This window comes from Lygodium microphyllum, unplaced genomic scaffold (assembly GCF_053477565.2).
Source record: "Lygodium microphyllum isolate KBCC unplaced genomic scaffold, Lygodium_microphyllum_v1.1.10 scaffold_66, whole genome shotgun sequence".
Classification (NCBI taxonomy): domain Eukaryota; kingdom Viridiplantae; phylum Streptophyta; class Polypodiopsida; order Schizaeales; family Lygodiaceae; genus Lygodium; species Lygodium microphyllum.
The window spans coordinates 184,780-256,868 of record NW_028229549.1 but is presented as its reverse complement, the minus strand read 5'-3'; the positions used below and the strand labels follow the sequence as shown (position 1 = coordinate 256,868).

The window sequence follows — 72,089 nt, the reverse complement described above, 5'->3', positions numbered from 1 at the left end:
ATTGTCGTAACGTCCCTCAATCTCACCTCTCGGAATTGATTGAGGAGAAACACCAATCACACTCAGCCCACCCTCTGTCTCACACTCTGTTGAAAGATATAGAGGGCATCCCATTCCTAAAACTCATTGATGTAATCCTCGCATTCACTTGTCCAAAGGTTGTATGTCTTGTGTGCATTTGATGGTGCATTCGTGCATCTCACCCTGTGCCGGAATACGATACGAGAAGAAAGGCGAGAGAGCCTTATAGTGCAATGCATAGGAACAGGTCGTGCTTTATGCAGTGAGAGGCCCAACCCGTGCATGCAACACTCCATTCACACATCACACCTCTCAATTGAATTGAAGGGAAAGGACTGATCACTCACCCCACCCTCTATCTCACGCTCATTAATAGATACAGAGGGCAAACCATACTCACATCCCCATCCGGTTAGGATGAAAACTCACATCACTTAGGGGGTTGTTGATGAAGATCACTTCATTTGTTGATGAAGAGGCATACCCAGGGAGGTACCCAATAGATCGAAACTGTGTATCGAATATAGACATGTCATCTACTAGAAGACCATCAGACACTCTGCAGAGAGGCATTGGACACAGTGTACCAAGGGAGGTGGCTTCCGAACTGGATCCTGGAGATGTCAATTGATGGATCAACTTTCTAGACTGCTAGGTGTTACCACCTTTTTCATAGCCAGCTTCCCACCCAAGGGTGTTTGCCACCTTTTCTTGGAACGAGGCCTGCTATGACAGGGAATTGCTTCCTTTTCTTCCATAATAATTTGTTTGTTTTTTTTGTTTTTTAAATTATTTTTTCTTTTAATAAAGAGTATGGTAGGAATACCATGCGACAGGACCATCCACATTACCACTGCTAGATCAGACGAGAGGAGAACAGAGTAAGGATGGGAGGTGTTTGGGAGGGGCTAGTAGAACAAGACCGCCTCATGAGGAAGATCATAAGGACTATCAGAAGGACAAGGAGAAGGACAGTGCGATGCCCACAAGGGAAAGGGTGCGTCGACTATGATTGTTAGGAAAAGGACAAGGAGAAGGACAGTGCGATGCCCACAAGGGAAAGGATACTTCTTTAGGCGATAGTAGCCATCGATCAAAAAGGGGTCATCAAAGGCGTCAATGGCCTGCACTTAGATAGAGCCATTAGGATTGACAGCAAAAGTACCTTATAGGGACCCATCCAACGTTGTTGAAGCTTGCCAGGAAACTTCCCAAATCGCGAAAAATAGGCCAGGATAAGATCACCTTCTTTGAACTCCTTGTGCTTGATGAAGGTGTCCTTGTGATGGCAGATCTTATACAGTTCCGTCAACTCTTCCATGATCTTGTTAAGGAAATGAGTGCCTCTGTCACTAACCAACTCGAGGGGACTACCAAAATGGGTGATAATATTCTCGTACATGAACCCGGCTATGCTATTACCATCGTCCCACTTCTTTAGCTTTACACCACTTTGTGACATAATTCGTATATACCAGGATGTATCTGTTCTGCTTCCATTTGGTGGGTGGATCAATGGGACCCACGAAATCAATCCCCCACTTCTCGAATGGCTTTCGGGAAAGAATATGTTGCAATGACATGGCACTTGTTTTGGTGGGTTTCCCCATTCACTGACAAGCATCTCATCTCTGGAGTAGTCATAGACATCCTTGTGGAGGGTTGGCCACCAGTATCCTGCGAGCAGAGCCTTTCTGGCTGTTGCTTCTCCTACAAAGTATACACCACATGGCTCATCATGATAGGCCTTAAGAATAATCCCAATCTCGTCTCCTACAACACATCTTCGCAACTCTTCATCTTTGCCTTTCTTGTATAGTGCACCGCCTAACAAGGTGTAAGGGGACGATTCTAATAGAAGCTTCTTCTTCTCACAGCTTGAGATGTCAAGAGGATACGGTTGAGTTGCAAGGAGGTTGGCTATGTCTGCATACCAGGGAATAACTATTTCGACTAGAAACTGTCAAGATTGTGGGAGAGAAGGAAGGAGTCTCGCTTGAAGCTTTCTTGCTTGCACAATGGGGGAAGACACACAAGGGTGGAGGCTGAAAACAGTTTTCCTCTTCTTAGTTGTGTAAGCCAAAAGAACTCTAGTACAAAGAAATAGAAGAACCCTCTATATGGGTCTCAAACCAAACTCAACTAACTAAGGTGGCATACTAACTGAGCCACGAACTAGAGTAGATAAGGATAGCTATCATGTAGCTATTATTCAGGGGCGGTGTACCAACCGCGTCTGCAACTGACAAGTCGGTGACATAAATATACAACGGTCACCCTGGCGTATCATGAGTGGAGCTCGATATCTCAACACTCCCCCTCGAGCTCAATCCCAATTCCTGCACACCAAGCAGGTCTCTGAACTTGCGCAGCTTCTCTGCGCCCAATGCCTTCGTGAATATGTCAGCTATCTGATCCTCTGTGCTGACATAAACTAGATCAATAAGACCTAGTAAAACCCTCTCTCGCACATAGTGATAATGCACCTCAATGTGCTTTGTTCTAGCATGATAGACTGGGTTATTTGCCAAGTGTATACTACTCATATTGTCACAATAAATGACAACTGGCCCATCTGTAGACTGATGCATATCATAAAGTAGCTTATGCAACCAAGCTACCTCACATGCAGCCATTGCTGCACCCCTGTACTCAGCCTCTGTGCTCGACAAGGCAACTGTAGGCTGTTTCTTGCTGCTCCAAGTGACTGCAGCACTCCCAAAAGAGAACACATATCCACTGGTAGATCGTCTATCAGAAATACTACCAGCCCAATCAGCATCAGTGTATCCATGCAACTGTATCTGAACCCCAGTCTCATAAAATAGTCCATACTGCAATGTGGACTTCACATACCTGAGTATGCGTCTAGCCGCATCCAAATGTGGTTTCCTTGGAGCCTGCATAAACTGACTTACCAATCCAACAGCATAGCTCAAATCTGGCCTGGTAATAGTCATATAAATCAAACTTCCTACTATGCGTCTGTACATAGTAGGGTCTTCTAGAAGCTCACCTGCATCTGTGCTCAGCTTCACATTTTGCTCCAAAGGAACTGAAATAGGCTTACAGCCTGTCATCCCATATTTGGACAGCATGTCCAATCCATACTGCCTCTGCAAGAGCTGTATCCCACTTGGTGATCTAATCACCTCAATGCCCAAGAAATAACGCAGCTCTCCCAAATCCTTCATCTCAAACTTCTGCTTCAATAGCATTTTCACATGAAGGATATCTTCATCACTGTCACCTGTCATAATCAAATCATCAACATAAATGACAAGTAGCATAATACATTTCTCTGTTTTTCTCACATAAAGTGAGAAATCTGCCTTGGAAATCTGAAAGCCAATAGTGACAAGATACTGTCCTATCTTGTCAGACCATGCTCTAGGTGCTTGCTTCAAGCCATACAAGGCTTTCTTCAACCTGCAAACAAACTCAGGATGAACAGCATGCACATAACCTGGTGGCTGCTCCATATAGACCTCTTCTTGCAAATCACCATGCAAGAAGGCATTCTTTACATCCATCTGATGTAAAGACCATCCCTTTGATGCAGCCATAGCAATGACTGCTCTTACGGTTGCCATCCTTGCAACCGGACTAAATGTTTCTTCATAGTCAATGCCATATGTTTGTGCATACCCCTTGACTACTAATCTTGCCTTGTATCTGTTCACAGAACCATCTGCATTGTGCTTCACCTTATAAACCCACTTACAGCCAATTGCATTCTTACCTTTAGGCAAAGGTACTAACTCCCATGTAGCATTTGCTTCCAAGGCATCCATTTCTTCATCCATGGCTTTCTCCCATTTTTCTTTTCCCATGGCTTGCTCAAAAGAAGTGGGTTCTGGTTCCTGTATCACCTTCACCATATATGCATAGTGAGTGGCTGTAAATCCATCATATTTCAGCCTATCCACAGGATACCTAGTTCTCGTAGACCTGCGCAAAGTAGGTTCACTCCCAGGTGCTCTCAAAACATCCCTAGTCTTCCTTACTCCAGGTGTAACAATAGAAGGAATACCCAACTCATCATCAATGCTGTGTTCTGAGCCACTGGATTCACCATCCACATAAGAGTGACCTGCATTCACATCAAACATGGGCTGATCAACCTTCTCTTTTCCTTTTCGTGATACCTGCATACCACTATCTGCATTACTTTGAGAAGATTCTCTTGATCTCAATCTGCCTGTCCATGGCGAAGAATGTGAACCAATACTAGAGGACGCTCCAGGTCCACTAATATTTTGTGACTGCTGCTGTGAATTTTGTGCAGCATTACCATTTTGTGCATCTACATCATCAATCACATTTACTGGTTTATACCAGCTACTCATCTCATCAAAAACAACATCTCTGCTCACTGTAAACTTACGAGTAGAAGGGTTATAGCATCTATACCCTTTTTGCTGCAGAGAGTAACCAATAAAGATGCACTTCTCAGCTTTTGGATCCAACTTGGATCTCAACTCATCTGGCACATGTACATAGGCAATGCAACCAAAAATTTTCAAATGAGAAATATCTGGTTTCCTACCAGTATACCTCTCCTCTGGAGTCATCCCATGTATTGCTGCAGTGGGAGTCCTGTTCATTATATAGACTGCTGTAGCAACTGCTTCAGCCCAATAAAAATCTGGCAAGTCTTTTTCATTGAGCATGGCACGAGATACCTCTCCAATATGCCTGTTTTTCCTTTCTGCAATTCCATTTTGTTGTGGGGTATAACTGCATGAATATTGCTGCTTTATGCCATGCTCCTGCAAGAACTTTGCAAACTCATTTGAGAGGTACTCTCCCCCTCCATCTGACCTTAGGCATTTTATTTGCAGACCTGTTTCTTTTTCAGCCATAGCTTTAAGGGTTTTGAAATGCCCAAACACTTCACTTTTCTTTTTCATAAAATACACCCAAACTTTTCTGCTATAGTCATCAATAAACGTGACAAAATAATGACAGCCTCCAAGAGATGCAGCTTTCGTAGTCCACACATCAGAGTGGATTAATTCCAATGGCTTCTTACTCTCTTGAACATGTCTAGGAAATGGTTTCCTTGCCTGTTTTCCAAACTGACAGGCTTCACATACCTTATGCATTTCTGCAACCTTGAATTTTGGCAAACCTGCAACAATATTTTGGGCCTGCATTGATTTAAGTCGCTGTACATTAACATGACCAATGCGTTTATGCCAGATATCAATATCTGCAACTACACCGGTCCCATGTGCAAACATTGCTGCACTCAATTCAGACATGTCTGCATCCAGTGTAAACATTCTGCCCTTCTTCTTTCCTTTTGCTATCAAGCGACCTTTATTTTTCATATCCTCAACAAAGCATCCATGAGGATTAAATCTGACCTGCAAGCCCTGCTCAACCATTTGACCGACAGAAACCAGATTCTTGGTGATATTCGGGACATGAAATACATCGGACAAGTATTTCTTTTTTCCATCCTGCATAGACAATGGAATTTTTCCAATCTGCACAATAGGATGTGCAGTATCATCACCAGTCTCCACAAATCCTGGTTTTTCCATTTCCCTTGCATCCTCCATCCATTCTGCATGACCTGTCATGTGGTTTGATGCACCTGAGTCAACATACCATACATCATTTCTTTCTTTTGCACTTGTCACAGAATTGTTCATGTACTGCACCATGAACAAATGCTCATTTCTGTCATCACCCTGTCTGCTAGAAGATGCATAATTCCCTTGTTGCAGTTTTCCATTCATGATGTCATTCTGCTTTTTATAGCAGTCTTTAGCCATATGACCCATTTTACCACAATAGTAGCATTCAACATTACTGTTTGCATTTTGGCCTCTTTGCCATCCACCACGACCTCTTTGGCTCCCCCTGCCTCTAGAGTTACCACGTCCTCCTCCATAGGACTGGTTTTCTTGAGTTTGCTGCATACTCTGATTTCTACCACGGCCTCCAAATCGGCCTCCTCTACCTCTGCCTCTACCTCTTCCAGCATTTGAGTAGAAGACAGCTTCTTTTGAAGTTCCTCCTGAAGAAGATGCACCACCATTTCTCTGTTCCTCAGAAATTAGAAGAGCAATCAACTCCTCAAAATCAGGAAATCTTTCACGAACTGAAATGGATGTCCGAAACTGTGCATAATCCTTTCCTAGACCATTCAAGGTCACGGAAACTAAATCATCATCTTCCACTGGCGACCCAATGGAAGCAAGTGCATCTGCAATCTTCTTCACCTTCATGTGGTAGTCGTTGATGCTCATACTTTCTCTTTGCACATTATGCAACTCTTGCTTGAGCTGCATTTTCCTGGCTTGCGTATTTGTGCTATACATTTTTGACAAAGTATCCCATGCCTCCTTTGGCGTACTTGCATCCTGAATATGCACAATCATAGAGTCTGAAATACTGATAGACAGCCAATACATAACTTTCCTGGCTCTCTCATGCCATGTTTTAAATGCCTGCATTTGTTGTTGATTGGGAACATCAGGAAGAACTGGTTCTTCTTCATTTCCTGCAACAAATTCCCAATATCCTTTTCCCATAAGGAAATTCGTCATTCTAAACTTCCATGCCTGGAAGTTGTTCTTGTCAAGCTTTTCAGTGACAATCTGTGAAAGAGAATCAGACGCCATTACAGAATACTGCAAGAAATTCTGTCACTGCAAAAAACACAGCTTCACCCTCACAAGGGCAAATCTGCAAAACTGGCGAAAGTGGTATTTGACCACACAGTCACTTCCTAGTGACGATTTTGCATAAACAGGAACCAAGGATGATTCTGAAACTCCCAATGTCTCTGCGCACAAACATACGATGCAATTTCTACAGTAACTTTTCACCGACCTGTAGAACAGTGGTCGCACAGCATAAAACTGAGCCTTTTCTTGAGTGCGTGCAGAAAACTTCCGTCTGTAAAACAGGCCCCGAAATGGCCTCAAATCAAAAAAACAAGGTCGCCAAGGGCTAAAGCCCTCTCCCGCAGCATATACTGCCCTCTTGCTTCACCGCGAAGGGCGTCTCAACCTGAGACAATGCACTCCTGCAATTTCCGGCTGTGCTACCTGCAGAGATCTGCTCCCAAAACAGGAAATGAAAGTAACACTGCTCCTCTTACCAGACCACCGCGAGCTTGGCTTGCTTTCTTGAGCTCCTTACCACGAACAAGGCTCTGATACCATGTCAAGATTGTGGGAGAGAAGGAAGGAGTCTCGCTTGAAGCTTTCTTGCTTGCACAATGGGGGAAGACACACAAGGGTGGAGGCTGAAAACAGTTTTCCTCTTCTTAGTTGTGTAAGCCAAAAGAACTCTAGTACAAAGAAATAGAAGAACCCTCTATATGGGTCTCAAACCAAACTCAACTAACTAAGGTGGCATACTAACTGAGCCACGAACTAGAGTAGATAAGGATAGCTATCATGTAGCTATTATTCAGGGGCGGTGTACCAACCGCGTCTGCAACTGACAAGTCGGTGACATAAATATACAACGGTCACCCTGGCGTATCATGAGTGGAGCTCGATATCTCAACAGAAACAAGGAAGCATTAGGAAGGTCTGGATCATCATGTTCCTCTTCTTCAGTTTGAGGGATCCGTGTGACAGATGATTGGCTAGGACATGGGAATGATCAGGCTTAGTGACCACTTCAAAATCAAACTCCTGGAACAGGAGCAACCATCTCATTAGTCTTCCTTTGATATCTACTTTGTTCATCACGAAGGACAAGGCTTCATGATCCATGTAGAACTTGAAATGGATTGATAGTAGATAGTGTCGAAACTTCTCCAGTGCAAACACCATTGCTAAGCACTCAAGCTCTGTCACTGTGTAGTTCCGCTCGCGGTCGGTTACTTTCCAAATTGCATAATAGATTGGTTGATGTAATTTAGAGGGACCCTTTTGATATAAGACAACACCTAGCCCTTCAACTGATTCATATGTGTGCACATGGAACTCCTTTGTCTAGTCAGGAGGTTGTAAGATAGGTGCTTGGATGAGGCACTGTTTTAGGGTATTAAAGGCTTCTTCGCAATCGTCAGTCCAAAGGAAATCCGCATCTTTTCTTGGGAGCTTGTGCAGAGGGGCTGCCTTAGTTGCAAAATCTGGAATAAATCTTCTATAGTAGCCTAGATGGCCAAGAAATCCTCTCAGTTGCTTGAGGTTTGTTGGTGCTGTCAAGGCGGCAACCTTCTCAATCTTTGCCGGATGTGTTGCAATCCCTTGCGCATAGACAATATGGCCCAGAAGAACTCCTGATGAGATGCCAAAGACACATTTGCTAGGGTTGAGAGAGATTCCAAACTCTTGGCATCGGTCAAAACATTGCTCTAGGTGTCCCCAATGCTCAAAGATTAGGCTATAGACACAAAAATCATCAAGATACACCTCAATGAAATCATGCAGATGATTCTAGAAGGCAGCTATCATTACTTTTCGGAAGGTGGCAGGAGCATTATAGAGCCCAATCGGCATCACTCTGTAAGCATAAGTTTCCCATTCTATTGTGAAGGTTGTTTTGGATTGGTCCTCCTCTGTGATTTGGACTTGGTTATATCCATTGAATCCATCCAAGAGGGAATAGAGCTCATGGCCTGCCACTGTGTCCAACAGTTGGTCTGTGAAAGGGATAGGGAAATGATCCTTCTTCGTCTTCGAGTTGAGATTTTATTACTAAACTCATGCTGGCCATTTTCGTGAGGATAGTAAGGTGAAAACTTTCGATGGATGATTATAAAGGTAGACAAGAGGTGAGCAATCACTTCATTAATGAAGTGCGTGCCTTGGTCACTAACCAGTTCAATGGGGCAATCAAATCATGAGATCATCTACTCCCATAAGAACTTGGTAGTGGTCCTAGCATCATTCTTTTGAGTTGCTCATGCTTCAAGAGTGCTTGACATTTATTGAGCATGGATGTCATGCATGCTAAAACTTCCTACATGAACACGATTTGGCACCCACTTCATTCTTTAACCCCTGCAGACTTGGTAGTTCTCCAGAGATAGGCCACATTATGTCCATTTTTTCAAGCTAAAGTGGAAAGATTGCAGTCTAGGATGGATTTATTATGGTCCACATTTGAAATCATCTGGAAAAGTGGTTAATCACTTTGCAGGAGTTCGATTATGAGATTAAGAGTAAGCCATCGAGGTTGCAGGGCAACCATTCCTGGAGCCTTTTGCTCGTATTGTTTAAGGAAGAACCATACAAAGATATTTGCTCTCTGAATGAGATGCTCAAAAGAAGGAAGAAAGATGAAGAAGCAAGATTCAACTTGTTGGAATCCAAGATGATCACCTAGGATATCAGACTAAAACCTAGGGAGTTCGATCCTAATTCAGCCCCAGGTGGCTACAGTCATTCTAAACAATGACCCAATTTATGGGTCTAACCAACACACATGGCTTAGTAGTCTAAGTAACTTTGTCACTTTCGTGTGTCCATCAAGTGTTGCGACGAAAGTCTATCAGTGGCCAAAGATCAAAGGTGGAGTGTTAGAAATGTGGAGAAAAGGGGCATATCTCACCAAACTATCCAAACCCTACAAGGTCTATGGACCATAAGCCCTTACACAGCCAATGCAAAAAGGAGAAGGCCACACTGCAAAATACTATCCTAGTCTAGCTCTTGTAAAAGCTACCTCTGATACCCAATAAAAGGCCCAAGAACCTGCTTCTAATTTAGTGGAATTGGAAGTTGCAGAAATAACACGTGCAAAGAAAGGATCTAGGCTTACAAGGAATCCAACCTGCATAGTGGCTTATCAGACTGGCAGACCAAAGCAGAATTAAGCCTTTGGGCATTCTCCCATACGTGAAGACAACCCTCGTAGGAAGAGATTATTGGTTGACATATCCAATGGTCTAACTAAATTCCTACGAAACCTGATACCCTCTACTGTGTTGGGAAGACCATGACTTTTTGAAGCAAGGGCATGGACAAATTGTCTCAAAGGAACCCTAAACCTAGGCAAAGGACCCAACAAAGTGGTATTGAAGTTGTATGGATTGCAAAAAGGCAATGGATCCACTTCCATCAAAGTTGTAATAGACTCCTCCAATGAAGTAATAGATGGCACATCAGGAGACGAAGAAGCCATCAAATAGATCTTCCCTAAGAAAACAAAGGCACAATCCTTGACAGTGGGCACTGTAAGCCAACTCCCGAAAGAAGAAAGTTCTTTTTCAATGGGTGAATACCTCTTGCTTGAACTCGAATTGACTTCTGAAGTCATCTCTGACAGCAAGATAGAAGCATGGATGTACTATTCTCCCTATTACATAGTTGTAGCAGAGACAAAGACAAAACCAGAGACAAACAGAGAAGCAAAAGTAGAGAACATAACAAAGAGTGTGTTCTTCTCTTACAGAGCTCCCGTAGAGGCATAAATAAAGTCTGAAGAGTACAAAGATAACAATGATGGAGAAGACTATAAAAACGAACTAGAAGAATCTATCCTACTCGCAAAAGGCAAAGATGAGGAACAAGTTTCAAAACCCCAAAAATAGAAAACTCTATGTTATTAGATAGAATAACTTTGGTACCTTTTGGAGTAACTAATGAGTCCCATCATGTGCAACATATCCATAAGAAATGGAGTAAGGAGAATAAACATTCCTTCAATAGTGGTTCTTTCTGCCCTAATCCACCCCTCTCATGAGAAGATGATGATGATGCACCTCGCCAATGGAAATTCAATAAATAACACTCAGAAGGTTCTTGTTATGTGACGTTCTTGGATGCATCCTCAGAAGATGAGTCCTCAAGCCAAGAGGTAACTCATTCTCAAATCAAACGTAAAATAGCAATGATACCCTTTCATCTTCCCAACGAGCGAGCTAAGTCTCCATTGACAGAAGAATTCACTTCCAGTAGAGCATCAGAAGAGGAGACCACTCCCTCTTGAAGGAGTCTGAGAAGAAATCCATGGGACCTTTATCCATGAAGTGGAAGGTGAAAAGCAATTAGCTTTCATGGATGCTAAAGGTATTGAATGTCACTTGGTGGATATCAATCTTCCAGAAGAAGAGTTGTCAGGTCCTGCATGATCTCTTGAAAGAGAACTTAGACATTTTTGCATGGTCATACAAGAGTTTGAAGGGAATTGATCCCACCATATGCCAACATCACATCAACCCCGTAAAGCCTAATGCCAAGCTTGTGAGGCAAAGATAGAGACATATGAATCCAAATTACTCTGCCCTAGTGAAGGCCAAATTTCTGAAGCTCCTTGAAGCTAAGTTTATCTATCTAGTAGAAAATAGTGAATGGGTTTCGCCCATTGTGTTAGTGCCCAAGAAGAATGGAAAGTTGCAAATATGTGTAAACTTCCAAAAGTTGAATTCCAAGACCAAGAAGGATCATTTTCCTATCTCTTTCACAGACCAACTGTTGGACACAATGGCTGGCCATGAGCTCTATTTCCTCTTCGAGGGATTTAGTGGATACAACCAAGTCCAGATTGTAGAAGAAGATCAATCCAAAACAACCTTTACAACAAAATGGGAAACCTATGCTTAGAGAGTGATGCCATTTGGGCTCTATAATGCTCCTGCTACATTCCAACGAGTAATGATGGCCACATTCTAGACCTATTTTCATGACTTCATTGAGATATACCTAGATGACTTATGTGTATATACCCTAATTTGTGAGCATTGAGGACACCTAGAGCAGTGCTTGGTGAGTATGGGATCTCTCTCAACCCCAACAAATGCATCTTTGGAGTCTCATCATCAGGAGTTTGTTTGGGCCACATTGTCTCTGCACATGGGATAGCAACAGACCCTGTCAAGATCAATAAGATTGCAACCTTAACAACGCCAAGCAACATCATATCATTGCACATTTTGCAATAAAGGCAGCCCCCTTACATAAGCTCCTAAAAAAAGATGCAGAGTTCACATGGATCGTTGATTGTTGACAAGGCGTTCAACACCTCAAAATAATGTATGATTTAAGCATCTATCCTACAACCTCCTGATAGTCGACGAAGGAGTTCCATGTGCACATGGATGCATCTGTAGAAGGCCTTGGTGTAGTCCTCTGTCAAAAAGGCTCCTCAAAGTTGGATTAACCTATCTATTATGCCAATCAAAAAGTAACCAACAAAGAACAAAACTATACTATGCGGAGCTTGAGTGCTTGGCAATGGTGTTCGCTTTGGAGAAGTTATGACACTACCTATTGTCGACGCACTTCAAATTCTATGTGGATCATGGGGCCCTGTCCTTCCTAATGAGAATAAGGCCAATGTGAAGGGAAGAATGATGAGATGGTTCCTTTTGTTTTAGGAGTTTTGACTTTGAGGGAGTCACCAAACCCAGTCGCTCCCATGTCTTAGGGCTGATCATCTGTTGAATCGCGAATCTCTTAGAGCAATGAAGAAGATCAAGATGACCCTGACCTCCCTGATGCTTCCCTCTTTCTAGTCGAAATTGTTACCCCATGGCACGCAGACATAGCCAACCTCTTGGCAACCCAACAGTATCCCCCTATTATCTTTAGTTGTGAGAATAAGAAGCTTCTATTGGAATCAACCCCCTACACCCTATTAGGTAGTGCTCTTTAGAAGAAAGGCAAAGACAAAGTATTACGCAAATGTGTTGCAGGAAAAGAGATTGGAATCGTGTTGAAAGCATGGCATGATGAGCCCTGTGGTGAACACTTTGTAGGAGAAGCAATAGCCAGAAAGGCTTTACTTGTAGGATATTGGTGGCTAACCCTCCACAAGGAGACCTATGATTACTGTAAACATTGTGATGCTTGTCAATGAATGCGAAAGCCTACCAAATCCAATGCCATGCCATTGCAACCCATCCTTCCCCTAAAGCGGTTCGAGAAATGGGAAATCGACTTCTTGGGTCCCATCGATCCACTAGCCACCCACAAGGAAACAGAACAGATACATCTTGGTCTGTAATATAGACTATGTTACAAGGTGGTGTAAAGCCAAACCTCTCAAGCGGGATGATGGCAACAGCATGGTCCTATTCCTGTATGAGAACATCATCACCTATTTTGGCAATCCCCTAGAGCTTGTAGGTGATAGAGGTATTCACTTTCTTAACAAGATTATGGAAGAATTGACAGAGTTGTACAAGATCCGCCATCACAAATCTACAGCCTACTACCCCAAAGCCAACGGCCAAGTCGAAGTTACCAATCGCATTCTTTGCTCGATCTTGATAAGGACGATAAATGCACATCTTCGTGAGTAGGACGATCGACTTACAGAGGCCATCTAGGTGTACAGAACCTCCCATAAGGCTGCTACAAGAGAAACCCCTTTCTAGATAGTGTATGGAACAGAAGCTGTCTTCCTTGTTGAACTAGAGCTACCCTCTCTATGCTGGCTATCAAAGAGCATTTGGGAGACAAAAAGTCCTTGCAATGCCACCTCACGCACTTGGAATGTGTAGATGAGACTTGTAGGATGGCCCTATAGTGCATGGAAGCCACGCAAGCTTGCAGAAAGGCCTATCATGATAGCTTTATCAAGCAGAAGGAGTTTAAAGAGGGTGACTTAGTCCTTACTTATGATTCCCTATTTGGCAAGTTTCTTGCCGAAAAGCTTCAACAAAGATGGATGGGCCCCCAAGTACTTGCTGTCAACCCTAATGGCTCTGTCCAAGTCCAGATAGTCGATGCTTTTGATGATCCCTTCCTGATTGATGGATATCGCCTCAAGAAGTATTACCGTCCCTAGGGATACACTATATGCCAACACAGGGCAGGAGGCACTATTGCACCATCAATTGTGCACAAGGCATATAACCTTCACACAAGTGTCAGTAAGGATTCAATCAACATGGTGTAAGGAACTTGGTTCTCGTGTAATCATCAATAGAATGTGAGATAGAGGGGGGGCTGTGCGTGATTGATTTTCCCTTTTATCAACTGAGAGGTGAGGATCGAGGGACGTTTTGACACTTGGAGATATGCACGTTCTTGTTTCCCTATGCACACATGGGACGGGGTCCTCCTCCATGATCACTCTACACCTCATTCTCTTTGGCACACTACACAATAAGGCTCCTTGGCCTTCCTTCTTGCACATATGCCAAATGGGTTGGGACACACTGATAACCATCAAATGTGCACATTGACATACTCCCTCTGAACCATTCCCTTTGTCAATTTATAAACTGGATGTGAGCTATGGATTTCAATCATTAATCTTTGAGTGACGTGCGCCATGGGGTGAGCGACTGATCTATCATTTCAACATGAGTGATTGTCAAGACTGAGTGCTGACTACCCTGCCATCGACAACCTAACCAATGCTCCATCAACAAAGCTACTTCCTTGGGTGCTACTGTGTGGTCGCTACCATGTTGTATGAGTGTGTTGTGGCAAGCCTTGGTACCTCCTGTCAATGACTACGAACCTTCATGCGACAATGATGGTTTCCCTCGACCATTGGTAACTCGAGCCAAGTTTTTCTAACCCTACCCCTTTTGATTTCAAGAGTCAATCATGCTTTGATTGCAGGGATGTACATGTATGAGTTGTGATCAAGTGTTAGGTCCTTGTTGTGTAGTCAAACCAATCTATTAAGGTCTTAAGTGTGGAGACGCCTCCCTGCGCGTCTGCTTTGCATACCATTATGGAAACCTCCCTATGAGACAATTTGCTCATACCATATCCTGCTTTTGGCTTGTTGGGGTCCCTTACCCATCCACCCATCCTCTTTTCAACCCATCTTGGGGTTGTTCCTTGATTGTTTTCCTTTCTCCTTTGTTTTGTCACTTTTTCACGCGCACGCACCCTACATTCACCAAAATAAATATCTGACCTTATAGCCCTGTTTTTCCCTTTGAATTGGTCAGTTTTCCTTATTACCGCCCTTCGTTCCAAGTCATGGATCATGAGTTATTAAGTTTTAATGAACTTTTTACCAATTTTATGTATTTCCATGTCTTTCTCGCTTTGGAACTGCAATTTTATGATACACCCCTACCCTCCAGCTTTCCTTTGACATTTTTCTTTTTATTGTTTATCATTCTGTTGTATGGTTTGTCCGTTATTAAATTTTTTATCTTTAGGGTATTTTCGTGTGCATATTTTACCGTTTTTCCATGTGAACCTGCGTTAACCACCTCAAAATTCAATTCTATTTTGATAGCCCTCTCTAGCTTGCTCCCACACACATTTTTCATTTTCCCCCATCCTGTTTCAAGACATTGATTTTATTTTATTAATTTCTCTGTGAATTTTTATGCTCGTTTTTTCTATTTTTTCCATGTGATCTCCGCCTAATGTCATCAGAACTATGTTTTCACTTCCCAACCATGTCTTATCGATTTCCCTTGATATTTTTTCTTTTTTCTTGCCCTTCGTTCTGATGCAGGATTTTCTCGTATCAATTTTTGACTCCATTTTTATGTGTTTTTACTATTTTTTCCATGCAATTGCACTCTAATCTCATTCGACCCTACCTATCTTGTCTGACATCTTCTTACACACATTTTTCATTTTCACTATGCTTGGTTTTGATCAATGGATTCTTCTATATTAATTTTTATTTCTATTTTTGAGTACATTTTATCTATTTTTCCATGTGAACAGGTCTTATCCCTATTTGAATCAAGTTCTAATGTGACAACCCGGTCTGTCACATCATCTCGGATATTTTCCCTTTTGACTGCCCTTCATTTTGACCAACGTATTTACCGACATTAATTTTCGTATGTTTTCTAGCCTAATTTTTTTCCTTTTTTCCATGCGAACGCCCTTAATTGTCATTGATGTCCCCGGACACCTCATTCCATTTTTTTGACCTTTTCCTCTCCTCCTCTGACATATTTTTTCTTTTTGTTGTTTGTCAATCTGGTGCTCGGTTTAATTGTTATTAATTTTTTTGTCAGATATGTCTTCATGTTTGGCGTGTTTCTACACGAAAGCCCACATTTTGCAATTTTTCGTACGTGGTTGTGTCCGTGCCGAGGTCCTTTTCCCGTATGAACACTCTGGTTGTCGTGATGCCTCCACTGTAGCAATTTTTTTTTACCCCCCGCTCACATTCGTATGCAAGACCAGGGTGACTTTCAAATTTTTTAAACAATGAAGAATTCAAAAAAGAAAAACACAAGCACACCCTTTTTTTTATTTAAAAAAACAAAAAAAACCACATGACACAAAAATATTTTATTCATTTTATTAAAAAAACAACACAAACACTAAAAACACAACAACCCCTCCTATGATCCCCCCCCCCCCCTCCACTCCTTCCCACCCTCGGCCCAACCATCCTCTCCCCTCCCCCATCTCCTCCCCTTCCCTCCTTCCCCCTCTCTTTCTTCCCTTCTTGATAGCCTCCAATTTCTACATCAAAAAGGCTAAAAGGATGCGACTTTGATATCAACAAATCATTTATGCTATCCAAAATTATATGCTATATTCATGTTCCTTGTACTTTATTGTCATGTCTTACTGTGTATTGTAAATGCTTGACTTGAAGTTATAAAAGTCATTGCATATGTTCCTTTATTTTAAAACCTTAGGGAACTTGCCCAGAAATACATGCAACACATAAGGCTCCTACCTTAGTCTTTATGTATGCTCAAATATATTTGATTTAATTAAGGTTCAACAAGGTGCAATTGGGGTTCTTGGGAAAAAGTGGTTGAGGAGGTTTGAGCACGGCAGATTGTGGTGTCTCTTTAACTTCTTTCTTCCCTCTTTTCCAAACTCTTTTTGTCCATCCTCTATTCTCTCTCATACTTGTGCTGCAACAACTATGGATTCTTGGTGTGTGAGCTTGAAAGAGGAGCCTCCTAATCTTGTTTCTTCATCAGTGTGGGTGTGTTTTGAGTCTTTTGTGTGTGTGCATTCATGGCAAGAGAGGTCTGTTTGCAGGTTTCATGGTGAGGAGCAAAGCTCAAAGCATATACTTTGATGTTCATTACCCTTGTTTTGTGCTTGTTCGAGTGCTCGGTGAGAGCCATCATTCTTGGTTCCTCAAAAAATGACTGGCCAGACACCAACAAGCCACTTTTAACTAGAGTGCCAAGCCAACTCCTAAGAGTTATTGCACTAGATAGGTGATTGTTTTACCACTAGCTGCAATAACTCTACCTAGCCTTCCCTAATATTTACGACACTCCTCTGTAGTAGTCCAACTATTCTCATGCAAATATCTAGACCTCAGTAAGCTTACTTAGTCTTGCACTTTACTTTTATTAACAAATTATCCTAGTGGCCCTCCACTCTTTATTTTTCTCAATCGGTCAGGAACTGTTTATAGAAATAAAATATAGAGTCTCAATTTAGATGATGAGGCTTCCCCTTATGCCATCATATAAATAATTTGTTAATTTTAATATTGTTCATAAATTTTTACGATTGCAAATATTCCTTATTAAGTTATCTTTTTAATAAATCTTAACAAACTTATCAATCTTAGAAGTAATTGAGAATACCCTTACATTCCCCTTGTCCCATATGGTATAACTTAACACTTTGTGAACACTCTTAATTTGTGTGAAGTCGAAAACACCATAATCTTTTATAAATAAACATTTTCTTAAAAAAATAACGTTAAATAAATTTTATCTTTCCTTAACTTCAAGATAATTTCATAGAAATTCAAAATCCATACTTTCAGCTTTCCCCTATAAGATTCTAATTTTTTTATTGAGCTAAAAATATGATTTTTATCAATCAATACTATAATTTCTACTCAAAATAATTATTTTTTAATTTTGAAACATGTTAAATCTCTTCCACAAATTTTGAAAAAACTTCAAAAGACTTTTAGTAGTATAGAATTCATGAGAAAAATATTATATCTCATAATTGCTTAACCAAAAAGTTTATAAAAAAAATGTATATGCCATTTTAAAACCATTTTAAAGCATTTTTTGTTGTTTTTTATTTTTAAAATATATCATTAGACATACATAAATTCTAAAAACTATTTAAATTTGAAAATTAATTTTTAAGTCATTTTATAAAAATTATAAACTAAAGATATATTTATGTTGTACCGTTTATTTTTGTTAAACGAGGTACGACACTTACATGATAGTACGAGAGTTGCAATTACATCTTTGGAGGCCATGTCTTTTTTGCAGTCGGTCAAGGGAAGTCTATCCAGTCATTTCAAATGGCAAGCTCACCGTTTCTGGCTTCCTTGAGTTTTGATATGCAAATTGCATTGTTGCTATAGGAATGGCCACTTACAACCCTCTTAAGTTTAATCTTGATTAATTTTAAACTTAAGAGTTTATCTTCCATGGTTAGAAATCAATGACTTAGGAGGGGGGAGAGAGTAATTCAAGATCTCCATCATACTTCCACGAAATCAGAAACTGAGTGGAGCAATTGGAAGGCATAAAATTGTTCTCCTACCCTATCACTTCAAATTAGGTAGATATATTGAAGCTCCAATTCAGCATCAAGAGAAGGACATGGCGATAATCATCAAGAGGAAGGCATTAATCACAATTCTCTCCTCTTGATCTTCTTAATTGCAATTTTGGTCAATTCCCTGGCTATGTGAATGTTTTTGGAGCCTCATATCTCTCTTCTTCTCCAAAACTATGGTAGCAAGTAAGACGCCTCCTCAGATTGCCATTGGCATCATGTAGATGAAGCCCCCCCCCCCCTCCTTTGGCTTGGCCTTCAATTCATATTCATCCTCATCATCTGCTTTACCTCTGCAATTTTCATTCTCCGTTGCATCTTCCTTTTCTTATATTAGATATCCCCTTCTCCTAAACGTTGCTTCAGATCAGGCACCCCTCCCCCTCCTCTCAAGGCCCATCCAGCCCTTCACATGGTCATCTAGATGATGTTGCGCTTGCATATTAATTCTCTACTCCTTCATTTATTACTTCTGGATGTGGTGAGCAACAGTACACTTCACGACTGTGGCCATGGTTATTATGATGAGGAGGCAAAGGAGATTTAGGCTGACCTGGAGACAACGTTTATTCATACATTGTGAATGAAGACAAATAGCAGCCACGGTGTTACACTGATCACAGAGCTAGATCCCTTTGGCAGTCGATGAACATTAATAAGAATGGTCATAATCGTCATCTCTCTGTTTTTTTTTTTGAAAGCTCTCTCTCTCTCTCTCTCTCCATCATCTTTTTCGAGATGATCATGGTCCCCCTTCTTCCTTCATACAGCTCCCTAGATTGTAACCAACACCCCCTTTTTATTATTCACCAAATGTAAAAGAAATTTTGCTTAATGTTTTCTAATATCACCATACTCCACCATCAAAATAGAATCACTTTTGACAAACACATCCCTACTTTCAAGCTGGACTTCATAGACATCATGTATACCTTCACCAAAATCTAGTCTTCTATCTCCATAGAAATTCCCGTGTATGATAGAAGCTCTACCCCCATCTATATTGAGTTCTATGATTTTGCATGCTTCTATTTCTGGTACATTGTCTTTGTTAAGTAGTGATGAGCTTTCCTTGCCATTACCATTTTCAAAATCCTTAACAAATGACACTCTAAAAGAAGTAGATTTATAGTCTTCACATTTCTCCACTGAGAAGTCCAGTCCTTTTTCAGATAATACATCTTTAGAAGACTCCCACCTAGGGTATTGGGTTGACTTATAAGTTCTTTTGATTTGTTCCTACATGCTCAAACCGTTCCTCCAAACATTTTACACGTTTCAAAATAGACATACTTATTGCTTCTAGACTATGTTCTTGCAAATGTATTTCAGTAGTTATTTCATGCTCAAAAGGGCCAATGCCCTAGCTGCCATTTTCAAAATCCTTAACAAATGACACTCTAAAAGAAGTAGATTTATAGTCTTCACATTTCTCCACTGAGAAGTCTAGTCTTCTTTTAGATAATATATCTCTAGAAGACTACCACCTAGGGCATTGGGCTAGCTTCTAAGTCCTCTTGATTTGTTCCTAAATGCTCAAACCGTTCAAACATTTTACACATTTCAAAATAGACATACTTACTACTTCTAGACTCTATTCTTGCGGATGTATTTCAGTAGTTATTTCATGCTCAAAAGGGCTAGAACACTACAGTCCATCTTCCTCTCGTACAAGAACTTCCTTGTATACTGACATCTCCTTGCCAGTTTGTAGAGTCACATCCTCCAAAGACAACAACAAAAAACATCACATCTGCATTGACTTAATGTAAAAATTTGGTAACAATGTGCCAATTGTGTACAATTTTGCAAAAGAATTATAGCAATGTATGGCATGTCTCTAGGTGTTATCATTCTCCCCCACTTAATTGCAAAGTGTCCTCGCGAGCATAGCTACCACAAACATCACAGACATCCAACATCATGAACAGAGCTACCACAAGCACTGCTACACATCCTCAAAAGAAAAATATACTCTCCCCCACTTAATTGCAAAGTGTCCTCGCGAGCATAGCTACAAGATCTGCAAGATAGCACATCGAAGACTAGTAGACATTGAAAAGATAGGCAAAAATTTATTTGTGTCATATTATAAAATATGCAAGACAAAGGTTTCAATTACGGGGTATAAAAACCTGTGCAAACTAACATTCCCATTTTTCACTCTCCCCACTAAAGTGCATAACAGAGCTTCATCTAGTGCATAGAATATACTAACTAGGAAGCTTTCTAGAGCCGCTAAATAACAAGAATCCCTCTAGGCAAGAAAATGCCACACTACTATCCCACTAGGAATATTGCTTATGAAATAGCCTTACTCATAAGGGCCATGCCTAACAAAGAAACCAAACAAAGGAGGCTCATATTACGACACCAAATAGGACTCCTATGGTTTAGTTGCTAACCCTCCATGTTCTACTAGTATATAATCCCAACAGGGACAACTGACAGTTACTTGATCATCATCGGGATACGATAGAGTAAAAAGGTAAACAATAGCTTGATATCGGGAAAATTCCTGGTGCTCTCTACCCACCCTATACTGAGCAACACCACGCTCAAGTGAGAATACACTATCATAATTGTGGTGCTGATAAGCATAACCTATAGCATCCTACACAATAGTGGTTCCATAGCATCAAAAATAAGTACAACAGTGCCAACACAGGAGTTGCACATGCACACAAAGATGCCGCTGACACGGTCTACAACCAAAGGGTGGATGGTATTGCAAACAAAAAATGATCACAAAAGAAGAACCGCAACATGTCTCTCCCCTCAGTGCATATAAAAACGTGGCATGCATTTGAAAATGTGGAATACTATAAGGCCCGGCTGTGGATCAAAACTATCAGCATCAAGACAAGGGTAAAGCACATCCATCCACAGAAAAGCCATACCTACATCCCATTAAAACCCCCCAAAATAAAAGAACCTAAATGTAGATTAGTTAAGGGTTATTCTAACCACTTACTTAACTATACCTAACTAAAATAAGTCACAAAATGTTTAAGGCGGAGGCCATTAACTCTAAGTATCTCATTTTCAACATTAATATCCTGCACATCTAGAGACCCATTATCATAAACTTTAACAACCTTAAAAGGTCCTAACCAACAAATTTTGAGCTTCCCAGGAAATTTATAGTATCAACTGCCATAAAGTAAAACTAAATCGTCTTCTTTAAACTCTCGTACTTTAATGTTCTGATCATGCCACACCTTATGACGTTTCTGCATTGCTTCTAAGCTCTATAAAGCTAGCAGTCTTTCCTCATTTAACTTCACCAATTGTAAAATCCTTTGCTTCAACGATTCAGCCTCACCTAATCGTAAAGGGAGGCCTATTCATTGAGTAGGCAACTCTTGCTCAATTGGAAAAATATCATTAGATCCATAAATGAAATTGAAGGGTGTATTTTGCACTATCACTTTATAAGTGGTTCTATAGGCCCATAATGCCTCATACAGATGCTCATCCCAATCTCGTCTGTGAGAAGCCACTGTTTTAGTTAAAACCCCGCAAATAATGCGATTGATTACTTCAACCTGGTCGTTAGCTCTGGGATAATAAGGCATTGATTTATGATGCTTAGTTTGATATAATTTTGTTAACTCGCTAATCAGACCATTCAAGAAATGAGAACCTCGATCACTTACTAATTCTAGTGGGCACCCAAAACGAGTAATGATATTATCATACATAAACTTAGCCACCTCAATGACTTTATCTATCTTAAGCACTTTTGCTTCCACCCACTTTGTAATATAATCCGTACAAACCAGGATATAACGATTAGATCGATATCGTGTAGGCGGATCAGTTGGGTCCACAAAATCAATTCCCCACTTCTCAAAATGGGCTAATGCCAAAATAGGTGTCAAAGGCGTAGCAAAACTTTTAGAAGGACAACCTGTCCTTTGACATACATCACATTTTTTATAGTAATAATAAGCATCTTTAAATAGGGTAGGCCACCAATAACCAACTAATAGAACTTTCCTTGCGGTTAATTCATCGGCAAAATGGCCACCACATGGCTCATCATGCAATGCCTTAAGAACCACAGGGACTTCACCTTCCCTTACACATCAACAATAGATACCTTCCCTTGGAAAAAATTTATAAAGGTAACCCCCTAATAATCCATAGGAGCGTGATTGCATTAAAATTTGTCGCTTTCGTCGTTTATCAACACCAAGTGGGTATCAAGCTGTACTAAGAAAATTTGTAATATTAGCATGCCATGGAACTTACATCTCCATAGTATAAAGTGATGCAACTGGCAAATCAACCTCCACACCTTCTTTATCAGATGTTAATAATCGTGAACGATGATCTGCTAGAACATGAGCTCTACCAGGACGAGTAACTATTTTGAAAATAAAATTCTTGAAATAGCATCGAACGAATCACACGTCCCAAAATTTCTACTTTATTTAGCAAATACTTTAGCGCTTCATGATCAACATAAATAGTAAATTGATTTCCTAATAACTTATGACAAATTTTTTCCACTACAAATACCATTGATGAGCATTCTTTCTTAATGGTAGTATAATTTCTTTTCGCATCACTTAAATTACGGCTTGAATTGGATGATCCACCTTATTGTCATCCACTTGACATAAAATCGCTCCCACAACATTCATAGATGCATCTGCATGTATATGGAATTCCTTCGTTCAATTTGGGGGTGCCAATATAGGCCCCTCAATTAATTTCTGTTTAAGAAATTCAAATGCTTCTTGACAAGTAGAAACCTAATTAAAAGGAGTATCCTTTCGTAACAAATTTGTTAAGGGTGAGGCCACCTTTGCAAAATCAGGAATGAATCGTCGATAATAATTTAGATGCCCTAAAAATCCACACAATTCTTTAAGAGTTGTTGGTGGAGGAAGTGCACGAATATTGGCAACTTTAGCCAGATCCATAGCAATGCCTTCTTTAGAAGCGATATGCCCCAACAACGTTCCTTTTGGCACTCCAAAAACACATTTATCAGGGTTCAAGGAGATACCTACTTTGTCACTCCATTCAAACACTTGCACCAATTGATCATGCATTTATTTTGATGTCCCAAATATGCAAAATTCATCTAGAAAAACTTCCATTTATTATCAAAGAAAATCTTGATAAGCTAAAGTCATAACTCTTTGAAATGTTGTGGGTGCATTACATAAGTCAAAAGGCATCACTTTATAGGAGAATGTACCCCATTCAGTAGTAAAATAGATTTGGATTGATCTTCAGGATGAATTAGCACTTGATTGTAGCTGCTAAACCCATCCATGAAACAATATAGCTCATGGCCTGCAACTTTATCAAGTACCTGTTCTGGAAATGGTAAAGGAAAATGATCTTTACATTTTTTGCTATTTAGCTTTCTATAATCAACACAAATACAGATTTTCTTACTATTCTTCTTTGGTACTTTCACAATAGGGGAAACCCATTTACTATATGCAACATGATAAATAAATCACATATCAAGAAGCTTAGTAATCTCAGTTTTGACCAGTTCTACATACACACGATTTTTTCATCGTTGGCATTGACACATGGGTTTTGTGCTTGGTTCTAGATCAATATAATGCTAACAAAGTTCATCTTTTATACCTTTAAGGTTGAGAAAATTCACCAACATGTGCTCCTAATACTTCCTCAAACCTTTCTCGATCTTGGGATTCCAATTGAGCTCCTAGATTTAAATATTTCCCTTCTACCATTTCTATTTTAACTACTTCCACTTTGGGCTCTTCAAGAAACAAAGAGGCTATTTTCTAAGGCTTGATTATATGTACATCCTTAGATATTCCCATTGATATATTTTCAAGCAGACTATGCTTAGTACTAGATTCTAGTTCTTCTTCCCTCGCCTTCACAGAGTGTACCAAAGGTAAAGCCTTGTAAGGGACAATAGCTAAATTATCCCGAGTACCCTTAGTCATTTCTATCATATGGACATTAAGGTTATTAAGAAATACCATATCGGTATGACTTCCTTGTCTTTTACTCAAGCCATGCAAAATAGGCTTCAAATTTATATTATACTTTGTTGTGGACATGATATTTATAGAACCTATTATCTAAAAAAAATTCTCTTGATCACATGGAAATTGGTCATGTAATGTTCAACAGTAATGACGTAAATTTCTATTTTTCTTTTCCAAACATTTTTGGTCATTCAAATCCCAAGACCATTGAGTACTACTAAGCTTAAGGATTAATGAGTGTAAATCTTCATCTTCCTCACCTTGAATCTGACACCCTAAATAGTGTATAACCCGTTTTAGCTCCAGAAAATCCTTAGGAGCCAGAGGTTCAAACCCTCAGCTTTGATTCAACTCCATCCCCATAGATAGTAAAATCCATCACTCTCTCTTTGGGATGAGGTAATACTACCTCACGCATACTTGGCAGGCGAGATTTGCTTGCTTTCAATTGCCTTCTATGATATCCCCCTAGCTGCCCTTTAGAATAATGATACAGCTTTTGCCTACTGCTTATAGAGCACTTAAGGGACTAATATAACCAAGGAGCGATAGTGGATTTTTTCTTTTGTAATCTAATGCTAGCAATAGATAGAGATTTACTGTCAGAGAGAGAACCAGGGAGAGAGAAAGACTGCAGAGGATAGAGAAAGACTACAGAGGATAGAGAAAGACTGCAGAGAAAGAGAGAATAAGAGTGACGAGGAGAGAGAAAGACTAGAATTGGAGAGAGAAAGACAGGAAAGATGAAGAAGCCATGGAAGCTTAGAGCAAGAAGGGAGAGAAAGGTTGTAAATGTATTGATATGTCAAAAAGATATGAAAAATTACAACTTATCTCCTTATATACCAATGTCAGTGTGACATGGCATATTATCAACATTTTTAACTATTCCCAACTTCTTACAATCCATCCCTTCCCAAAAAGGTTTTTGTCCTCAAAAACAAACCTAGAAACAAGCTAAAGAGGAGATGGATAGAACATAGTACTACTCTGTACAGCATTACAAGGGATAAAAGAAAAGATTACCTAATACTCAATAGTAGTACTAATCTATACAGGAGGTCAAAATCAGCCTGTAGCCTCCCGGATCAAAAGGAAAAGTTGTATCTTTGCCATGCATAGGATCAACTTTCATAAGATCGAAATCAAATACTGCTGGAAACATGATCATCATGATGGTACTCACTAACGAAGTCTCCATTGCATGATGGTCCTCCAAATCCACATGCTGTCCATAATCTGCCTTCTTGAACTGAACTTCTTGTTGTTGAACTTCTTGTTGTTGGACTTCTTTTTGTGGACTCATACCAAAATGGTCTTCAACAAAATGTTCTCCATCATTTGTATCATAATAATATTCAAATATCAAGATTATTTTGGCAGACTTTGCCCTACATGTGGCTTGGTGATTACAAGATAGTGGCTTAGCACAACGATAGCATAAGCTTGCAACATGCAGTTCCCGTATTGTATCACTAGTGAGGTGTCTAACACGTTTAGCCTTAGATAGCAATTTGCACACCTGTTCATCACCATTGGTCAGCTCTATGATAGTTTTGACATGCTGCTCATAGTCATCTTGCTGCTTATGTATAACAGATGGCTGTCCATGCTCATCATGTACAACAGATGGCTGTCCATGCTCATGACCATATTGCTCATGCTGTCCATACTGCACATGGTGATAATAGCCCTGCTGCACATCAGAAGGACAGTTTGGTTGAGCATATGCATTTGCTTCCACTGATATTTGCTGCTCACATGCATAAGCATGCTGCCTTTGATCATTAGTCCCACAGCATTGGTCATAATCACTTGCTTACTGTTGATCAAAGCTAGAAGTGTACTGATAAGCATAACCATTTCTGTCACATCCATAAGAACTGGGCTGGTCAACCAAGAGAGCTTCACAAGTATAATCATAACTATTTTGCTGAAGAGATGGATGCTCATAAGCATAAGCATGTTGACCATAGTAACCATTCTGCTGCCAAGGTTCAATGGAATGATACTCTGCATTATGATATGGTACATCATATTTATAAGCATTAACATGCTGTCGAGATGTACTTGCATACTGCTCATATTTATTTACACGTTGTTGTTGTTCATATTCACAAGATGCATGTAGATCATAGTGTGTACCATCAGCATATACATGTTGTCCATAAGCATAAGCATTTGATTCAGGTCTTGCTGTTTTTTCCATAACTGCCTTTATAAGAGCAATACACTGATCAGCCAAAACTCCAAGTTTGTCAATTCTAGCTTGTGTTTGAATCCAACCTTGTCCAAGTTTGTCAATATTAGCCTGTGTTTGAAGCCAACCTTGTTCACTAGAGCTGGAGCTACTAATCTCAGCAGCCATTGCAGTCAAGTTGAAGAGATATGTTGTTCCTTGAAAAATATAAGTCCAAATAAGGTGTATGATAGCTTGACTCGAAGGTTAGGATGTCTAGTATCAAGTAGAAATCCTGCTTTGAATTTAGGAGTAGCAATATCCCTCTCTGTTTAAGAATTTCCAGAACTGTCCACAGTGAACTGCTAGTGAACTGTCGGTACTAAATAGGCTCTAGCTCGAGAAATATGTGTCCAAATGAGAAGTTTGATGGCTCCACTCGAAGCTTATGATGTCTAGCATCAAATCGAGTTGTTCCTTTGTCGTTAGAATGATGCTACTAATTTCTGTAGCAACTTTTCCAAATCTGTCCCTGTTTGGACTGCACCCTGTTTTGGCCCTATTCCAAGTGTTTTGAGTACTTCTTATCCAACTTGCGTCAATACCCAATACCTATACACTCAAATGAGTAGGAGAGAGCATTCCATGAATATGGAATTACAAGATTGCATCCCCAAAGCATCATACCCTTGAGAATGCTCCATTTTCAAGATTCCAGTTATTGTACACTTGAATCATGAGAATAATGAATAGGATGCCATGGCTGCATTGGACATGGGCTCAGATCAGACTTTCGGGTAAACAAGCCTTCTATAAAAGTGAGAGCTGCAACATCGTCAGCATGGTCCTTCCTTTTTAACTACTATGCCTTCCAGTCAAATAGTAATCCATCACATGCCAGAGTGCCTGTCAATCTTGTCATCACAGCTAGGAAAGCAGCCTGCATTTACAGAATATTTATGCAATTATTCAGAGCATGCTGGTAATGACATTCTTTGCAAAAAGTTGTCTCTGCATGAGGTAAGGTCCGATGGCCATCAAAGAAGAAGCAGTTTCAAAAATCAAATCCAGAACTGGAAATACAGAATCATTTCTTAAACTGATGTTGCCTTCACTTGAGAAGGAAGCTCACAATGGGAGCATGCCACTATCCCCTTCTTGACTAAATTTCTAAACTCCCTCAAGGGCATGCTGTTTCATGTGGATATGATCTACTGCATTGTTCAAGATTTCTGTTATACGACCAATCTACAGATGTTGTAATGAAATCACCTCCAACTTCAAAATGTTGGGGCCTTCTGAAAAGACTTCACTGCTGAGGCAGCTTGTGGTCAAAGGATGACACATGGCTACAAAAGAGTCTGTGTCTTCTTGAAGATGAGTCTTCAAAAGACAATAGAGAGACTGCTGAATCTAATGGGTCAGAGCCTCCATTGAATGAAGATGATGCAAACAATACAGTTCCGCCTTATGCTTCCTTAAACAACCGCTTTCTCTCTTGTTGGTTGAAATGAGCACAATAGTAAAAGGCTACTGCGTATAGCCATGAATCGCTGTGAACAGCCACGAGAGAGAGCCAATCCTGATCCTCCAAGCTATCTCTTGCAAAGTTAATACCTAGGGCAAGCTCAGGGAGCTCTGGAAGGCGCAGAAGGCTACGCCTCTTCTCAAGTCGAGGTAGTCCACAGGTAGGACCTCTTCCACATCAGCAGATGGTGTTTTTGATGACCAGGAAGTGATCAGATCTGGGAAGCTTCAACCTCGTCATGAGCAACCTGCATTCGCATCGCAGAGAAGTATGTCTGCTTTGCAAGACCTTGCCCAACTTCTTATTCAGGAAGGTTGCCTGGGGCTTCTTCGAGGATTTGAAAAGTTTGATCACAAAAGAGGTTTCAAGTTGTCGACATATGTGCATTGGTGGATTCGACAGGGTATAACTCGATCACTTGCAGAGCATTCCCGGACTGTCAGAATTCCTGCGCACATGCTGGACAGGTTAAATCATGTCAACAAAGCTGCAGCTACTCTAAGGCTGGAAGGTTCAGAAGTATCTGTTACGAATATATCTAAAGCCTTGAACAAGCCAGATGAAATGGTATATGTTGCTTTGAAGGCTACAAAAAAGATTGTCTCTCTAGATAAGGCTAAACGATGGGGTAATAGCAGTAGCCCAGGCGATGAAAGCACGCATAACTACATTGCAGATCCACGCCCTGAAAATGATCCTTGGGAAGCTGCCGACAAGATGTTTCTGCGGAAGGATATAGATGCTCTATTGGAAGTGAGTTTGGGCAAGAGAGAGAGCGAAATTGTTCGTCTGCTTCCCTGCTTCTGAGCCGGCCCTTGCGTCTTCTTCCTCCTTCTCCCAGCCACACTTCTTCATCCACCGCTTGCTCCACTTCGTATTATGTGGTCCCTTCAGTTCAGTCTAATGAAAAACTCCTGCAGAAAACTCAGATTCCAACAACCGTAGCATATTGAGGAGGCTGTCTTCGTGCTTTGACAACAGCTTTGTATGTTTCATCAGCACTTAAACCAGTCCACGGCACAACTCCAGTGCACATCTCAACCATGACACATCCAAAACTCCAGACATCAGATTCTGGTGAAATTCCCACACGGTCATCATCAAAGAGATTAAGAGCGGACTTCCGTGATGGAGGAGATCCGCAGAAGAGCTGAGTTCTTGAAGGATCTGACTTTGCTTGTTGACACCGGTGCACTTTACGACATCACAACTAGCATCATCAGTATCATCGTTATCATTTGCGGTACTGTGCATCCTGCTGGCAGCTAGTGGTCGAACAGTATGCATGAATACATTGCGAATGATGATGTCCATGATCATGAAGAAGACATCTCAAAATATCATGATGTAAGCAGCGGCCATAACTTCAATGGCGAGGAGCCTCAGATTGAACAAGATTCCAGGGAAAAAAGAACAGAGAAGGAAGGCCATTTCTGCTTTCCAATCCAGCAGCCGTGGAGGTGTCAGGACGTTGTTAGATCTTAACAGACGCTCCGATTCTGACAACGAGGACGAGACACAAGAATATTACACGGGCGGCGAGAAAAGTGGCATGCTGGTTCAGGATCCTCAGAGGGGTAATCAGGTGGATGCAATATTCGAACAGGCTAGACGGATGGGTGCTCAAGAAGGGCCCTCAGAACCTCCTTCAGCTACACCAGGCAGGAGTACATTCACTGGGGTGGGACGCACACTTACAGGAGAACCAGTACAGCAAGGAGGCCACTCGAATCGTCACAACTGTCGCTCTTCTGGTGCTGCTGAGCTTCAAGAGGGACTCACCTCACAAGCTAAAATAGAGTTGGAGAAATCAAAGTAAGGAGGCCATTTCTGCCCTCAAGGACAGAATAGGATTCAACCCACTAGTTCATATCCAAGAGGAAAAACTGAAGCAACTGTGGAAGGAGGAGCTCAAAAGGACTTCAAATCTTTGAAATCTTCAACTCCAAGAACAGTAGGGTTTCCAAGAGAGAAGGAGGGCTTGTAAATGAAGAGGGAAGCTTAGCACAGGTCACATGACAGCATACTCCCAGCTTGCTACTCTACGTGGGATCAAAGCCATCAAGTATTCATCCTGTAGGTATTGAAGCAAGGAAGCTATTCCAGGTGATTATTGGCCAAGAAACTCAGGGGTTTGAGAGAAATGAACAGATCTTTAGGGCTGATCTTCCATGAAACCTGTAGGAAACTCCAGGAAAGGGGAAAGAGAAACCCCTCTTTTCAAAGTAACCACAGTTTGTTCCCAAAATAGGCTCGATTAACCATCCTTTACCCTAGTTACCTTCAATTTTGCATAAAATTTGATGACGTCTAGCCATTTAAGCCTTTACCCGCCATATCTGACATTGGATATCTCCAGATGTAGTCTTTTACTAACTGTAGATGTCTTGCAGCACTCCACTAGTCACTGTCTTGTACCATTTTTGTCTGAAATTGATTTTGAAATAGGAAAATGGGACTGAAAATGGAAGAAAATAATGGATCAAAGACTCAAGCTCTGATACCACTTGTCAGAGAGAGAACGAGGGAGAGAGAAAGAGGAGAGAGAAAGACTGCAGAGAAAGAAGAATAAGAGTGACGAGGAGAGAGAAAGACTAGAATTGGAGAGACAAAGACAGGAAAGATGAAGAAACCATGGAAACTTAGAGCAAGAAGGGAGAGAAAGGTTGTAAATGTATTGATATGTCAAAAAGATATGAAAAATTACAACTTATCTCCTTATATACCAATGTCAGTGTGACATGGCATATTATCAACATTTTTAACTATTCCCAACTTCTTACATTTACTTCTTTTATAATATTCATTTGTTTGCTTACATCCAATTGAGCATTTCCTAGGAATAGGCGATATTTATTCCATTTGTTGCACATCATTATTAATTTTACTTCTTGCTCTTCTAAATACATCTCTAGAAGTGAAATTTATTTTAGATATCGCCTCTCCCTAAATTGGAATTCTAACTTTTCTTTTTGTAACTCAAAAATTTTCTTCATTGCTTCATTCACAGTTGTCACTGCTGCCTCACGTTCTATTTTCAATGCCTCATTTATTCTCTGATTATCCTATCATAATTACCATAGCCTTCATTAAAAGTCTGTGCAAATCTATTTAAAGCTAAAGATGAGTCATCTCTATCATGATGTAATATCAGTTGTTGTAAAGGTTTGCAACCATTCTTGTTTCTTCTATCTCTTTCTTTCTTTCCTAACTGACAATAATAAGTTCTTTTAGCCACCACTAGAAGGTGTTCAAACCCAAAAGGTAGATTATCTACCTCATAAGGAAATGTTGTAATTAAACTCTCCTTAGGTTCGCTATAATCATTATCAATAGTATCGACTTCCTCCATAGTAATTGAGGAGCTTATTGAATTTTCATATAGGTCAGATGTTCTTTCCTCCTCCTCCTCTCCCTCTAAATTATTAGGTGAAAAGATTTCCGATCTATTATATGCAAAAAATACATCCCTAAGGTTACCTTCTTCCTCATCTTTACAAAATCCAGGACATGTTTCAAGAAATTAACCATTCAAATCATTGACTTCATGGATTGCATCCTTAGAACACCATATTGGGGAATATGGGAATTTTCCATAAGTTTGGGACAAGTGGTCAAATCTTTGGATTTGTCATAACTCAAACACTATAACTCCAAATCAAGCGCTCTATAGCTCAATATATTCCATTTTTCAAGTGCTTTCTAATGATAGGTCACATCATATGGCTTTGAGAAACTTATGGGCATGTTATCCGGGTGCCACCTTTTTAGTATTCAAAAAATGGAAATTGGGAGATTCCCAAACTCACTAATATTGTGTTTCAGGATATTTATCCTCCATTACTGAAACCATTAAACAGTCTAGTGTTGTGTCTTCTGAGGTGGATAACTAGCAAGTAATATCGCTTTCAGAGTCATTATCTGATGAAAAATTAACAACATATTCACCAATACCCACTTGTTCCACTTTGTTAGGCTGATGCACAACGTTCACCTCTACTTTTTTTGCTCTTGCTGGTCACTATGCTTTAAATAACCAGGCATAAGGCCTTTCATTTTCAGTCCTTTCTACTTCTAAATCATAGAATTCACTACGGGATTTTTCATCCATCTCATTAACTACTTCATCTCCTGACTCCCTTAAAAACCCTTTTGTGATAACCTATATCTTGACCCTATCATTTTGAGGACCAATCACAATTGAGCCTTTATACCAATCTTGAGTGCACCTTGCTTGGTATAACCAAGGTCGAGACCCAACAACACAGAATATGAAGAGATATTTGACAATGAGCGAACTACCAAGTAATTCACATGAAATTCTAGGCCAGCATTTATAGATTTCATATTACGAAGTAACCCCAAAGGAATCACTTTCCTCTGATTAGCCATACGTAAAACTATATGGGTAGGTTCTAGATTCTTCAACCCTAATTCTTGCATCGTTTTTTTTGTCATCAAATTGATTACTGAGCCACCATCTAATTGTACTTCATTTAGCAAGTGGCCATTAATAGTAGTATTTATAACTAGAGCTCTTGGATCCACAAATAAATCTACTATTTTTACATCTTGAGTTTTTTTTCTTTTGGAAGCAATTATGGTTACTTTAGAAGTGTTAATCTCAATCCTTTTCCTTTGACACCGAACTAATTTATGATAAAGCTACTTTTGACATGTAGGCGCTATTTCCAGTAATTGTCAAAGGTTAATGGTCAAATATATTTGTTCTAGCACAACCCAAGGATCATAGGTCTTATTCACGGATTCTGCCTACTCTTTACTTCCTTCCTTAGGAGGTATCAATATTTTTGGAAAAGGAGCTACCCCTACTTGAGTCTTAGGATTTGCTAAGGGCACAAGTAATAATGGATTGTTTGAGGAATGCTATGGAGAATCTGACTCAGGTAACTCTACATTAGGATCTATATCCTTAGATTTATCCTTCACTTCTCCTTTTAATTGTAGACTCTCCTCCTCTAGACCTTGCTCCTCTTGTTGCTGCTTTTGCACTCTAGTAACCACACCAATCATGGGGTTAGCCTTAAAGGTCACCCTACGGGGTATGAATTTAGACCTAACCCCATTCTCTTGCCTTGTTGTTTATACTTCAACTAAATTTGCAGATGAGGTTGAGGGTTCGTTAGAAACTTTGTTACCCTTTTCATTAGTTTTGTTTTCTTCTCGCTTAGGGAAATTCTCTTCGTGATGCCAATTCAAAAATCAACTCTAAATTCCAATGAAAGGGTGGTTCAGTACTCCCTACTATAGCATTAGCTTCACTCTCTCTACTTTCGCTACTTTGTCTACTTCTTTCCCTAGTGACACTACTAGTGCCTAAGGCCACTCAATCCCATTGATATGAGTCTGCTTCACTTTCTTTTGATGATGTTCTATCAAACCATATGCTAGGCCCAACAAGTTCTACAGTTGAATTAGACACAGCATCTTTCCCCAGGTTCAGTAATGTATTCACCCTTTCAAGCTTTTCTAATAGGCAAGCCTCCTATCGCATCGTACATTCTCTAGCTCGTTGATTTTGAGCTTCATTTTGTTGTCTCCATCTCTCCTTTGAATTCATCCACTATTAATGAAATAGCTATTAATGTCATACTCCAAAATTTTGCACGTTTTGTTTAGAGCTCTAAAGTTAGGTTCTTGATTGCATGTGTGCTTAGAAGTTTAAGAATGATTGGTAACTCTGGGTCTATTTCTCCATAAGGCAACTTTTCTTCTTGCTCAGGAGTCAGGCCAAAAATTTCAACGACCTCTCTAACATCTTTCGTATTGGATGTAACCTTTTAAACCTCTGGATACATGTATCGCAACACCTCATTCCATACCACTCTTCTAAAAGTCCAGTAAGCATTGTAATAATACCAATCAAAGTGGTACGACACACTAATTGTATTTATTTCAATTGCATCTATTAGCCCAAAGTGCACTGCTAATAAAAATATGGTTTGCACACAATCATTATAGCCCCAACTCCAGGAAGATAACTATTCTATATTCACAGTTAATTGCAGGCCAAAATATTTGCCCCCCTTTACTAATTATGTGTCTCTTGCCCAATCCAATGTTCCTCTTTGGCAATCTTGGAGAAAATTCGGAAAATAGTCCCTTAAAAAAAGAAACATCATGTTCACTCATAAATACCTAGGATTTAAATATCATAATTAGATCAATCACCTATTTGAGTGCACTTGGCTCTTAGCAAATGCACCAAAAAATGACTGGCCAGAGACCAACAAGCCACTTTTAACCAGGTTGCCAAGCCAACTCCTAAGAGTTGTTGCACTAGATAGGTGATTGTTTTACCACTAGCTGTAATAACTCTATCTAGCCTTCCCCAATATTTACCACACTCCTCCATAGTAGTCCAACTATTCTCATGCAAATATCTAGACCTCAGTAAGCTTACTTAGTCTTGCACTTTGCTTTTATAAACAAATTATCCTAGTGACTCTCCACTCTTTATTGTTCTCGATCGCTCAGGAACTATTTATAGAAAATAAAATATAGAGTTCCAATTTAGATGCTGAGGCTTCCCCTCATGCCATCATATAAATCAATTTTTAATTTTAATATTGTTCATAAATTTTTACGATTGCAAATATTCCTTGTTAAGTTATCTTTTTGATAAATCTTAACAAACTTATCAATATTAGAAGTAATTGAGAATATCCTTACGTTCCCCTTGTCCCATATGGTATAACTTAACACTTTGTGAACACTCTTAATTTGTGTGAAGTCGAAAACACCATAATCTTTTAAAAATAAATATTTTCTTAAAGAAACAACATTAAATAAATTTTTTATTTTCTTAACTTCAAGAAAATTTCATAGAACTTCAAAATCCATACTTTCAACTTTCCCCTACAAGATTCTAATTTTTTTGTTGAGCAAAAAATATGATTTTTATCAATAAATACTGTAATTTCCACTCACAATAATTGTTTTTTCTTTTTGAAACATGTTAAATCTCTTCCAAAAATTTTGAAAAAAACTTCAAAAGACTTTCAATAGTATAGAATTCATGAGAAAATTACTATATCTCATAATTTCTCAACCAAAAAGTTTATTAAAAAATTACCTATGTTATTTAAAACCATTTTAAAGCATTTTTTGTTGTTTTTGATTTTTAAAATATACAATCAGACATACATAAATTCTAAAAACTAATCAAAGTTGAAAATCAACTTTTAATACATTTTATAAGAATTATAAACTAAAGGAATATTTATGCTGCATAGTTTATTTTTGTTAAAGAAGGTAAGAGACTTACATGATAGTACGAGAGTCGCAATTACGTCTTTGGAGGCCGTGTCCTTTGTCGACCAAGGGAAGTCTATCCAGTCATTTTGAACGGAAAGCTCACCATTTCTCGCTTCCATGAGTTTTGATATACAAATTGCATCGTTGCTTTAGGAATGGCCACTTACAACCCTCTTAAGTTTTAATCTTGATTAATTTTAAACTTAAGAGTTTAGCTTCCATGGTTAGAAATCAACAACTTAGGAGGGGGGAGAGAGTAATTCAAGATCTCCATCATACTTCCACGAAATCAGGAACCGAGTGGAGCGATTGGAAGGCATAAAATTGTTCTCCTACCCTATCACTTCAGATTAGGTAGGTATATTGAAACTCCAATTCGACATCAAGAGGACATGGCGATAATCATCAAGAGAAAGGCATTGATCACAAGTCTCTCCTCTTGATCTTCTTAATTGCAATTTTGGTCAATTCCCTGGCTATGTGAATGTTTTTGGAGCCTCTTATCTCTCTTCTTCTCCAAAACTGTGGTAGCAAGTAAGACGCCTCCTCATATTAGCATTGGCATCATGTAGATGAACCGCCCCCCCCTTTCTCCTTTGGCTTGGCCTTCGATTCATCTTCATCCTCATCATCTGCTTTACCTCTGCAATTTTCATTCTCCTTTGCATCTTTCTTTTCTTATTAGACATCCCCTTCTCCTAAATGTTTCTTCAAATTAGGTGCGCCCCTACTTCTCAAGGCCCATGCCGCCCTTCACATGACCATCTAGATGATGTCACGCTTGCACATTACTCTTTCATTGATTACTTCCAGATTTGGTGAGCAGCAATACACTTTACGACTATGGCCATGGTGATTATGATGATGAGGCAAATGAGATTTAGACTGATCTGCAGACAACGTTTATTCATACATTGTGAATGAAGGCAAATAGCGGCCACGGTGTAACACTAATCACAAAGCTAGATCCCTTTGGCAGTCGATGAACATCAAGAAGAATGGTCATAATCGTCATCTCTGTTTTTTTTGAAAGCTCTCTCTCCCTCTCTCCATTATCTTTTTTGAGATGATCATGGTCCCCCTTCTTCCTTCACACGGCTCCCTAGATCGTAACCAATACCCCCTTTTTATTATTCACCAAATGTAAAAGCAGTGTTGCTTACTATTTTCTAATATCACCATACTCCATCACCGAAATAGAATTACTTTTGACAAACACATCCCTACTTTCAAGCTGTACTTCATAGATATCATGTATACCTTCACCAAAATCTAGTTTGCTATCTCCATAGAAATTCTTGTGTCCGATAGAAGTTGTAATGTGCCCGCCTTTCGGTTGTCCAAGCATGTTTTAGTAGTCCATCAAGAAACAAATCTAAGCGTCGCTGCCCCGCAGTCCCATGGAATGTTTCATGGTTTGTCACCTAGGATTTTCCGAATCCGCCTCACAATGGAACGTTCACGATCAAACCCACTAGGATCGACATGAAATCTGGGCTCCTAGTGGGCCAAGGTCTCCTGACAGCATTCTAGCGTCGGGTTCTGGACATCCTACTTTATGCAGAGATATCCAAGCCGAAGCTGAAACATGCCGCAGTTGGTTCAAAGAGAATGGAAAACGAGAGTGATGAGCTGCTCGACCTCTCTGCCCGTAGGGCATAGTCCCATTCCGGTCCCCTAAAATGGCATGAATCGGGGTTTTATCCTAACAATTTCTAAGAGTCGATGGTCGATAGTAAAACCTTGTGAGAAGCCTCCCAGTTCTTTGGGACCACCATGTCGTAGGACAGACCCGTCGGGGGTTCCGCCCACCCGCTTCCCTCAATAGATGTTCTTCAATTATCTAATTAGGTCCTATCACATTTATGTGTGACATTTAAAATCCGCTTTCTTAATTAAGCCTTTTAGGAAATAGGGTTCGTTTGCGTAATTTACAGCACAGACACAAATACAAAGCAAGCAATCCATTGACAAACAAGTTCAAGAAAATTCCTTAACTTATCTTCACATTAATCTTTGTCTCCTACCTATACATGAGAAATTATGTATCCCTTTTGTCCAATAGAAGTACCCCTTTTGCCCTGCAGAAGTAACTGGTCCAAATCACATGGCACCACAAATTTTATCATTGATCTAAAATACGATCTCCCAACATGCCCAGACATTGGGGGGCACGTAGATCTTCAACTCCATTCTAGACCTAGCAAGGGGTGTCTCTGACCCGCAAACTATCTAGGAGTGAAACTTCATTCCCGTGGTTAGCCTTTTCACCACTCGACCTTCGGCCCATGAATCGAGCAGTGCCCTCTTAGGGTTAATCTGCGGTGCAATCATGGAGATGGTCCAGCCATGCAAAATATCCTTTCTTAATTAATCTAGTTAAGATCAAGCACAAACAAGGCAATCAGCCCTAACATGATTTTCCAAGAAGACATTCCTTTATCCCCATGGCAACTTGTCATTACAGACCCCTGCCATGAATTTACCATCAAACACAAATACTTGGAATAATCATCCAAACCACAATCCAACAATCAGTTCAACAATCAGTTGATTGTAAAAGCATTTAGCATGTTGTTTGATTAACCAATAAAGCAATGGTATTCCTTTCCAAGCATTGCAAGAATAGATGTGATAACATTTCCATTGCAAATTTTTCTTCCCCGTGGGACCAAGAGTAAAATTTACTTAACATTCCCTTCTTTTGGCTAAGGCATATGCTAAGGGTTTATATACTGTACATGACGTAAGTCCTATCATTTCAATGCGAGTTAATCAATCGAGCAAGAGCATTTATTCCTCTTCTCTAAGTGACATTTATCTTTTAGCCTTTCCCTACTATGCATCATTTTATCTTGACTTTATCTTCCTTTCTCCTAAGGCAAGGAGTTGTGTATCATTGATGTAAAGTTCGCATAATCTCTCCCATGTATGTACCGTCTATGTGCATATGCGAACCTTAAACAATATTATCCTAGGTAAAAATTAATCAGAGACTCATTGATGCTTAATACTTTACAGTCCCATATGCTGCTTATGATATGCATGGATTCATCGCATAGCAACTAGGTGCAATTAACTTCCCTTGATACCAGCACTCCACAACTTCATCTTTGAATATTTGAGATGCGATTTATCCTTTTCAATGACCTATTCTAGCACTGCAAAGTAAGGGGCATAACGTATCTCATGCGAGAATCAAGCAAGCACCTATCAATTTGGAAATACATTACTTACTATCGGTACCACAGTTGGATTGACAGGGATGCCTTCGCCTGAAGCTTCGTTGTGCTGGTTGTGGGATTGCCATCCGCACGTGACATCCTGCACTTGGGGCCCATTGCCCTCAAGTAGATTCGAGAAATAAAGAAGATGGAATAGATTCGAGATAGGAGAGCATAAGAGAAGATGGCTTAGTTGAAGACCGAGATAGGGGAGAATTGAGTTAACTCTCCTCCTTCCAGCCTCTCGGGATAACTCCTCTCTCTCTCTCTCTCTCTCTCTCTCTCTCTCTCTCTCTCTCTCTCTCTCTCTCTCTCTCTCTCTCTCTCTCTCTCTCTCTCTCTCTCTCTCTCTCTCTCTCTCTCTCTCTCTCTCTCTCTCTCTCTCTCTCTCTCTCTCTCTCTCAAGCTCCTTCTCACAATCTCTTGGAGGGGTATCCTTCCACCTCTCCCTTGCAGCCTCTCAGGGTTTCCTTGTCCTTGCTTGTGCCTCCCCATGCCTCATATTTATAGTGAATTAGAGAAGAGGGGGTGTGGTTGAGAAAAAGAACTCTTTGAGGAGGGGATCTTGGAAAAATCAGTGATCTGATGCTGAAATCATAAATCTAATGGTTCTATTGGCTCCGACAGTGGGTAAAACCCCAAGACACTTGTTTAGAAATCTTTATTATCACTCATTTTTCTCCCTATTCAAAGTGTTGTTCACTGCCTATATACTGCGATTGCGGCGCGCGCAATTTTGTAAATCCCTATTTTTGTATTAAATCTCCAAAACTAGCTAGAAAATCATGTTCTTTTTTTTATGACATCTTGTTCTAGAAATTTCCATTTCTTTTTAGGATATGTACAATAACTAATATCTAAAATATGCTAGTTTTCCCAAAAATCTAATATCTTTGGACCATCCATACTATACACATTAACACTAGTGATTAAAATGGCTCTCATAACTCTCGTTCATGTTGTAACTTCCGTGAAGGGTGGCTACGGTCCTTCTCAATCCGAGAAAAATATCAAATTTACGACTCGATTTTTTTAAACATATATTTTTAATTAAATAAAAATCATTAATTATTAACATTAGTTAGTTTTTACTTTAGTTAGTCTTTAGTTAGTAATCTTACTAACTTATTAATTGACCAACTAACTTTTGAACTAACCAACTAACTTTTAATTGCGTGGAAATATTATAGAAGCTCTAACCCCCATCTATATTGAGAAGACTCCCATCTAGGCCATGGGACTGGCTTCGAAGTCCTCTTGATTTGTTCCTAAATACTCAAACCGTTTCTCCAAACATTTTACGCATTTCAAAATAGACATACTTACTGCTTCTAGACTCTGTTCTTGTGAATGTATTTCAGTAGTTATTTCATGCTCAAAAGGGCTAGAACACTGCACTCCATCTTCCTCTCATACAAGAACTTCCTTGTACCGACATCTCCTTGCCAGTCTGCAGAGACATGGTCTCCAAAGACAGCAACAACGAACATCGCATCTACATTGAATTAATGTAAAAATTTGGTAGCAATGTGCCAACTGTGTACAATTTTGGAAAAAAAATTTAGCAATGTATGGCATGTCTCTAGGTGTTATCACTTCTCCTCTGGCCTCTCTACTTCCTCCCCTCTCCTCCCCCCTTTCTCCCTTTCTTGCCGCCAAAAGCCTTTGCGGCCTTGCCAAATGGACCGTCAACACCACCCAAAGTCTGCCGCAAGCCATCGGCACCACCACCATGGTAGCAGTCTATAACCGCTGCCTACCCTCTCGAGTTGCCGCCGAACCCACAGGACACTGCTGATGGTTGGCCGCCCACTGGACAGATCCGCCACACCCATTGACCTGCGATGCCATGCATGCTGACTTGGAATGCTTGCCATGGAGTCACTACCAATCGCGCCCCATACCAATAATAAATTAAATATATGTATATAAACATAAACAAAACCAAATCCAACTTATCACACATAATGCCATAGTTATGAAAATACATTGAAAAAAAAGGGAAAAAAAAAAGAAAAAACAAGAAACACAAGAGACACTCAACACATAATTACCTAAGTGCCAAACCCTCTTTTGTTTCCCTTTTTTTTATATTAGTATTTGGTTTTTCGTAACTTCCAGGAGGCCCACTGCTCCTTGCTCGCATTGTTGGTTGTGTACGAGGATTTTCCTATTTCTTTTGGATTGTTTACAAGTGGGATTTTGCATGACAGACCTTGTGGGTGTGCACACGCTGCCAGGTTTTTCTCTTTCCCTCCTTCACATGCAGAGTAATACATAAGTAATTGTAATAAAAATCAACATTAAATGGATTAATTTAATAATGAACTGAGCTTAATTGATTATCTAATAAAATGAATTGTGTAGTTTTCACTCACCCACTTCATCACACCCTAGGTATACGCCTTACGTTTATGGGGATTAGGATTTTTCTTAGTCGGAGATAAATATTTTTTCTATCTATATTTATTGATAGTCGGACTTTATGGTGGTTTAGTCTTGATTTCTCTCTTATGTCTAGGATATGGACTGCGTGAAATTTTATTTCCTTTTGAGTGTCTGATACGGGGTTTATGGGTGCCTGAATGTATGTATCGCACAAAGCTTTCGGTTGCATATGTGCATAGGTCATGTCAAATTTTTCATAGGATGTGAAATGCGTGGGGAAGTATGGTTTAGTCTAGTCAATGTGTGATATTACTATTTTTTGTTTCCCATATTATTTTTCTCAATGGTGTTATGTGTGGATTTTGCAAAAATCCTTCCTCTTTTCTTGGTTTTGTGTGTTTGTGGATACTCTAACGTGCTCTAAATGGCATCTTCTTCCACTCCTCCACTTGTTATCCAGCATGTGCCATTACTGGTTCATTACTATTCTCTTCTCTTGGATACTGAATGTATCCGCAAGGCTGGCCTTCATCTTTTTGTGGCCTTGAATTTCCCTCCCGTGGATGCAAAGCTTTGTCATTCTTTTCGAGAGACTTACAAGAAGCAATTAGGCTTGGTTTATGGCTCTATCGATTTTATCTATCGCGTAGTACTATCAATGAGGCCGTGTTTCTGCCTTTTGCAGCTCTCCTTGTGCCTAGTGGTAATCAATTATTATCCACCACAGAGATATTTTCCTTGTTGCAGAAAGAAACCTCTACTCCTTTGGTAGCACATAAAGCTATCACTAGTTCAGGAGTATCAGTGGCACATATTACCTCTCCTTTATAGAAAAAATTATGCCAGGTGGTGATCTTGTTTCCCTTCCACAATAGTCTCCTCCACCCGTTCCTTCTACTCCTGTGGAAGTCAACTTAGATCTAGCGAATGAAACCCCCTACTACTAGATTCATTCAAAAGAAACACTGCACACAAGGTCCTTCTGATCCTCTACCTATTCCAACCCCTGTGGTACAAATTCTAATTCCTGAGGTGTCTGGTAGCTCCCTTCCCTCATTCTTGTATTGTACAAATATTTTTGCATCACAAAGGGAAGGACAACTGGATCCACAAATTCCCCCTTCATTATAAATAGTCCTTTCTAGATCTGTGATGTCACAGCTAGTTTTGGGTGTTCAAAATGCTTTGGAGACTTCTATGACTTCATGTCTTCAAACCATTTATATGGAAGTGTATACTTCATTGCAAGACAAGGTGGATTCTTTGACTAGTCAACTTAGCATAGCTCTTGCAAATTTAGCTTTAGAAAACAATGTTTTAAGTTATATCCATACCCTAATGACTGCAGCTACGGCTTTGATGGATTCATAGCAGGCCATGATTAAGGAATTAGAAGCTAAGGTTGCTACATTAGAGGAAGCCAATGTGTCCTTAACCAAAGAGAAGGATGACACCCTTGATGAAACGATTGGATCAACTCACAAGCTTGGTATTTGTGAGGGCCAATTGCAACATTCTCAAGAAACTATAGAGTCTCAAAAGAAGTTTATTGATGAACTTAATCAAAAAGTTGCCACTCTTTTTGTTCCTCCTCTAGCACCCATGATGTCTTCTTTGTTGTATTCTAAGGAAGAACTAGATTATTTGCACCAAAAGGATAAACAGTGTGATGGATTTTTTGCAATGGTAGAATACCTTCAGTAGTGCATGAATTGTGTCCAAGAGGATTTTGCCCACTATGCTGAATTGGTGTCACCTCCATCATCCTTTTGGATTCAATATCAACAACAATGCTTTTTGTGTTGTATATATCCTTGAGTAATGTGGATTTAGAACCTCTAGAGGATGGGTGGTAGAACATGTGGTCAGTAGATTTACTTAAAGAAGTATTTGATAGATTTGTAGATGATTTGATCTCTCATGAAGCTCAACTCTTATCTTTTATGTATCTCCGAGGAGACTTGCACATCCTTGATGAGGAGGATATAAACTTGTATGTAGGAGATGTAATTTTACAGGTAGTCATGTATGTCCATTCAACTAAAATGAATTTGGTTGATGACCTGAAGACTTATCATCACAATAGACATTGTGGTGTAAAGGCTATGCTTGGTATCCTCGTTTGGAGGATAATGTTTTGGAGCCTCGCCATCAAGGGAGTGTATTTCACAAGTCAAATATTCGGCCCTTGAGATCCCAACTGTTAAACCATATTGCTAACAATCCTTTATTCAATGAAAATTTATTCTTAGTTTTTGATTTCTGTTGTTCCATTTATCCTTACGATCCTCATGATATCCTATCGTATTCCTTAATCTCTTATCACTTACCATTGTATATTTCCTTTCTCCAATCTAATCCAAATAGTACCCCTCTTCTATGTTTTACCCCTGTTGTTTCCCCTCACATTCCAATTTTTACTACATGCCCCTTCATTGTTGATCCTATATTCTCGTGTACTCCTATTGAAACTACTTCCGTTATTCAATCTATTCCTTCTGTTTTTCTAGCAGAATCCCTTCAGAAATTCCTACTTTCTTTCCCTTCTTTTCCACCCTCATTATCCCTTCAGATATCTTTATTCTATGATTTATATTAACCCCCCTCTTCACTATTCTCCTATTATCCCTTTACCATCTCCATCTAATTATATTAATCTTCCTCCCCAATCAGTTATGGATACTCCTGGGTATAATAGTGATATCCTCTATCGATGGCAGTGGACATTGAATGACTCTTTGATAGGACTAGTGTTTAATTGGCCTATAATTCCTGGTTCCTAGGACACTTCGCACAATGTTCCACTTCTTATTTACAATTTGATAAAGCATGTGCTTCTTCTTAGGATACTTCGGTATGCTTGGCATCTCATTTTTGTTGGTATCTTGCTTTTATGTATTAGTAGTCTCACCTGAATATACTAGAAAGAGTATTCCAAACTTGATGATTAATCCAAATGAGGATGTGACTGTTGCTCAGATGGATGTTCTATATTATTTTGCACAAGCTTTTCCTACTAGGTTCATTATCATGTTGAAAAGGATGTGTTGCTTAGAATTTCTTCAGAATGTGCCTCTACATTTTGTGGATGAGAACAAGAGTCTAAAATGTCTCAAACTAAGTATGAAGTTCAAGAAAAAATACATTCATCCTACATAGCTTGTGGACACTCTCTTGGATGTATTGATCCTTTTTAATGAAAATCTTTCTCCTTCCTCTTCAATTTTTTGGACATGTGCCATTTAGACTACATTATCATGTGTCCACGTGAGTTGTGAATATATTTTATGGTGTATATATGGTGTTTTATCCCTCTTGCGTGGAGTTGATGATGAAGGTGAAGCTGATTGAGAAGATGACTAATGGTAGTTCAAGTTTTTATCTACGGGATAGATTATTTTGAAGGAAGATAACAAACCTCTTATATCCTTAACAAGTTTGTCATGCTTTTCTCTTTCAAAGATGTGATAATGGTAAAGGTGTTTTCCTTTCGTTGTATTCTTTATTAGATACATGTTATAAGTTGGGGTCATGTTTGGATGGTGTTTCTTGAAGATGCTAAAGATGAACGAGATGAGCTATATTTTGAACTTATATTCTCTTTTTCCTAGGTCGCGAGGATGTTGGACATGTTGAGGGTTGAAATGATTTTATTTTTGGTTGATTTTTGTTCTTTTGTGGGCTGAATGGTTGATTTTTAATGGATTTTGTATGATGATTAGTTGTTTTGGGAACATTTGGGAGTGTTTGTCATGAGATTGATTATATTTTGGAACCTCATGATGTTTTACAGTGGAAATGTGATATTTTGACATGTTTTGTTGATGTCCTATTAATGTCTGATTGGTTCTGTTTGAGTCTATTGACCTTCTATTTTGCTCTATTTCCTTCTATATGAGGGGTTAGAATGATGATTGATGAGGTTTGAGAGTGTTCGGAAGCTTGTTGATTGATTCTTGATGGTTTGGAATAAATTAAGTGAGCTAAATATTTTCTGATGCCTTTTGTTAACCCTCTATTGAGCATCTAAAGTGCCTCTGTTTCTGTTCTGTTCTATTCTATATGTTTCTACAAGTGTGATGATGGATGAAAGTGTAGCTTGGGGAAGTTTTCCAATCTTGGGAAGAGATGAATATAAGTTAAAATTAGCTCAAAGAAGTGGAAGAAGTAGCTATTGAAGACTTGAAGTAAAGTCTGAAGTGAAGTGACAGTAGTGAGCTCTCAAGGGACACTGAAGTGGTCTTGGTTACCTTTCATACTAGACATACCTCTTGGGAGGGGTATCCATGACCTAAGAGGGGTTATGAATCATTATTCTTAATTATCTCATCGTACAATTGAGAGTGAATGTATGAGAGACAGTGAGAGATAGCCAATTCTATGAAAAACAATGTATCTATGAGTGATAGATTGTGAGAGAAAGATATAGAACTTTAAAAGAAGCATATTATGTGATGATTTCCATTCAAAGTGGTGTATTTTGTTGTATCTTTGTGGCACCTTGATGAATTCTATGAAGAATATGAAGAGAATAATCAATTTTGTTCAAGTTAAAGTCATGGGAGAATTGTTTCTATGAAGGTGCGTGAAGATTCATTGATCTTGATTCCCTATTTTCTTGGTGTTCCTCTTGGGGCTCCAGACACCACTACTTCAAGTGGAACAATAAGGAGGTGCCATTGGAGAGGATAAGAAGTGAAGATGAAAAAAAAGAAGATATTGAGAGAGAGTATAGTCAAAACATTGTATAGATTGTACTTAGAGTTAACATATAATGGAAAGAGAACTGATCACAAAATGATTGTTGCAATAAGGTAGCATATGTGAAAATGAGCCAGAAAAAGTTCAAGCATTGAGATTACAACTAATAGACATGGAGAAAAGATTGAGAACGTTTTCACCAATCTACAAGACTATTAAATGCACAAAACACAAGTACCAATTAGAGAAACATAAATTGTGTGAGCATTAAACACAACCACACGATAGGTACTAAATTAAAAAACAAAAAGTAGACTGTTGTTCACAAAAGATAGGTTGTAGAAGGTTCAAAGCAGGTCAAGTTTACCCAAAAATAGGTTGCTTGGGTAGTAATAGATAGGGAAATGTTGATTAGCAATAGTGGAAGAAGAGGGTAGTCTTGTAATAATCGAAAACAGGAATCAAAAGTGGGTACAACGATAGAAGTGTGAGCATTAATAGATTGCATAACATGAGAGAAGAAAGAGACTGCAAAGAAAAGATAAATGCTACAAAAGAACTCAAAAGAAGAATGCTTGGGAAATGGAGCTCATATACTAAGAAAAGAGATAGAACACATATAATGTGAGTTATTAACTATGTGGGCATTGGCACTAGCTCCCTCTCTCCAACAAAACCTGCAAGTAACTAAGTATGGTGACAATGGTCATCAAGAGGAAGCCCAACCTATATGTAGACAGTAATCAACTACTTGCATCACAAATCCCCAGTCCCCTCACAAATTTACACATGGAGTACCTTATCTACTAACACTATGCAACCCACCTATTTATAGGTGAGAAACCAACCAAAGTTGTGGCTTTTTTATGGGACAAGGAAACTTTGTAGCATTTTGATTTTTGGGGTTGTTTAAAATGAGATAATGAAGGTTTTCATGTGAATACACCTTTTTATCACCTCATATTAGGCTCAAAACTAGAATCAAGTGGGATTGCAAGCATAAGGTACTCTAAATTACCTTGAGAGGTCCTAGTGCAAAGCAAAAGAGACATCGGTCCAAGTGTACATGATGGCTATCCAGGGACCTACCAAGACTATAGAGGCAATGGCTATTTTTCCTCAGGAATCCAAAGGGCCATGCCAGACAGGATGAGGCATTGGTTAAAGGATGCCATCAACTATCCAACAGCCTATCGAGTCCTATAGAGGCCTAATGCCATGAACATCTTGCACAAAAACATTGTTTTCAACTTTGCATTAAGAAAAACAATGTGTTGCCACAATGATGACGATCTTTAGTTTGCAACTTGTCTCACCTAGCATGCACATATTGTCTCTTACACAATGAGTTTCTCATGCATTTCCTCAAGCACACCATCCACCTCCTCTAGTCCCATGCCTATGTATATGGGCAATGTCCATGTGCATTACATTCTCCCCACTAGAACTTCAACTACCCCTAGTCACATAGTCTCCTAGTAGATTCGAAGCAAAGGCAAAGCATTATCACCAAATTGAGACTCATCCAAGCACACTACCTCATGCATGGGGTAACCTTGAAACTTAAGAAAATAGTAGAGCTCATTTCATCATGTACTCTTCTTGTACATGTGAATCAATGCTTGTTCTGGTACCAACAAATATTGAAGCCCATCAACATCTAGTAACTTTGGCTCCTCTTGATTTGGGGTTGCAGTAGAAACATGTCCATGATACTCTACAAGATTACTCACATGAAACACTAGATGCTAAGGGGAGCTCCAATCTCGGGGGGTTCACTATGGATGTTGTATGGTATGATGTGAGTGTAAGGGAGGGGGGTTTTTGGAAGGGGATACTTAAGTGTACACATTAGAGGTAGACCCCTCTTAATTTCCTATATTGAACTTAAATTTAAGGAGGGGATAGAGGGAAAAAAGAAGGGGGGGATGCATTTGATCACCTCTCTCCATAGATTGGTTTCTCCATGGCATACAAGAGACCTTGACAAGTAAGGTTAAAACCCTAAACCCTCACATAGTAGGGTTATTAAATTAATCATAGTGTAGGAGGGGGGGAGTTGGCGCTCTCCCATGGTTTTGCTAGAGAGATTCAACTCCCCTTCTTCCAAATAGAGCTTGGCGTCTGCTTGGTGTAGTCACTTTAAGTATAAAGGGGTTCGATTCCCCTACTCTCTCTTCTCACGTGGTAAGGGGGCATGGGCACTCAAAAACATTGCGACACATACTTTGATGATATCCAAGTGCCACTACATAAATCACTTTGTGATATGACCATTTTGATACTTTTAATTGCTTAGGATAATTCCAACTTTTAAAAAGAAAGTTAGTGTATGTTCTATGAAGACTTACATTTAAGAAAGGGGATACATAAAAAGTCGTACATGTATATATCTTATAAGCTTAAATAGGGGGGATATATTAGTCTTACAAGCTTCATAAATAGGGGTTTTAAGAGAAGTCCTTGCACATAGGTGACATGTCTTCTTTACTATGAGTGAACCCCCCATGGCTTCAATCAATAAGTCTTGTCACTATGCTTTCTAACAATGTGAAAAGGCTCCTCTTTCGAGGTGCTAGCTTAGGTGAAAACTCCCCAAAATGCTTCAAATGTGTCTTCAAGATCTTTAGATAGCACCATTGAACTTCTTGGAAGAGCAACTCATGCCAATGTTTGTCAATCTCCTCTTTTTGATGCTGTTGTGTTTGTTGTGTATTCTCTCAAACTAGTTTCAACAATTGATCCATATCCACAACCAATTGATTTTCCACATAGTTCCTAATAGATGTCTCCAAAGCATGGTTAAAGGTATTGCTAACCAACCACCCATAAACTATCTCAATGGGGTCCACTTCATAGAGGCATGGACCACCATATCATTCATTGCATGCTTGATGAATGGTAGACACTTCCCCCATTCAACTTGATGATCCTATTAATAGCAATGAAGCATGGTAATCATGGTATGATTTGACATCTCTATTTGTCCATCAGTTTGTAGGTGAAAAGTGGCAGAAAATGCTAACTTTGTGTGAAGACCAAAGCCATAGAAAAAAAACCTTCCAAAGCCCACTAGTGAACTTAGAATCATGATCAAACATGATCATGTTTGGCAAGCCATGCCCTCAAAACATGTGTATTTCCAGCAACAACACTTCCAACTACTCCATTCTCCTTTCTCATACATACTCAATTTTAAAATTGAAGTGAGAAATGGATTGCTAGCAATGCAATGTCAGGGAGTTGAGTGAGAAGACTTGTTGATTAGGCAAAAATCATGCCTAATTGAATATGCCTTCACTTCTTTAAGTCATGCCTACTGGCCAATATTTATTTGTCATAGGTGGAATGATTCAACTCAATTACCTTGAGTTGTTGACTTTGCTAACACAATAGATGGCCATGCTACTCCAACACCTCTCCTAGATCATGATCCATGGCATCACAATTCATCATAAAAGGTTCATTGAGATCCATCAATCTCAACATAGGATTTGAAGAGTACATAACCTTTAAGTTAGTAGAATGATCCAAATTTTCATGTTTTAGTAGTCTTTTTTTAAATCAACTATCTATCCATTATGATGAACTCTTGACATTGCAATCTTTACAGTATTCTAATTGTACTCTTTCTCTCTCTTTCTCTTATTTGCTTTGTCTACTCATCCTATCCTCTCCATATGGCACCTCCCTCCTACTCAATTGATGACAAACTTCATGGTCCCAATTATCTAACTTGGAGTGTTATGTGGTTTTAGGAGCTATTGTATAGTCTCAAACTCCAAGTCCTCTTCCAGATGATTGGGACCATGACATGTACGAGAAAGCTATGCTTACATAGGATACAAATGATGCTCATGCATATTCTACTCTTCTCCTATGGATTTCTAAAGATGTTTCTATTAGTCACCACCTATTGCATGACAACTTCAGAGGTATGAGAGAAACTACATATAGTTTTTGAGGCTCCATCAACCATGGAAGGTGTGACTCTCTGTGGATAGCTTCAATAGATGAAGTTCAAACCTAAAAATACTATCCAATTGTTCTTTCTTCATGTTACACAAGTGCATGATCACCTTCGGCACATCTATTCTATGCTTTGAGAGGCTCATCTCATGGGGACTGTACTCTATAAGATCCCTTTGGAGTTTGATGGAGTTTTCCATGCTTTATGGGCCCAGGCATTCTAGACACTAGTGCCCTTGAGACTACAAAGGAGGCATCCATCTCATAAAAATGTCCATAATGAGAGCTCTACAGCTTCAAAGAGGGATGGCAAGAAGAAGAAGAATAATAATAAGAATCAAAAGACACGTGCTTGATATTGTCGTTGTGGAAAGAATGGACACCTATGCAAGGATTATAAGGAGTTAGTGTCATCATGGAAGAAGAAGAATAAGAAGAAGTAGTAGAAGAAGCAAAAGAGGCTGTATGTTGACCCTTTTGATGGGTCATCATCCCCCTCTAACTTCAACTTCAATTTAGATCCTTTGGCAAAGGTGAAGGCCAAGGTCCAAAAGGGTTCATCATCTACCAAGCAGGGGAAGGGTATTGTTGCTCCTCCTTTTGTTTCTTTTTATTGTTAGTAATGTAATCATCACTCAAAGTCTCTAGTGCCAAAGAGGGAGTAAGAGGGGGGTGAGATGGGGCAATTGAGCCTCATCTATACATATATACAAGTGCACAAGATCCAAAGAGGGATATTCCTTGACATATTGGCAAAAGTTTGGAAGGATTTGAAATCCCAGAGAATGATAACTTGGTTTATGATAGTTTTTTAAAAAATAAAGAGAAGGATGGACTCCTTGTTCAAGCTCACATGAAGGTACATTTTGGCAATCTAGCTAACCAAGGTGGGGAATGCATGGCCACATATATCGAGAGGGATTGCTAACAAGATGGTTATATATGCTACTAGAGATGCATTGTTTGATAAACATAGAAAACTGCTATGATTATTTCCTATTTAAGAGCCAGTATGATTAACACCAACATTATCTTCTCTTTGAGGCATGTAATCAAGGTGGCCAATAATTTGGATTAGGTCGCCCAATTGAAAATGCCTTTAAAAAGTCAGCTAGCTGTAGACCACATAAATCATGTGATAGAATAATGTACTGCCCATAACACATGCATAGACTCACACAATAACTAAATAATTTTCTAACACCCACTCTTAGATCATGGGTGATCTAATACAATACAATATATAATGATAATGACTTGTCATAGTAGGTATAACAATGACAATCAAAATGGACCATGGATACCCAAGTAGTGGTTGATTAAGCTACAACCTACATGCATGGCCTCGTGTCCAAATCTTCCGTAGTTCATGTAAGTGCACATGCTCAGATCAATGAAGTTTGGTGAAAGATGGTGGTTTAAAAATGGTTGTATGGTACGTGTGGTGCCGACTCAACTTGTTCTAAAGATTTGTGAGCTCTAACTTGAGACTTGCCATTTCTTGCTAAGGTCCATGTCCTTTCCTTTGTCTTGAGTACTTGTGGTAGGTTCTCACTATAGTTTGAAGATCTCTCATTGTGAATGATGATGACACCTACTAGCTAAATAGCCTTGGCATTCCTTTTCTTCAGCAAGTCATCCATGCGGATCACCTCCTCTAACACTCTAGCTAATGTGTCTCTTTGTAGAGTCGAATTGCTTGCTAGCAATTTATAGAGTTTCTTATCCTTGATACAGTTAGTGATAACAGTGGAGATTGCTTTTTCAGTCGGCTGTTTAGGTATCCGAATCCTCTTGAAGAGGTTGTGGATATGGGCAATGTAATCACATGTCTCCTTTTTTTCTTTCTAACTAATGTTCATCAATTTAACAATCAAGTTATTAGCATACCCTGCTTTTGAGAATCTCTTGATAAAGAGGTCCTTGATATTGTCAAAGTCATTGTGTTCGGCATCAGTGTGACTAGTGAGCCAAGTGCGTCCTTTTTACCCTAGGCATAGTCCAAAAGCTTGTGCATGTTAACTAGGATCCTGGAGGCTATTGGGCTCACAAACTTTCTCAAATTGCTCAATGAAGCTATAAGGGTCATCTCCTACCTTGTACTTCTCAACTTGTTTTGTGACTACTGAGACTTTTGTTTGGCTCGTGGTGTTTTCCACAATTCCTAGCCTACCAAGATTGAGGCACTCAATGCTGCACTACATTCATTGGCCAAATTATCTCACAACCTTAGTTAAGAATTTGGTTGGCATGAAGTTTGCCTTGAGGACTCTTTATTTATTGGCATTGGCTCTTGGTTTGGTTCTTCTTCTAAATGCTAGGATGAATTTATGAATACTTGTGAGGGTCATCTAGGGCATAGCTAAGTCTTCTTGTGTGGTTGGTTGTTCCCTAGGTACAGTCAAGTCCACAACTAGGGTTGTCGCTCTTAGCATTCCTGTCACACTAGAGGTTTAAGGTTTCATATGTTTCTTTTAGTTCACTTCCCATTCTAGTTGCATTCATGAAGTGTCTCTAGGAAATCTCCTAGTGATTGTAGTCCTCAATCTCGATTCTTTGTTTGGGCCGTGTTTGCTAGATAGGGTCGAATCTAGTTGAGTTCTTGAGAAGGATAGTTGTCTTGTGTACATCGGTGTGGATAGGGTCATGGAATGGGTACCCCGATTTAGAGTGTAGATGTAGTTGTGGTATTTGACAATAGCTCTAGGTAAGACTAGAAGGAAATTTAGTCATATTAAGTAAGGAATGGTTTGCATTGAGGGTAAATCTTTTGGGGACAGAGGATTGAAGGTAGGACAGATTCAAATGCTTTGTGTATAAGAAATTTTACTGGGAATGTAAGACAAATCTAGGAGCGAGACTAAAGTGGTGGGTAGATTCAAGTTTAAGAATAGACGTGATTGTGAACATTAATTTGATTAAGCAAGACTAATCCTAGAAATTAAAATAGAAGAGAAATAGGACATGTGGTGTACCTGAGGATGTGAGTGGCTGGGATACCAACATGCAACTTAAGCCTTTGCTAATTTCTTGGGAGATTCTCCTTGCAATCTTGTAGAAGCTTGGCAACCTCTTGTTGTTTGAGAGGTAGCATTGTTTGATGGTGCCTCTTAGGATCATGTCCTATTCTAACAATCATTATTGTATATACTATGATGCATCATTATCATTATATGTTCTATTGTACCAAATCCCCCATTATTTGAAGGAGGCTGCTAAAAGATTAGGTAGTTCACGTGTGAGTCTGTGTAACTATTTGTGGACTAGGCATTTAGGGTGCTGTCAACTTATTTATTTGCGCAAAAATTTGGCCACCCGGTGCCATCATTTCTAGCCGACCTGATTTTGTGTTGTATTTATCAGTTGGCTAACTTTTTCATTATTATGGCCTATACATACATTAGGCTCACTCTTGATGATCATTATAGGAGCGAGTGCTGGTGTCCACACTCAATGATTCACCCTACATTTATACTACCGCTTGTCTTGGTATATTGTGCTCTGCCAGCCACGTTTTCAACATACTTCTGCCATTCAGCCCATAAAACACCTTCTAGAGCTGATGCCATGTTGTGACCACGTTCATTTTGCTGGCATCCTACACACTCAAATCAACAAGTTGGCATTTTCAACTTTTTGCAAGTCCCCCATGCTCCCTCCCATCTATATCAGCCTATCCGGACATCAAGCCTACGTTTACAACAGCTGATTAATCACTGTGCCTGCCTGGTGCATTTGGAGACCCATCTAAGGTACAATACATTAGTATAACTCACAGTCATTCTCGTCATCACTGAGTTCTCTTCAGCTTTGGGTTCTACTATTACCATTGTGTTAGTGTCAAAAACTTTTGAGTTTATCTTCTTTGTTGAAGTATTTCTTTACATTTAAGTGGGCCACACTTCACCCAACTAAAACTGAAGCTACCCTCTACCTCACTACTCCTAAGCAAATAGTTGGTCATCACTCTCCAGCAAAGCTGGCCATGTAACACTTCTTGTTTGCAATCAGTCCCATGAAAACTATCACAAAAAAATTTGCCCATCGCCAAGCCACATATCACTCTAGAGTAGCATCCCGACTTCTCTGAAAACACCAAACTTGTGAGATAGTATGGAAGTACAGTGACCCACAAATTATGTATGGTTGACTCAATACATCAAGCTAGGGGGTAGGAAAGCCCGCATAGACCTACAATATGCAGGGGTTTTCCAGTCTGCAAAGGCAAACAGGCCGGCCCTTGCTTGTGAGCTATCGCAAATTCTGGAGGAGGGGCTAGAGTGCTCTCCTTAAAATAGGAGGTTGGTGGCTTGGGAGGTAGTTGATGCTAGTCCCTCGAGAAACTTAATGCTATAAGGGCAGTAGCCATGGTGCAACTACCCAAAGCTACAAAAAAGCCATTCCCACAACCCAAAAGAGCAGTCCGATGGCAGCACTCCCAGGAGGCCAAAACTAGCACCCAATCGGCAAAGGGACAACAACAATGAGGACAGTTATGTAGACTTTGAGATAAGCCCCAAGAAGCAACCTAGTAGGGTAATCCTCCTGCCCCCACTGTGATCAATCATTAGGCACAACAATCCTAACCCCTTGAATAAGGCTAGTTTTGGCAAGCGCCCTTGCCCTATCCTCATGGGAAATCAATATAAGGAATAGCCTTGGGTAGATAAAGAGGTCTTCATAAGGCTAAACTGGCCATTTTGGCCTATAAGCCCTAGAAAGAATATATTCAACATAAGAATGAAGGACATCTTCGTCTGATTAAAGGAAAATGTAAGTTGATGCTCATGCCTTGTTGAGATGACAAGCTCAACACATGCAGACATTGATGATGGACTGCCTGGTTAGATGGGTCCACACGTCTACACTTAGCACGTCGGTGGTCATTATGACTCTCACATGGCCATTGACTCATTACTTATTATATTCAGGTTGTTACACCTATTTACAGCTGGCATAGTTATAGCGCCAATCGACTAGTGTAGTCGGTTATGCATTGTTTGACTTAGTAGGCCACTTTCCTTTATGTTGTATCTTATCTATACTTTTTGTACATTGTAAAGAGTGTGAAAGAAGAAGAAGAAACCAACAAGAAAACGTTTTGGCCTCCATCTCTCTTCTTATCTCTTGAGTGAGCTTCTCCTTGTGCATTCTGTGTGTGTTCAGCGCAGCATCTTGAGCAAGTCCCCCCACCATGCGATTCTTGACATGGTATCAGAGCCGCGCCACTGAGAGAGGTTGAGTTCGAAGGCTAAAGTGAAGGAGAAGAAGCAAGGTTTGAGCAAGCAAGCCACAGGTAATAAGCTTTCCCATCCTTCCACTCTCTCTCTTGGATAGTGCCTGTGGAGGCACCGGAAGCAGGGCAGAGCAAAAATCTCAGATTGCAGTGAGATTTGTTGTACGCGAAGAGCGCTGTGTATTCTGAAAATTAGCCCTTTAGGGCTGTCCCGCAGTTATTTTGGGTATTTGAGGCCGTTTCAAGCCCCGTTTTAGAGCTGCAAGGTTGCGGACAACAGTTTCAGGGTACACTGTGATTTTGGCTATTTTGACCGAAAGTGGGTGCGCAAGTTACAGATTGCGAATCTGTAATTCTTGAGGTGTTTGCAGGAAGAAAACATAAGGTTTATCTGCAAACAGGTTGCAGATTGTATGCATTGTTGAGCAGATAGTGAAAAAGACTGTCTGGTGTATTGCTGTGCACTACAGGTCGAGAGTTGCAGAAGATTTGCTTGCTGTTTGGTATTAGTTTTGTGATAATGGCAGAGAACAGTGGAAGCCCCATCATTGAGAAGCTCGACAAGAACAACTACCCTTCATGGAAGTTTCATGTCATGAACTTCCTTATTGGAAAAGGCCTCTACGAGTTTGTTTCAGGTGAAGAAAAGGAGCCGGAGGTGAGTGATCCTCCAACTGTAGAAGAGACAAAGGCACGGAAGGAATGGAATGCAAAAGACAAGAAGGTCATGTATTGGTTGTCTGCAGTAATTGACAATAATATGCTGGGACATATTAGAAATGCAGAGAATTCATATGGAGCTTGGACCATACTTGAAAGTATGTTTTCCGTAAATACAAAGGCATGAAAGATTCAACTCAAGCATGAGTTGAATACATTGAAGAAAGGGAAGATTTCTATCAATGAGTATGCACTGAAGGTAAGAAGCATTGCAGATGAATTGGTAGCGATTGATGCAATGCCCGATGATGATGATTTGGTGTCATCTACCTTGGGTGGACTTAACAATGAAAAGGCTTGGAAGTCTTTTATAACTTCCGTATATGTCAGAAAGCCATTTTCAGATTTCGATGAGTTGGTCTCCCTTATGATCACTGAAGAGATCAACATGCAGAGTGAAACATTTGAAAGAAGTGGTGAACAGGTCCAAGCTTTTTACTCCAGTTTAGGAAGGGGACGTGGCAGGTTCTTTTCAAGAGGCCGTGGTAAAGGACGTGGTAGTGACAACTAGCAGAATAGATTGAATCAGCAGTTTGGCGATATGTAGGTTTCAGGAGGTCATGGTAACTTTAGAGGCAGGGGGAGCTTAAGAGGAAGAGGTGGATGGCAGAACAAATGTTCTAACAACTCTGGTATTTTGTGTCACTAATGTGGCAAAACAGGTCATATTGCAGCCCAATGTTATGCTAAGAAAGATGATATTCGCAGTGGTAAGTTGCAGCAAGGAAACTATGCATCGTCTTCACGATAGAATGAAGACAAAAATGAATGTCTATTTGTTATGCAGCATATGCTGAATGCTATTACAGGAAAGGAAACACATGATGATGTTTGGTATGTTGATTCAGGTGCATCCAATCATATGACCAGCCATGTAGAATGGTTTGGAGAGATGCAGGATTTGTAAAATGCAGGTTATGTGCAGACGGGTGATGATTCATGCCACCCAATTTCACACATTGGAAAGGTTCCATTGTCCTTGCATGATGGTAAGACAAAGAGTCTTTCAGATGTATTACATGTGCCATCTATTACAAAGAACTTGGTGTCAGTCGGTCAAATGGTAGAGCAAGGGCTACAAGTCAGATTTAATGCAAAGGGCTGCTTTGTAGAAGACTTCAATGACAAGTGCAGGTTAGCAGCAAAGGAAAGTAGAGTTGGACGTATGTTTACTCTGGATGCTGGAATTCCTACTATGAATGCTGCTATGTATGCTAAAGGAAAAGATGTTGTTGCAGATATTGAAATTTGGCACAAACGCATTGGACATGCAAATGTACAAAGGCTAAAATTAATGCAGTCCAAAGGGTTGGTTATAGGTTTTCCTACATTTAGAGTTGCAGAATTTCATAAGGTATGCGAAGCATGTCAGTTTGGTAAGCAGGCAAGATAACCCTTTCATGACAGAGATGTAAGCAGAAATATCCTTGATGTTGTGCATACAGATATTTGGGGGCCTACACAAAATGTATCTCTTGGAGGCAGTTCATACTTTGTCACATTCATTGATGATTATTCTAGAAAGTTGTGGGTATATTTTATGAAGGAAAAGAGTGAAGCATTTGAGTACTTTAGAACTTTCAAGGCTGCAGTTGAAAGAGAAACAGGCTTGAAAGTAAAGTGCATGAGGTCAGATGGAGGGGGAGAGTACCTCCCGAATGAGTTCAGTGATTTTCTGAAGTCTCATGGGATAAAGAGATAGTTCACATGCAGATATACCCCACAGCAAAATGGGGTTGCAGAAAGGAAAGACAAGCATATTGCAGAAGTTGCACGCGCCTTGATGGCTGAAAAGAATATGCCTAAACATTTTTTGTCTGAGGCTGTTCATACTGCTGTTTATATTATGAACACAACTCCCACAGCTGCAGTTCATGGGATGACTCCTGAAGAATGCTTTACTGGAAAGAAGCCTAATGTATCGCACTTGAAGGTATTTGGCTGTGTTGCATACGTTCATGTGCCAGATGAGCTACGGAAGAAGCTTGATCCAAAGGCAGAAAAATGTGTTTTTATTGGATACTCTTTAGAGTAGAAAGGGTATCGTTGTTATAACCCTGTCACATGTAAGTTCAGAGTGAGCAGGGATGTCATCTTTGATGAAATGAGCAGTTGGTATGCATCTAGTGGTGATGCATTGGATAATGATGATGATCACTCATGTGCAGGCTAAAAAGCAAGAATCGCGGACTCTTAGTGGACTAGAGACATCATCTGGTAGTCCTTGGTCTGGGAGACTAAGAAGTACCTCTATATCTTCAGGTGCATCTAGTAGCACTACAAGTAAAGACAAAGGAAAGAATAAAGTGTCAGATGGCATTGATGCAGTTCTTGATGGAGACTCCAGTCGCTCAGAGAGCTTAGATGATGAGCTTGGTATTCCTTTTGTCAGGACACCAGGTGTACAGAGAGCTCATAATAATGTAAAGGCTCCATTGAGTGATCCGGTGGTACGCAGATCTAACAGGGTCAGATACCCTGTTAAAAGATTTGGTTTTGAAGGTTATGTAGCTCACCATTATGCTTATATGGTGAACAGTTGAGGATGTTGAGCCCACATGTTTTGAGGAGGCTGTTGGTCATGCTCATTGGGATGCAGCAATGGATGAGGAGATGGCTGCATTAGAGGCCAATAAGACTTGGGATCTAGTATCATTGCCGAAGGGCAAGAAAGCTATTGGATGTAAGTGGGTCTATAATATTAAGCACAATGCAGATGGTTCTATTAGTAGGTACAAAGCTGGGCTGGTTGCAAAAGGCTATGCCCAGACATATGGCATAGATTATGAAGAAACCTTCAGTCCAGTTGCTAGGATGGCAACTGTCAGATGTGTGATTGCTTTGGTAGCAGCCAAAGGTTGGAGGTTGCAGCAAATGGATGTGAAGAATGCCTTCTTGCATGGTGATTTGCAGGAAGAAGTGTATATGGATCAACCAACAGGTTATGAAGATTTAGAGCATCCCACGCATGTGTGCAGGTTGAAGAAGGCACTCTATGGGCTCAAGCAAGCACCTAGAGCATGGTCTGACAAGATCAGAGAGTATCTTGTCAATATTGGCTTTTATGTTTTTTATGCTAATCACTCACTTTATGTGAGAAAGGGAGATGCAGGTTTGGTCATCATAGTCATCTATGTGGATGACTTGATTATTACAGGTGATAGTGATAGTGGGATTGTTGAAGTCAAGGACTTTTTAAAGAAGAAGTTTGAGATGAAGGATTTAGGTGAGCTAAGGTACTTTCTTGGCATTGAGGTGATCAGATGTGATGATCGTATATGGCTGTCCCAAAGACAGTATGGCTTGGATACGTTGTCCAAGTATGGTATGACAACATGCAAACCACTTTCAGTCCCATTGGAGCAGAATGTAAAGTTGAGTGGTGCTGATGTTGGGGATGAGATAGAAGACCCTACTATGTTTAGGAGGATGGTGGGAAGTTTGATCTACATGACCATTACAAGGCCAGACTTGAGCTACGCTGTTGGTCTTGTGAGTCAGTTTATGCAAGTACCTAGAAAGCCACATTTGGATGCAATCAGACGCATATTGAGATATGTGAAGTCCACATTACATTATGGACTTTTCTATGCAGCAGGTACATATGTACAGGTGTTTAGATACACAGATGTAGATTGGGCTGGTAGTATGTCTGATAGAAGATCTACCAGTGGATACATGTTCTCTCTTGGTAGTGCAGTAGTTGCTTGGAGCAGCAAAAAGCAATCTACAGTTGCTTTGTCGAGTACAGAGGCTGAGTATAGAGGTGATGCTATTGCAGCATGTGAGGTAGTATGGCTACAAAAGTTAATGGCTGATTTAGATGTGCAGGTGGAAGGTCCAGTTGTCATTTATTGTGACAACATGAGGAATATACAGTTGGCTAGGAACCCTGTATTCCATGCGAGGACAAAACATATTGAGGTACACTACCACTTTGTGAGAGAGAATGTACTAGCAGGTGAGATTGACTTGGTGTATGTCAGCACACAGGATCAGATAGCTGACATCTTCACGAAGGCATTGGGTACAGAGAAGCTTCAAAAGTTTCGAAGCTTACTTGGAGTTGCAGAGATGCACTTGAGCTTGAGGGGGAGTGTTGAGATGACAAGCTCAACACATGCGGAAATTGATGATGGACCGCCTGGTTAGATACCATCTACACTTAGCACGTCGGTGGTCATTATGACTCTCACATGGCCACTGACTCATTACTTATTATATTCAGGTTGTTACACCTATTTACAGCTGGCATAGTTATAGCGCCAGTCAACTAGTGTAGTTGGTTATGCATTGTTTGACTTAGTAGGCCACTTTCCTTTATGTTGTATCTTATCTATACTTTGTGTACATTGTAAAGAGTGTGGAAGAAGAAGAAGAAACCAGCAAGAAAACGTTTTGGCCTCCATCTCTCTTCTTATCTCTTGAGTGAGCTTCTCCTTATGCATTCTGTGTGTGTTCGGCGCAGCATCTTGAGCAAGTCCCCCCACCACACGATTCTTGACATGCCTAACCCCCAAGGGTTAGAGGATACACATTAAATGAAGGTGGATGCTATTCGGGTTTAAAATGGTTATGGCCCTACATCGTCCAATAAGGTGTCCAACTCAACGTGTAACACAATCTTGGTGATAGCGTGTCTAATCTTAGATCTAACTAATAATGGTGTGGATTGTACCATAAGATCATGATCACAGTCAACAAGCACCTCATGGACAAGGATGCTTGGCCTGTTGCATCTCCAAAGCTTGATTTAATGATGGGTAGTTGCACCCAGATTTGGGCAGCCAAAATAAGCTAGGGTCTGGCCCACATCCGTAGTGCAATGGAGAGGCCAACCCTAGGCAATTGTCCTTCTTGATCACCGATAGATCCTGCCCAGGTAAGTACGCTTCTCCCGGCCCCAAGCTTCACTTTAAGTAGGCAGTCAAGTTGGTTACCTAATTCCCCCTCTCCACCTACTACTCTCCAGCCCTGCGCATCTCTCTACATGTGGGAGGGGGCGAATGCCAAAGTCCCCCCAACCCAACTCCAACACCTGGCAAGAGCCGGAAGGATATGCTAGGGCGATTCACAAGCTAGTTGATGAGTCGTGCTTTTCGACACTTGCTTCGAGGATTCTACTTCTCGTGCCTCCTTTCCTGGAGAGGCCATTTACCCCAGTGCCGTGAGATGGCCTCAGGCGGCGAACCTTCTCTCCGCTCCTCAGAGAGTCACCACTAGCATCGTGTGTACCCTAGGGGCATTGGGATCGCCTCGACCTTCCAAGCCTTGTTAATGCCTCCACCCAGCTACCACAAACCATGGAGGCACAATAGCTCTTTCATGTCACCAAGGCAATTGGTTGCACATAGATAAGCACTTGGTTAATAATGAGCCTCATTAATGCCTATGCGCTCTATTGCTCCAAATCTTGGAGAGAAGGTTGCGACAATGCAACAGTTCTAGGGCAGCTTGGACAAGTATAGATGAGCACTTGACCGGTAGCACTTCAAGTGCTTTTGTCACTGGCCGATCCAACTACACATCAATTAGTTGCTTGCAGTAGTGGGATGCCTTGGTGTATGGCATATTCTCCTACAATCTGTTCTTTTTATTTTTGCATGTGGGGGGTGAGTCTTCTTTTGGTTTTTTTGTGTGTGGAGAAGGGGGGGTTGTTGAGATGACAAGCTCAACACATGCGGACATTGATGATGGACCGCCCGGTTAGATGGATCCACACGTCTACACTTAGCACGTCGGTGGTCATTATGACTCTCACATGGCCACTGACTCATTACTTATTATATTCAGGTTGTTACACCTATTTACAGCTGGCATAGTTATAGCGCCAGTCGACTAGTGTAGTCGATTATGCATTGTTTGACTTAGTAGGCCACTTTCCTTTTATATTTTATCTTATCTATACTTTGTGTACATTGAAAAGAGTGTGGAAGAAGAAGAAGAAATCAGCAAGAAAACGTTTTGGCCTCCATCTCTCTTCTTATCTCTTGAGTGAGCTTCTCCTTGTCCATTTTGTGTGTGTTCGGTGGAGTATCTTGAGCAAGTCCCCCCACCACGCGATTCTTGACAGGGGTGGGGGGAAGATACATGCACGTGTAAGGAGGTGCGCTACAAACAGGTGTGCTAAAGTTCACTAAGGGTGCAATAAAGTCAAAATGGCCATCCACACACATTGGAGGGTGTGCCCAACAATGAAGGGGACTGATGTGGTGTCTTAGGTGACTCGCCATGTGCATGAGAGGGTGCTACCCTCAAGAATGCTACCAATTACTTTCTCGTTGTCTAAAACTCAGCCTCTTAATCCAGAGATATGTTGTTATGCAAACCAAAAATGAGGACTATGAACAAACTTTGGTACTTTGCAAAGACTCAAACTAGCTTGATTCCCCACAAGCTCTATCATTTTGTACTCCCTCTCTTCGAAGCAAGCTCTCCAACCACATGATATAGCACTCACATAATGAAGCATGAACTTTATCTTTATCCCCAACCATACAAGCATGGGAGCAAGGTTAGTACCATATGACAATCATTTGGTTCTCATAGAATGAATGTGTTCTTTTAGATCATTAACACACTTGTCTCAATAGGGAACGTGGATAAGATCCAACATGTCAAAAAAATCATTAAACATTCTTGATTTGGGGACATGTGTATCTTGTTAGTTTGGTACATATCATGGACTTTAGACATTGGTTTTGGCCTTCAATTGGCCACTAGATAAAGGTAGATAGGTGGCACCTTCTAGGGTTTCTTCAAATGTGTCATGTTTTAACCTAAGGCTTTTAGGGTTCCTTCACTTGTCTCATGTCTCATCCTGAGGCTTTTATATATGCTCCACTCCACTCGCAGTTGTTGTATCACATCCTCTTCCATCCTTGGAGAGAGGGAGACTAGAAGCACTATTGCTAAGGCCATCATTGTACTAGTGCCCTATGAATATTGTATTGGACATCTCATGATTCATTTCATGCATTCGATAGCCCACTTCATTTTGAGATTCTTGTGTTCTTCTGTTCTTTTGTTTTATAAATGTTTATACTTTTGGGTTCACGCTTCTTGTTGTTCGTGTGTTCTCACATGGTATTAAATCATGAGTGTTGGTCATCTTGTGTGCTCTTAGAGGTGGACTCGAGTCTAAGACCTCAATGTTTTATGCTTTTGGACCTTTCAAAACCTACATTTTAGCTTCCTACCCTTCTCAAAATGGTTGGCAACCTTGTTAGTTTAAGATCCAATAACACACATGCGCACACACTCTCACATTGATCAAGTGAATAGCAAGAGACAAGAGATTTGTTGGAACTTCACATCCACTATGTGAGAGTTATAATGAAAGTACAATCCACTATGTGAAAGTACAATTTGCTAAATATATTCGATAACGTTTGGTGGTCATCTCGAGTCTTTCCTAGCTGATGCCGTCCACACTCCGCTAGAATGTTTGGACTTTGATCGATCTAGGCGACCCAAGGTCCACCTCGCAGGGGAATGTCCTGCCTCATCCAACGAGGATCAACCTGAGTGTTTCCTATTGACCTAATAGTCTCCTATCTTTAGCTAGCTCACATTCGAAGGTGTCTTGTGGAGGTTAAAAATATTAGGATTTTTCTTTAAAAAAATTATATGATAGTTGGAAAAATAGGGGAATTAGTACTTATGTGGTAAGAGATGGGAGGAAAAGTGCACACTCTTTCTAATCATTGCTTATCTCTCTCTCACCATGTGTCATTCTCTTGTAAAGTCCTACTTACAATTGAACTCTTCTCTCTTAGTTAACTACTCTTTGACTTTTAGTTAGAATTAGACTAACTGAACATGTTTTCTTTTCTTCCCATTTTTCATTTTCATGCATGCATAATTTCTTACGTGTTTTGCCAACGACTAAGGTGGAGTTTTCATGATAAGAAATAACACACATACACTATTGAAAATAATTAGCCCGTGTTTGCAAAAACTATTCTTTTTGCACGTGTTCATGTGCTTTTAAGTAAATGCACAACCGAGCATCAAGAGTGAGTTCACAAGTGTAAATTGTATCTTTATTTATGAAATGTGCATGCACGTGTTTACGTGTATATGTGTGCACATATGCCTAAGGAGGAGTTTACATGGATAACTTATCCCCACCGATTCGGTACTTTTAAGGCTTAATTCCTTTGGGTAGTGGGAGAGAGGGGGGATTTCATGCAAGGATCAATGATTTTGCTCGTGTATATGATGAAGAAAATTTCCATGGGAGATTTCTTAAATTTTTTGTGTGTACATTTTGTGTTGTCAAGGCGGTTTGTTACATTAGACATTGGTTTTGACCTTCAACTGGCCACTAGATAAAGATACATAGGTGGCACCTTCTAGGGTTTCTTCAAACGTGTCATGTTTCAACCTAAGGCTTTTAGGGTTCCTTCACTTGTCTTATGTCTCATCCTGAGGCTTTTATATATGCTCCACTCCACTTGCAGTTATTGTATCACATCCTCTTCCATCCTTGGAGAGAGGGAGATTGGAAGCACTATTGCTACTAGCCATCATTGTACTAGTGCCCTATGAATATTTTATTGGACATCTCATGATTCATTTCATGCATTCCATAGCCCACTTTGTTTTGAGATTCTTGTGTTCTTCTATTCTTTCGTTTGATAAATGTTTATATTTTCTGGTTCAAGCTTCTTGTTGTTCGTGCATTCTCACATGGTATTAAATCATGAGTGTTGGTGGTCTTGTGTGCTCTCAGAGGTAGATTCAAGTCTAAGACCTCAATTTTTTATGCTTCTGGACCTTTCAAAACCTACATTTTAGATTCCTACCCTTCTCAAAATGGTTGGCAACCTTGTTAGTTTAAGATTCAGCAACACACACGTGCGTACACACTCACATTGATCAAGTGAATAGCAAGAGATAAGAGAGTTGTTGGAAGTTCACGTCCACTATGTGAGAGTTATAATGAAAGTACAATCCATAAGGTTCTTAAGTACCACACCCATTGATGAGTATTCACATGGGGGAAAAACCCTTCTTGGGCTACCCATATATAATGGAGAATTCACACCAGAGCTACAGAGGAGCACAATAAGTGTAACACAACCCCCCTCAAGTGAGTGATGGGAATGCATACATGGAATTCACATATTATTCCCCAAATGATAGAAAGCCTAAAGGCTTGCAAAAGGCCTCAAACTTCTCTCTAGGGAGAGCTTTTCTAAACACATATGCCAAGTTGTCCTCCTATGTAGGGACATAAACCAAGTCAATCTCCCATGCATGGAGCCTCTCTTTGACATTGCTAATGCACATCAATGTGCTTAGTGTGAGCATGAAAGATTGGATTCCTCACAACCACCATGGCACTCTCTCAAGTTGATAATTGTCGTGGCTGGTTGCACTATGGAAATTCATGAGCCAATTGATAAGTCGTGATTTTTGACATGTGCTTCAAGGATTCTATTTCTCCCATGCACTGGTAGTTACAGCATAAGACATTTTGATTTCGGCACTGCATGAATATATGATAAAGTTTTTGTTGACCTCATTTGATGGGGGTTTAACATGTAAACAAGAATAAAAGCTACCATGATGTGTTGATCAAACTTATAAAACACATCTCTCCTTTTATCATAACCTAATCACAAGGCCATTCCAATCATCTTGACACATCGATTAGGTTAACATATTATCTTCATTGGAAAGTAACATTCACAAGGGGTCATCCACCACAATTTACCAAGGGTCCTTTTCTCACCCATCATCCTAAATTCAGCCTTCCAAATGTTGGCAATGCTTGCACACTATCCCAAGGGGACCATACACCCTCCTCCACACATGGACTCAAACTAGCATATGCCCATCCACAAGCTCTACTAGTCAGCTTATGATACTATTGCTTTCTTGGAGGGGATGTCTAACCCACAAAGTAGTTGTGCCCACCACCATTTACCTCAGTTCCATGGAGATGGTCCACACCTTCTTGGAGGGGATGTCTAACCCAAAAAGTAGGTGCCCACACCACCATTTACCCCAGTTCCATGGAGATGGTCCACACCTTCTCTCCTTCCAACTCCAACACCAGCCATCGGCTTCATGTGTACCCTAGGGGCATCTAGATCACCTCAACCTTTTGAGCCTTGTTAATGCCTCTGCTCGACTAACCACAAAGCCTAGAGATAAGCTTACTACTATGAGATATCTCTTTCATGTCACCAAGGCACTTGCATGCATACAAATAAGCACTTGACTAGTAGAGAGCCTTATTAGTGCAACTACGCTCAACTACTCCAAAGCTTGGAGACAAGGTTATGACTATTCAATAGCTCTTTCATGTCACTAAGAAAGTTGGATGAGTATAGATAAGCACTTGACTAGTAGTGCTTCAAGTATTTTTGTTACCAACTAATCCAACTACACATTGATTAGTTGCTTACATCAATGGGAGAGCTTGGTATGACATATTCTCTTAGAATGTGTTGTGTTGCATCAATAGCACTCTTGTTCCAATAGGTAGGATGTTGTGAGTGTCACTCTTTGTGAGATTAAGCTCCACCACCTACAAAAAAGAGCATCTTAACCCCCCACATAGGAATCCTTGACATCTTTGTTGTTGCCACATGCATCCATCTTACCTCCATAGTTGGCCTCGACCTCTTTGATAATGTTAAGCCTAGGGCTACTTGCATAGTTTTAGTTCCATTTTGTTGTGTAAATGGTCCTTATATCGTAATGTGAATCTTTTAAGACACAAAAATAAAAAGGTATGTAAGGAGAAACTTAAATGGACTATTGCACCCATTCAATACAACTTTGGCCTAATAAAAGATTCCCTTAAGTAGAAGAGCACAAGGCTATCTTGTCAAAAGACCCAATAAGCTAATATTGTGTTGCCTTAGACAAATAGAACATTTTCTTTCTTTGCAAACAATTCAATCAAATTATTTTTATCTATTTAGTAGGTTATTGCCCATTCAGATCATGCATGACCAACTAAGGGGGTGAGTTTCTCTCTCTCTCTTTTTGAAGGAAGGGAGCACATGGGGGGGATATACATGTTCATGCAAGGAGCTATGTTATAAAATGGGTGTGAGAAAGTTCACTTAGGGGGGGTGCCTTGGGTGAGAAGAACAATGTGCCCATATAGGGTACTACCATGGGAGTGATGCACAAGGAGAGGGAGAAAATGTCTAAATAGCCATCCGCATACATATAAGGGTGTGCCCAAGGAGGCTACATATAGCCTATCAAGTTGGTCCTTATTCCAAGCACTTTTTGATTTGTGAGGCAACAACATGTGAAAACATCTTAGAGTGAGAAAGTACTAATATTTTCCATCCTCAAGTTTGAGAGTCTTAATGTGCATTTTGAAATCCATCAAAGTGATGATTTTGGTACAAACCCAAAATTCATATGTTGAAAAGGAAACACATTTTTCCATTCTTAAGTTTAAGAGTATGACTTCTCATTTTGAAATTCCTCAAGTTGATGATATTGATACAAATCCATATTTTGTATTTTGAAATTCCTCAAATTGATGATATTAATACAAACCCAAAATTTGTATTTTGAAAAGGGAAAACATTGGCTAAAGGAGGCATTTTAATAAGCCAATTCATCTTATCCTCAAAATAGCACCCGAAAAATTGTGCTTTGAATTACTAGGCAAAAGCAAGTCAAAATATGTTTGCATAACAAAGTACTAATATTTTCCATCCTCACGTTTAAGAGTGGCACAACAAATGACCTCAAAGACACAAGAGTCCCCTAACACTAATTGTAGAATCCAAAGCAAAGGGCCGGGCACCAGGGCAGGATTGCTTACCTAAGTATCAAAACTTCAAGCTACTAAAACTAAGAGATTTTATTATAATTGGCACAATAATAAAATATTTGAAGAATGAATCCACTTCCAACTTATTGTAGCTAAACTAGTTGGAGAAACATGCCTCACAACTTTAAGGACAATATGTAATGGAAAAGAAACATTTTCTATCCTATATTTTTCTTTTCACCTATATTTTTCTTAAGGTCATATCCTTTTATGCACAAGGTACTAAATGTCAAGAGGGAACAAGAAATCACCATTTAATAACAAGTTTTATGTGTTAGCCCATGATGAATCTTCACCATTATGGAGTGAAAGAGCAAGTAGATGTTGCCCAACAAATCAATCTCAACCCCATCGACATTCATTTTAGGACTTGCACCAAGCTTCAATCTTATTCAAGTTGAGTACTTGTATGAGGGTGTAGCATCAAGTAGGTTTCCAAAGCAACATGCATCTAAACCTCCCTTCATAATGTAAAGAATTAAGCTCATTTATTATCTCGACATGCCAATTGTAGACATTAGCTATCACTAGCATGTGTGTGTGATGAATAAGTCAGGTAGACTTGACTTAACTCTAGTTAGTATTATGGTTAGTTAGACCTAGTTAGACTCATCTTTGTTAGGCCACTATAGTAGAGTGTGGAAGATGAATAATGAAGATGAAGACAACAAAGACTACTCTCCTCTCTAAGCTTGCCCCATTTTCTGTGTCTCTCTCTCCCTCTCTGAACCTCAAACATGGTATCAGAGCTTGAGACCCTAAGAACTTGTGAGCTCGACATTGGCATTGCGGGAGCTAGAGAGTGAATCCTTGCAGAAGGGCAATGGAAGCCATAGCTCATATGTGGACTAATATGTATTAAAGTTTTCAAAGCTTGCATTTGGTAGAGCCTGTGAGGCTTGCAGAGTGTCAGTGGCATGTATTAGGGCTTGTTGATGAGCTCATTCAGGACCAGCAATCTCTACAGCAAATCAGTGTGGGTTTGACATATTGTGCCCATTTTCTAAGTGAAGAAGGGGGGCAACATTAAGCAAGGCTAGGCAATCATTGGAGCAAGTGTTTGAGCCTTCAAAGTATGTGGCATATAGCCCATGTCATGGAGCTAATGGAACATGATTACTTCTAGCATCAAGAATAGGAGTAGTAGGCCCCCATTTCAACTTGAATATTTAGTGCGAATAGTCCTAGATCTACACATGATTTTAGCAAGGTTATACTTGCTTGATACCTCACCCAAATGGTGTGAAAATTGCCAACATTATCTTGGCAACAATCGTGAATGGTTGAGTACTTGTTGTGGAAGCTATTGAGCTTCATTTACATGTAGATTACATCATGCATATTGCTGTCATAACCTTGGGATAGCTTGTACTCTCAGATTCAAAGCCCATTGAAGCATGTACCAATGTCTACTCATGCGTGGATGATGGTGCATCATTATGGGATGTCTTATGAGCTGCTATGAGTATTAAATATTCAGATTTGGAATGTACTTGGAGGCTGAAATCTGTCTTGGAATTTGATAGACTGCACTAAGAATTTTAGAGCATCTTGAGGCTTGTTTGATACCCATTGATGCTTGGGTTGTGCCTGCCACATGCTTGTGGGATAGTTTGTGGCTGTAATAAACCATTAAATGCTTAGTTTTGATGATTGTGTGCAAGCTGTCCAAAGTTGTGGAAAACTTGTCTATCACTGTTACTTAGAGAATGAACAAGTATTGATGTTTCTATGGCTATGGAATGATCCCTAGAGGTGATGCTACATGTTTATTGTGGTTAAGTTTGATTTGAGCTGAGAATACTTACGTTTTAGTAGAGTTTATGATGTTGGTAATTACAATTGTTGTCTATCAAAGAATTTGAAGGATGCCAAAATGTCTATTATGTAGTCAATGAGACATCACTCCCAGATGTTATGACATATGTCTAAAAATGGTTGACATGCTTGTTGAGTGTTGAAATGACTTGTTTTTTGGCTGATTTTTGTTGTTTTTGAGAGCTGAATGGTTGATTTTATGGGATGATTGATTGATTTGGATGATATTGAGAGTGTTTTGGATGATATTGAGAGTGTTTTGGAAGATTATGATGTTTGTTGGTGGTTTTGTGATGTTCTGATAGGTTCTGATAGGTTCTGTATACCTTCTGTTTTGTTCTGTTTTGGTCTGTTTTTGATCTGATTGTCTTCTGTAAGGAGGGATGGAGTATTGATTGATGCAGAATGAGATATTGTGAAAGTTTATTGAATGGTTTGTGAGAGTTTTGAATGGTTTGAGAGTGAGTTATGAGGTTCTGATGACCTTCTGTAACCTTCTGTAGGTCTTCTGTAGAGCTTCTGTTTCTGTTCTGTTTCTGTTCTGTTTCTGTTCTGTTTCTGTTCTGTTTCTGTACTGTAACTGTTCTGGTACTGTTCTGTAGACTGTTCTGTAAGTGTTCTGTGGAATGTATGTGTGACTTTGAGGAAAGTTTTCTAGCCTTGGAAAGAGGTGAATACAAGTGCAAAAGAGCTGAAAGAAGTGGAAGAAGTAGCTGCTGAAGACTCAAGAGAAGACTAGAGTGAAGTGACAGTAGTGAGCTATGAAGAGACACTGTAGTGGCTCTGGTGACCTTTCATATCAGACATACCTCTTGGGAGGGGTATCCACGACCTAAGAGTGATTATTGAGAGTAATTTTGAGAGATTGTAGTGAGGATATGATGTATTATTGATGGAGTGTGTGAGAGAGAGTCAGAGATAGCCAATTCTATTGAAACAAAGTGATTGTATATGAGAGATTGAGAGAGAAGACTATGAAGATATTGAAGATGAATACTATGTGATGTATTTCCATTCAAAGATGGTGTACTTCTTTGCTTTCTTTGTGATATTGATGGATTTTGTGAAGATGTTGAAGAATATGGTTGATTCTACTAAAAACCGTGGGAGATTTACATGATGCTGCATGAAGATTTGTTGTGCCTGGTGTTCTTTTCTTCACTGTGCTCATATGAAACATGATAAACAAGCTTGTTGATGTTACAAGATAGATTTTCTTGCAAGAGAATTCCCTTTTCCTTGGTGTTCCTCTCGGGGCTCCATGTTTTTGGTGCGCAGCCGGGGAAACTTGCCATCAACAAGCACCAAAAGAGGCTGAAAATGAAGGAATTGGCATTGCCAAGAAGAGAAGAATTCAATGGATGTTTGTAGAATTCCTTCTTCCACTGAAGAGTTGGAATTTCTCATAATCAAAGCCACTTTTCACAAGAAGTTCATCCCACAATGGCGGAAACACATCACCATCATGATGCATGCTCTATGTAGTGGACAGTTTCCTCTTCCTATTGAAGCAGCAGAAACTTGCATCTTGGTGGCAAACTGTTTGGGAACAAACTGAAGAGCAGAAGCAGAGAGAATGAACATCCATGGAAGATTTGGCATTCATTGAGAAGTTTCCAGACAACATCAAGTGGGAGATTGTGAAGAAGCTTCAGGAGTCTTGGTCTGTAGAGGTTCACAAAGACAAGAAGGAAAAGAGTTGGAATTTGTTCGTGGATGCTCAACAGCAAGATACATGGGATGCTTGGTGTACTGATAATCTTCTGTTTGTTCAATTAGCAACCCATTGGAAGTTGGTAGACAGAGTGTTTTTTACAACATACACTATTGAAACCATCAGAAGCTGGCATTACTATAATGATGGCACCACCACAATGCTCAGACGTATGCATTTTGACACCTTCAGAACCGAATACCTTCCTCTGTGCAGTGGCATGAAAGCAGAATTCAGGGACGTTGAAAAGAAAGAAGTAGAAGAAATGTTGGCAAGAGAGTCCTCCAGAGACTGAAGCCTTCTGTTAACCCTCTGTGGAGCACTAACAACATAGTGGAGTCAACCCCCTGATGAATGACGCGATAAAAAGGCAAGCGTTAGAACGAGTCCAGAGGTACGTAAGAAGAGAGAAAGCAAGAATCAAAGCTGAGAGCGAGCTCGCAGCAGAAGCCGCCTTGGACGCCCTTGCGGAACTCTTTACAGAAGTCCCAATGGCACATCAAGCCCTTCCTCCTCCTGCTGGAGGTCCACTTCCAAGCCAGATCCATCCTGGAAATATTGATGACAGACCAGCGAATGTAGTCCCATTGCCAGTTTTTAAGGGAGAGTACAATGAAGACCCCGATCTTCATGTAGCAGAGTTTATGGTAGCATGTGTGGCTAACAATGCCAGAACCCCTGAGCATTGGTTAGCAATATTCCCCGCCACTTTCAAGGGCGCGGCGTTTCAGTGGTATGAGAGACAAGCAGCAGGAACTTTTGGCACATGGGACGACCTGAAGTTGGCCTTCCTCACTAAATTCAGGCGTGAAGGTTTTGAAGAGCGGATGAGAGAGGAATTTATGAACCTAAGTCAGTCCTCTGGAGAAAGAGTGGAAGCCTATGTCTCACGAATGGAATCCATCCTGAAGAGATGGACTAACCATAATCTAGATGATGGCATTCAGAAGGGGGTGTTTCTCAGAGGATTACAACCAGAAGTCCGTAAGTTTGTGGAGCTGCAAAGACCAGCCACACTGCAAGCTGCAACAGAAGGTGCAAGACTGTACGATGAAGTGGAAGCTAGATTAGCCATGAATACAGGAAGAGGAGTCCTACCTCCTCTGGTGCCAGGAATGATGTACC

At 40.0% G+C, this 72,089-nt stretch overlaps 1 protein-coding gene across 1 annotated transcript; it reads left to right on the top strand.

Annotated features, from left to right (window-relative positions):
* Positions 1–28,368: 28,368 nt before the first annotated feature.
* Positions 28,369–28,905, top strand: LOC148008827 (RNA polymerase sigma factor sigA-like). The gene has a single exon (XM_087674002.1). The coding sequence runs from the start codon at positions 28,369–28,371 to the stop codon at positions 28,903–28,905; it is 537 nt and encodes a 178-aa protein (XP_087530128.1).
* The last annotated feature ends 43,184 nt before the right edge of the window (positions 28,906–72,089 follow it).

Excerpts from the sequence above, each read along its gene's own strand:
- LOC148008827 (XM_087674002.1), top strand. The coding sequence starts at position 28,369 with ATGTCTGCTTTGCAAGACCTTGCCCAACTTCTTATTCAGGAAGGTTGC.